The sequence below is a fragment of the Nilaparvata lugens genome, chromosome 8 (assembly GCF_014356525.2).
Source record: "Nilaparvata lugens isolate BPH chromosome 8, ASM1435652v1, whole genome shotgun sequence".
NCBI lineage: Eukaryota > Metazoa > Arthropoda > Insecta > Hemiptera > Delphacidae > Nilaparvata > Nilaparvata lugens.
In genome coordinates, this window is record NC_052511.1 from 36,757,196 (window position 1) to 36,818,143 (window position 60,948).

The 60,948-nt window shown below is 32.7% G+C and overlaps 2 protein-coding genes across 4 annotated transcripts in view; both read left to right on the forward strand.

The window, feature by feature from the left end:
* LOC111049433 (monocarboxylate transporter 14) overlaps positions 1-1,749 on the forward strand; it is a 118,386-nt gene extending 116,637 nt beyond the window's left edge. For all 3 annotated transcript variants that reach the window (XM_039434662.1, XM_039434663.1, XM_039434664.1), the window contains exon 8: positions 288-1,749. The gene's annotated coding sequence lies outside the window, so the exon portion shown is untranslated. The remainder of the gene's footprint in view (positions 1-287) is intronic.
* Positions 1,750-11,395: 9,646 nt separating this feature from the next.
* LOC111049427 (aminopeptidase N-like) lies at positions 11,396-59,940 on the forward strand. Its single transcript, XM_039434665.1, has 16 exons — positions 11,396-11,565; positions 14,348-14,578; positions 18,460-18,573; positions 19,836-20,080; positions 23,498-23,653; positions 34,033-34,338; positions 35,080-35,257; positions 36,441-36,591; positions 38,698-38,969; positions 39,847-40,137; positions 42,017-42,285; positions 45,536-45,747; positions 46,625-46,801; positions 54,641-54,796; positions 58,141-58,222; positions 59,804-59,940. The coding sequence occupies exons 2-10, from the start codon at positions 14,372-14,374 to the stop codon at positions 39,967-39,969; spliced, it is 1,752 nt and encodes a 583-aa protein (XP_039290599.1). The 5' UTR covers positions 11,396-11,565; positions 14,348-14,371; the 3' UTR covers positions 39,970-40,137; positions 42,017-42,285; positions 45,536-45,747; positions 46,625-46,801; positions 54,641-54,796; positions 58,141-58,222; positions 59,804-59,940.
* Positions 59,941-60,948: the final 1,008 nt, after the last annotated feature.

Here is a 60,948-nt window from a genome sequence, read left to right on the forward strand (position 1 = left end):
AGATACAGCTAGTATTTTTTCTTACAGTCTTCATATTGTTATAATTTTACTTGTAAAATTTGATTTTGTTTTTGTCAAATCAAGGTAATGAGGTACAGCTAGTATTTTTCTTACAATATTCACATAATTATAATTTTACTTGTAAAATTTGATTTTGTTTCTGTCTCTAATATGATTCTAATATATATTATCTTAGAATATAACTTTTCTTTCTTATTTGATTTTCAGTTTTGTCTCGAACAAAATGATAATACTGTACTTGATTAGTTTATTTTTTTCTTTTCCAGAATCTACGATCATATTGAGAAATTCGCGAACAAATCGGGGCAGTATGGTTGCGGTTATTTTTCTGCGGTAAGCCCGGTTCAACACCTACAATACCTTTGTCAAGGCTGGGATTTGTTAACAGTATTAGTTGTTAATTTAACAAAAATCTTCTTAGATATTTCAGTCGGTTCTTTCAGTAAGGTGGCGCAATCATTGTATGGGTTAAATAGTTGTTGATGGAAAACCTAGTCGATTTTTAGTAGTACTTGTAAAACAATTTTAATCATTTTAAAATTTAGCTCTATCAATTCTACAATTTTATTGTATTTTCCATAGCTTGGTACTTATCAATGCAATGAATCTGTACTTTTTTGAAATTTTATCATTTTTTGTTTCCATAGTATTGTACTTATTTTATGGGTTATTTGCCTATTTGAAATTTTAATTTATTTCTAGCAAGCTACTTATTGGGTATTGTCTCAGTTGTAGAGATATAACCTATTCATGTTTTCAGAAAATTGTATTTCTGGATAGTTTACTTATGTATACTATAATAAAGGAAAGAACTGGCTTATACACGTACGGAATAGGAAAATTATGTTTGACGCATTATCACGTCTGAACTACTGGACTGTTTAACTTGAAATTTTGCTATAGATTCTTGATTAACCGATGATGGTTACAGGCCAATTCTTCAAGATTTCATTACGTCAAGTTTACAGTTTGTCAAGTTTTAAAATAGGCCTTTGCGGAGCACGGGTTACCTGCTAGTTAACAATAAAGCAATTTTTATTACATAATTACAGAGGACAAATAATGGATTACACATATTTTCAATTCGTATGCAGTAAGTAGTAAATACAACTCTCAAATTATAATTAAATGCAATGATATAAATTTAAAACAATTCCAATAATTGATATAAAATTTACTTAATTTGAAATTGTGCAATTATGATGAAATCAATGTATAATCAAATAGTAATTAATTCTATTTTGTTGATGCTTCTTGGGCATAAGGAGATGCAAAGCACCTGCTAGCTAATCCTAATGATTGTAATATGGAAGTTTCTAAATTTTAGTGGTGGTACTTATACGGTACTCATGCATGCAAAATTAGTTTGATATAAATTAACACGGTAGGTATAAGTAACACTTTTATCACCTCTGAGGTCAATTTTACTTTTTATCGAATGAATGTAATTTTTAATTCAATATGTTTTTGGAAAGAGTTGTAATGGTTCTTGTTTCTCGAATTTTTGGAGACTATTTTTCTACAAAGATTACAATTTTATTTCCAATATTTTGAAAATTTACAGCTCGTGCTATTAATCAATCTATTTACTCAAATCGTTTTCAAATCTTCTCTTTCGTAATAATTATATTTCGAAGTAATTTATTCTGAAATAACTATGAATATTGTTGTAAAGAAGAAGACCGAGATGAAGATGACATGTTTAAGAATGAAGAAGACGATGAAGAATAAGAAGAAGTAGAGAACATGATGCAGTTGAAGGAATTCAATAAACGTGGGGGCTTGGGAACTATTTAGTTATTCTATGTAACTTTACCAATTTAGAATAAATTATTTATCTGTTGTTGGTTATCCATCTTGTTTCCACTATAATTATCACTATTAAATTTTATAAAACTTTTAAGTGAAAAAGCACTTACATTATTTGATGTGGCGACGTCCGTTTCGTGCTGGTATCGCACATTTTCAAGCCAAACAGGAACTGCCCCAGGGGCAGTTTGGCTTGAAAATGTGCAATACCAGCACGAAACGGACGTCGCCACATCAAATAATGTGAGTGCTTTTTCACTTGAACGTTTTATAAAATTTAATAGTGAAATTATTTATCTTGAAACTGACTGTAACAAACGTTCTTGGCTCTAACCGGAGATCAAACCTTGATCAACTATCAAATAATAGAACTGAGTTTATTATAAAAAATCTATCTATAGGCTAGTTTATATGCTATAATGTGAGATGATGATTAAAAGCTTTAATACTAATTTATGTCTCTGTATTAGAAATTACTACTGCAAAATAGGTTATAATTAAAATTTATCAATTATTGTCTGGTTCTATAATATAAAAGTATAGAAATACACTACTATTAAGTATGGAAAATCTTCTATTCAAAGCATGATGAAATAAAAATATACTTAATCCTTTTAGACAATTTTGAAATCTTAAACAATTTGTGATGGTTGGTACTATATCCACTTGAAATAATACACTTAATAAAATAATCTTATTTACAATTTACTCGTATTCATAACTGCCTTTAAAATTACTACGAAAGTGAGACTTATGAATAGTAGCTAAGTAGTAGAATTACCATAAACTGAATTGAACTTATGATGTAAGTTATCGAAATATTTACTCAATACTAAAAATTATCAAGGTTATAACCATGGTTCGCATTTACCTGCATCATAATCATAGTTTGCAATTAATTTGCACTATAGTTAAATTACTATATACTATGTTACACTATAATACATAACTTGCAAAAGCAAGTAATTGTATTCTGTACATACTGTAAATATGGATCAAACGTCCAGTTTCTAAATTTTTGTCTTTTCTGATCCAGATATTTTTTTTAAATTTGTAAAGCAACTTCAAATCAATAATTTTGTTGTCTTCTCTCAATAATATTTATTAATTATTTGGGAATCATATTTATATTTTTTCCATTAATAAATTTTTTGAAAAAATCAATAATTTTCTTTTGCACACTACTTATCAATCATTGCAATTTTTGTCTGTTTTTTATAGTTTTATAAGCTTGAATTATATTTTAACTTTCTCCCCTATTATCTAAATAGATATTTTACATTAGTATTTTTCATATGTTTCAATTCTATAAAAAAGATATAATAATTTATATAATATATACCAGAATATTTTTATCATGTTTAATATTTTCATTTCTTTCATACACTCGAATTGGGTTTAGATAAATATTGGCCTACTTTTCATTGTTTGGGGGGGGGGGGGAGTTTCAAGACCTAAAAGAACTTGTTAAGTCTTGCCTTAATTCCATAATGAAAAACAGATTTACTAGTAATTTATTTATTATCTTTGACCCTTGAAGTTCAATAGTTTATTATTGAACTAGAATCATTCTAGAGAGTAAATGTAGTTTATTTCGCTGAGGATGATGTCCACATGAGCCCTAGGCTTGTGCGTAGGTGATAGGATGGATGAAAATGTGATATGAATCAATGAATATAAAGTACCTACTTTTAGGTAAGTTCCGAACCACTGGGAATCGATTTTGATGATCATCATAACTGTCAGTGGAGCAGGCATCGAATTATCACCCTTCCAATGGAGGTACCAAGATTGCGTTACTTATCTAATCTCAATACCACTAACCACTGGGTCTACCACTTTACAATTTAGAATTGGAACCGTTTTGAGCTTATAAGCCTGTGGTACTTTTCTGTAAGTTGTGTAATTCTGAATGATTAAATAAATAAATATCACTTCCCTATCTTAAATAATAACGTTTACAGAAATCAATTATAGCTACTATTAAAGAAATAATGTTTTTTTCGGGAACGATATATTCTCCGGTAGAAATAAACAAAATATATTTGCGTCCGGTTTTATAAAAATCACTTTTTTTCTTTGAATTTTTGATTGCTCAATATTATTTTGAACCATCTCAGTGCATTTGAACAATCAAATTACTAGTATTGTGCTTGTTCCAATATTGGAATATATAGATAGGAATCTTGAATACTAAGGATTTGTGAAAATCAGACTGTAGCTTATATCCTAGTTTTTGGAATCTTATGAAGTTAGTTTATAGAAACGTTAGTGTTCTATTAACTTTGTCAAGTTGTAATTATTGAGAAACTATAGAAACGACAAACTGTGCTTCAAAATCTACTGAACTTTGTACTTAGAGTTTTGTCTTACTTAGCAGGGTTTCTCTAGTTCTGATCTGTGTATATCTATTATAATATAAAATATATTTTGCCTAGTTTTAGTCGATACAGTATTAAAAGTGTCATTATTATCGATAATAGTATGTGTGCATCTATATTTTTACTGTAGTCTTAGTATTATAGGCATTTTTGTAACGGATGACATTGTCTTGAGATCTTTTTGTGCATTTAAATATGCTGCAGAAATAAACTTTGCGGATTGAATAATTTGTTGTTATTTGTCTAACACTGCTCTTCAAGTCGGGTTTACTGTAACGGTGAATCTGAAGGCATGAACCTAAGGAAAATCTCTACATGTGTATGGAAAAATCGTCACGTATATCTCCATCCATATGTTCTCCATTTTCCTCTAGGTAGACCATTGGATTTTCCTTTTCTGTGGAGTACCGGATTTTCATTACTGTAGTAAAATATAACTTTCTCAAATCTGTATGAGCTTGTAATTGAATTATGTTAATTCAAGTAGACAATTATGGTTGGTGGTGTAAGTAATTAATGGTGGTGATGGAGGTAGTTATTATGATTTTTATTATAATTCATTATCATGAAGTGTAGAACCATCGTTATGTGTATGAAAGTACTTGACCTTCCGGTGGGCGGGTCCTTGAAACTTACATGAGTGGGCGCGTAGCAGCACTGAGTGCTGCCTCTGAAATATCCTAGTTTCGGAGCCTCCTAAAGCTCAGACTAGGAGAAAAAGTTTGTTTATATCATAAAATGTAATTTTATAATCAATTTGGATAATTGTAGTCACATCTTGAACATGCTATACAATTTTTAATAATAATATACTGGAAATTGTTACTCATTGAATTGAATACAGATACTGATTACATTGGAAGTATAATTTTATTTCAGTTATTGTCAAAATATAAAAAAACATACAAGGCACATATAATAATTGATAATGGAACTTGAAAAAATTGGATAGTCTCTTGGAAAATAACAATAAATTATGAATATTTGAAAACATTAAAATGTTGTGTCAGTAGTTGATAATAGGCGGTTCTGGCTCCACCGGCGATGAGCAGCCTAATTTAACCTAACTCCTCCTCCTCCTCCACACCCCCCAGGTGGAGGAGGAGGAGGAGGTTAGGTTAGGTTAAATTAGGCTGCTCATCGCCGGTGGAGCCAGAACCGCCTTATTATCAACTACTTGTGTCCTTCACAATAATGATTCATAAACACTTTTCACATGTTGTAATGTGCTTTGAATGTTTTTCGCAAACGAACTTTTTGCAATCATTACATTTCACTGTCGTACGATTGCACTTTCTCCCTCCACATATAAAGCATGGACCAACAGTTTTTTCTGTCTCTGGAGCAGCTATTGGTTGTTGATCGTCGCGAAATTTTTCTAAAAAAAGGTGAATGTCCTTTGGAAGGGTCCTGATCTGTGCTCGTGTTTTCAAATGAGCCTCCAACAGTTCAAACCTCAAAGTAGAGAGGTATTCACGACGGCGTTTGGTAGAGTTGTTATTATGGTAAAATACCACTTGTGAGTTGATGCCAGCCAAATCCAAAAAACTGAAAAAAGTTTTACGTGTCAACGACATGATATTGTCAGTCTCCATCGGTGTACTGACACTGAACATTGAAGGAACATTGCCAGCCTGGAAAGTAGTGGAGCAGTCGCAGGAGATTGCTTGCGGCGCCTGCGCAGGTTGACTGCTCCATTTCACTCTCTCTCCAGGTTGCTGAGTTGCTGCTGCATTGCTCGCCACTGCTCCTATTCGTGCTCTTTCCAGACGACCGTAAACCGAAACGAACGCTCTCGTGAGCGCATAACGCGGAATGCAGTTTCTTGAAGTGTCACCCGGCAAACCAATTTTATAAGACGTTGTCACGTCAAAATTCTCAGAGGCCATCGCCTCGTTTGCCGTGCAGTTGAGTATGAAGCGCACATTTTATCAACTGTTTCAACACCACCCTTGGTGGCATTATAATCTGTTATTATCAGTAGTTTGTTTGTCGGCTCATCTCTACCTTCGCAATCATGCATAGTTGATAAAACAAGCACACATTTTCTGCGTTTGGTTTGCATGGAGACCAGGGTTTTATCATACTGAAACCCATACAAACATGAACCTATTTCCCGTGTTTTTGAAATAAATTCAGGAGGACTGTTCCAGTGATAGTCAATCCTTTCTCTAATAGGTCTTCAGCTAATGGAACACTTGTTTAGTAATTGTCCATTGTTATATTCCGGTTTGATTGTTGAATGTCTTGAGAAAGTCTTTGTACAATATCATAAGGTTTCACTTTTTGTGTAGTTGAGAAGTTGATATTGTGGTAATTATTCATATTGAATGAAAAAGACTAAGAAATTGTCAAAAAACCACTGATTTATTGATAATTAGAAAGACCGGTTTCGGTTATTACACCATTGTCAATCTCTGATAAACTAAAACTCTAAACTGTTTTAGTTTATCAGAGATTGACAATGGTGTAATAACCGAAACCGGTCTTTCTAATTATCAATAAATCAGTGGTTTTTTGACAATTTCTTAGTCTTTTTCATTCAATCATAAGGTTTATTAGAAACATCATAAATTCCTGGCTTCTGCTTGCCATAGTACACTTCAAAATTTGACGTGTAAAAGGTTTTGCTGTCACATAGGCTATAAAATTTCAAACCATACTTAGCCGGTTTATTTGGCATGTATTGGACGAATCCACATCGGCCTCTAAAAGCAAATAGCATCTCATCAATGGTTGTGAACTCACCTGAGAGTAATTATTTCTACAGTTTGCCAAAAATAAGCTGTAAACTTTTCGAATTGCCGCTAGCTTGTCAGTCTTTTCTCTCACCACTCTAGTGGACAAATAATCGAACCTGATTTATCGTAACAAGAAAAGGAAGCGCTTGTAACTGAATGTGGCCCTTGTAATCATCATACCTGCTCCGTCATCTTTCCAAAGTTCTCTGCATTTTGCACGATTACCATGGTTTACCCCAAGTAAGTATAACATACCTAAAACAGCCATAATCTCATCGCGAGTTGTATATTTACAGTCTCTATCTCTGGAGTATTCTTCTTGCTCTCTTTTGGTAGCAATAAACGTGTTTGTACAGTCCACTATTGTATCAATGATATCCAAGTCTATAAATTTGAGAAATGCATCAATCGGTTTCAAAGTATCACGACAAATGCGCTTTGGGCCAGGAAAAATGTTGATGATATTCTTCGCTGGTACTCTTGTAGCTGCTTGCATGGGAGGCCTGGAACTCCAAATTGTTTCGTTGTCTTTTCCAATAAAAAAGAAAGTCCTCACCGATATCATCAATGTCCATTTCTTCTGCATCATTATTTACTGAAACTTCCGAAGTACTGTCATATCCATTCACTTCCACACCCTCATTCTCTCCTTCAATGTCAGAGCCGTCGATGTCATCTTCAACATTCCTTGTCTGTCGAACCTCCTCTTCCTCTTTCAACTGCTCAAGAATTAGCCTGATTTCGGTCTCATCAAGCGCCATTGCCCTGGATCAAAAGAAAAAAAAAACTACAGTAATACAAATAAAAAGTACTGTAATACTAAAAATGATCATAAGGAATGAATATATCAGGAGTACTCAAACTTCTTCCCATCATGAAATCTCTATAAAAACAACCAACCTATCATATTACCCTCTCCCAACAACGATACCTTCTCATTATGAATAGACTACAACACCTTATCAAGACTTAAAAAACTCTCAACTGGAACAAGAAATACTTCCTAAAAAGTCTATCAGAAAACTATAAAGATTCAGTAATTTCATGATCGTATCTAAACATAAGTGAAGCATTGAAAGTTCCGTACAATAAAAAAAAATCTGGTGTGGCGCACTCACACAACTTTCCTTGCCGTTATGAAAATTCATCACCTGACGCCAGTGTTCCCGCGCATCTCAAGTCTACTATTCAAAGATTTGAGCCAGCTGGTGACAGGGCAATAACGCTGGAGACACACATGAGGTCTGCTATCTCTTCATAGTGAATGATTTAATAGAATCAACAATAATTTGCAATTGAATAATCACATTTTCTCGAATTATATATTAGCTTATTTTCAATTTTAGGTGAAATTGTTACTGAACATTAATTGTAGAGATTTTCATGCTCAATCTACTCCACTTGATTTTTTTTGTTTCGATTGTATCTGAAGCCTGATAATTGGGAATCTATCTGCATTGATGGGGCGGAGCTCCTGAAATTTTTACAGATATGAGACTTGTAGCAGTTGATAGAGCTTATCAATGAATATTTTAGGTATAAATTTGATCAAAATCGTTGGAGCCGTTTTCGAGAAAATCGCGAAAAACCCTGTTTTTGACAAAATGTTCGCCATTTTATACGCCATCTTGAATTGCATTGGATCGAAATTGTTCGTGTCGGATCCTTATATTGTAAGGACCTTAAGTTCCAAATTTCAAGTCATTCCGTTAATTGGGAGATAAGATATCGTGTACACAGACACACATACACTCACACACACACACACATACAGACCAATACCCAAAAACCACTTTTTTGGACTCAGGGGATCTTGAAACGTATAGACATTTAGAAATTAGGCTACCTTAAATTTTTCGGAAAGCAATACTTTCCTTACCTATGGTAATAGGGCAAGGAAAGTAAAATTTCAAAATAATGGACAAGAAAGCTATTTACAATTCTATCAGATCTATTGACTTCTATCCAGCTCGGAAGTATCTGCTAGATGGAATAAGATACAGAACCATTGAGGAAGAGTCAATTCTGCTGCAAATTAAATAATTCAAGGTGAAATAAATGAATATTCAAACAGTTATAATACTTACATAAGGGCGCGTGCAGCACAGAGTGCTGCCTAGGACGTGTATATGTGTTTGTCTCCAACTCACGAGTCATGACTGAAACAATAAATGTAAACAACATCTAGCATGTGGATTGTATCACCAATGTTGCCAACTGCAGGTACCGAGTATTCCCACTCTGTAAAATGAACGCCATCCTACTTATTATAAGAACAATTACTCGGCAGTTGGCAGCACGGAGTGCTGCTACGCGCCCACCGGAAGGTTAACTGAGTCTTAGTTAGTGGTTCTGGCTTAGAAAAGCTTCAACATTGATTCTTGAATCAAGATGTGTTGGGAAATCAAATATTATTTATATCAACTCAATTGGCCAATTAATTTAATCGTTTCTAAAAGGAAACAAAAAGGGTACAAGTAGCTCTATTTAATTAAACGTTCAAGTAAAAAAGTAAATTCGTATGGCTTTTGTTGGTGGGGATTCCCTTGCGGGAAGGTCCCATCGCCTGAATATATAATTTAAGCCGTCAATGAGCCTTACGGCTGTCATACTGTCCTGGCCCTATTGAAATGAATTTAAAATGTATAAATTAATTTGTTGATATCTTTTATGAGTACGGTACTTAATTGTTTTTTATTGAATAGCTTGTACCCTTCTTTTTTTCAAGAAGGCACGTTGGTTTTTGAAGTCAAATTTTTTATTTTAATACTTTGGAATGTTATGATTAGTCTTTTAGTCGAAACTAGTCGTGTCTTGATAAGTAGACAAAACAAAGAAGAAAGCTCGATAATTCAACCAAAAAAGTAAATTCATCCATTTAAAAATCTAGAATTCCATTTCATCTTTGAAATTATGGTAATAATCTATTTAATGTAGTTCATCAATTGAAATTAAACAATAATTCACTACTCATCTTGATCACTTTCAACGATTTGATTGAAGTTTGTTCAAATATATTAGTTTTTCGGAAAGTAATTGATGTATAAATTATAATGAACTATTGTCAAATTTCACATAATGTACTATAATTGACAAATTTTATACACAAACTTCCGGCTCCCGAAGGCAACTGTAATAATTCAAATTCAAATTTATTCATCAAAAAAGACATATATCTACAAAATAATAGTGTAACAATAATAAATATAAAGAATAATACTCCCTGTCCATGTGCAGGGAGGAGTCCAACTAAATCAGACAGTTAAAATACACTGGTTTGAATTAAGTGAATTATGATACTTAGTTTAGAATTGAAAGTAAAATATGAAAAAACTATGTTTAAGTATCATAATTTCCTTAATTCAAATATGTTCAATGTAGGCCTGAGTAAAATATAATATAAACATGAAAATTCTGTGATTCATTTAAAGATTATGTCAACCTTCAAAATTCAAAATCTTCAAATCATTATTCCTGGACCATAAATCAAGTGACGAAGCAGTGTGTGATAGAATCATAACCTCAACCTTTGGACAACATTAAATTTTTATCAAAAATTTTGGAGAGAAATAGTACAGGCTCAGCCTAGTTTTTCCTTCAGTGTCATAATTATATTATGATTGTAGTAGTATTTTGTACAATACATGAATAAATGTTGAAATAATATAAATTTTGGTGCGTAAAATTTCTCCAATTACTCTACACACCATCATGATCTGTCAAATTACATTCTATTATGCTTTTTAAGCCCTTCAAATTCGAAATTTATCTCAGAAGTAAACTTTTCTACCAGTCTTAAGCACGAACAATAAACTGACACCTACATTTAAAAGAAGGCAGCTTCTCACTTCAAAATGAGACAGGAAACTGTGTATTGCGGCGTTCATTTTCCACTGTCAGCAATAATCGAATGGCAAACACTGATGCTATTCACTTGAGGAATGCTGACCGTTTAAAGTGAATGAGCAGAGCATGATAAAGCTTGTTCACTCGTATATAAAATTATATTGAGATTCATTTTAAACTGTCAGTATACCCTATTAATAACATTAATAGGCTTCCCATTTCAACAAAGCTGCAAGTATAAAGTGAAGAATCTCACTATAGTTTTCAAACTGTCAGCATTGGTTGAATCTGAAGCATTGACGTTATTTGATTGGGAATTCTGACAGTTTGAAGAGAATTTCACCACAGCTTGTTCACTTTTACAGTGTTTTTACTGTCAGCATTGTTTAAATGGGAAGCATTGATGTTTTTCATAAGGTATGCTGACAGTTTGTAGTGAATCTTACCATAGTAGGCTCATTCACTCATTGCACTGCCCTACGTACGCGCAGGATCGCGGCAAGAGGGGGGGATCATGACTTCCATTCACAATATGCGTTGGTCGAGAGCGGGAGGGAGGGATTAGGGAATGTATGCATTTGAATGGAGTGAGAAATAAACTCATGCAGTCTCTCAGCAGCATACAAACAACTGTGTGCATTCTCCAGTCTCAAGTGTATTGGTCGAATTACGGGACTCCTTCACTTGCTGTAAATAATTCGTGGAGTGATGCGGCCTTTCTTCTAGTTTTAAACCGAAAAGTCTTGTAAATTTTTCCAACGTTTTGTGTGAGTTACAACCTAAAATTACTATAATATTTTTCTCATTGTGCATAAAATTCATGTGTCAAATTTCCTCTTGGTGATTTCTTAGTTTTGAACGTGAAAATTATATAATTTCATCCATTGCGGTTTATATGTTTGATATTTTCATGCTCGCCTGTTTTTCATGTCGTAAAGTATTGTAAATTTTGTCAAAGTTTTGAGAGTTTTGAGTTACAACCTGAAATTTCTATAATTTTTCTCATCATCGTGCATAATTCATTTGTCGAATTTCCAATTAGTGATTTTTTATAGTTTGAGCGTGAAAATTATGTAATTTCATCCATTGCGGTTTATATGTTTGATATTTTTATGCTTGCAACTTTTCATGTCGTATTCTAACTTAGTAAAATTCTTAATTTGTTGAGTGACAGGTTTTACTCCTAGTTTCAACCAAAATTTCATTTATTCTCCATTCTTGTAAATGACTAGTAAATTCTTGTCTAATTCATTCTTGTAGAATGGTTTGTTGAGTGACAGGGTTTACTTCTATAGTTTTAACCAAAATTTCATTCATTCTCCATTCTTGTAGAATGGATAATAAATTCTTGTCTAATCCGTTCTTGTAGAATGGTTTGTTGAGTGACAGGTTTTACTTCTAGTTTCAACCGAAATTAAATTTATTCTCCATTCTTGTAGAAGAATAATATTAGTCTATTTAAATTTAATGAGAAAGTGATAGAATCGCGATCAAACGTGATTGTGTTTTGTTTGATAAAAAATTCACATTATTTGTTTTTTTTTTAAATCGCGGTGTGTATCATAAAATAAATTTAGAATAGGGCCTATACTTAACTTTTCTTCACACTGCATCCTGTGGTTAGTTAGATTCTTCCAATGATGTAATTGATCAATCCTTGTTCTTTAAAACCGCCGCTCATCGTCTAAATTTGAACATAATTTATCAATCCAATAAATTTTTGAAATATTACACAACTTTTGTTTTTATTCACATCAATTTTTTAATCGTGGTATCTTAATGAGCACTTGTCAATTAAACTGAGAAGATGGCCTACCTTGTACCTGATAGTGTTTTTTGAAAATAAAAAATAAATTTATTCTGATTGTAGTCAGGTAGTTTTCATAATTTTATCAAAGGTCTTGTGTTTTTTCATTAATGGTATCATTTATGATGGTTTTAGTGGAGAGTTGAGTTTATCAGTAAAGTAAAGCTGCGTTTACACCAAAGTTATTAACAAAATGTTAATAACTTAATCCTTATAGATTCTATTAGATTGAACGGAACTTGACAAACACATATATTATACGTCATGTGTATGATAAGTTATGTTCAATCTAATAGATTCTATAAGGATTAAGTTATTAACATTTTGTAAATAACTTTGGTGTAAACGCAGCTTAAAGTAGTTATGGGGATTTTTTTTCTGTATAGTTGGTTTGGTATTTGTAATTATATTTGAGGCCTCAGTAGGGGTTTTCTATTTAGTTTTAATCATTCATAATTTTTCTAAACAGTTCTATATGATACGGTAAACACTTATGATACAATCAAATATCTAATGATACAATCTATCATATCAAATCCATCTATCATATCTATCATATCAAATATGATACAAATCAAATATCTAAAGTTGTGATACTACTAGGTGTGGTGGAAATGATATTACTAAATATCTAAATAAGACTTAGATAAAGCGTACCTGTATTGAGGTTTCACAGTACATAGCATGTACAGCATTAATGTTTACTTTCCAAGATATTCCCAAATACTTGAGATAGTAAGTCATGTAGAGTTAAAACAGATAAAATGCATTTTCAGAGAGAAAAAAGAAATACCTTCTTAAGTATGAAGCTCACCATAGTGTAGGTATAATATTCACCATACTTGCATGAAGATTTCATAATATTGAATATGATCAGTAGGCCTACCTTTTAGTATTATTAATATCCCCTTAAGGACATAGGAGCACTCAAATTATCAATAATATCTATCGAATTAGATTGAAAAATGTATTTATTATTTTTAGAACTCGTGGCTGGAGCTCAGGCTTCTTTTTCCAGTCACGCCAAAAACTATTGTATTTTAATGATTATTCTTTCTTGTAAAAATATTTCTTGTATTTGGCAATAAATTCATTATTCATTCAATAGCACATATATGAATTTCAATGCAATAGTTCTGTAGCTCACCATAATATGGTCCTAATATTCACCATACTTCTCTGAATATTTAATAATATCAAATATCAATCACTATCTTTTTCCTTTCAGTATTAATACCCCCTTAAGGACATGGAAGCACTAAAATGATGCATTACCGTATCAATAATCATAGAATTATTTATTCTTTATTGATTGATACAATAAGTACATCATCAAAATGATAGGGAGAGAGAAAAAATAAGGTAACCTTGTGTAATTTCTCTCCCAAATTTAGATAAGGTTACACATAGTCCGAAATTGGTTGTCTTGTTGTTGTTCACTTCACAGAATTTTCAGCCCTTAATTATTTTTACAACGTAGATTTTTAAATTTAGATGCTTCAAAACCAAACATAGAAGAAATATTTCACATTATTATCACTAAAATAGGAAACATATTAAAGAAATACATTTTCAGGACTGAAAAACTAACTACAGCTTCGTTTACACCAAAGTCATAGCTCATATATGAATTTTTAAGCAATGACTCCTAAATTATAATTGTGATAAAAACGAATGCACTTTCAGGCTCCATTGAACTAATTCTGCTAATTTCCCACGTTTTTTAACATCAATTATTACAGTAAATATTGTTCTGAACAATAATAATGGCGGGACCTTCGAGTGACCTGAGAGTGCTAAGTTTTGTGACGATTGTCTCCGTGTTGGCATCTTTTTGCAACTGTAACAATGCCGAGTTCCCAGCAAAAGACCAGGAAACCAGCATCAAACGATTGTCAAATGACGTCACACCTGCCAGCTACATTATCAGGATGAATAGTACATTGTATCCAGTTTTCATAAGCAACGGAGAAGTAAGTTTGAACCAAATTCCATATTTTACGAACATAATAATAATAATTATATTCTTTACAGTAATAGCAATTACACATCTTCAGATACTGTTTTGGGTGAGATGTATTGGGTGTGATATTTATCTGTTTTGGGTGTGATATTTATCCATAATGACACAGTATAATGTTTGGCTGAAAATATCACAAATTTATTGGAAAATTAGATACATGTTTCAACACCTTTAGTGTCATCTTCAGTGTTTCAATAACACATATGTAGAATAAATATTTGATTAAATATTAAAGTTGAATAAAAAGTCAAGTTCAATATAAATTTAAACTTGAATTTCAATTGAAATTTAATGTGAAAAGTTTCTGGAAAATTACAAATTTCATTGTTGCATACCTATATCAATCGTTCTTCCTATATACTATTCGGAATAAAGCACATTTTTCTATCAATTATTGAACTCAGTATAGAAAATTCATTTTTAATAGAAATATGATGAACTAGGTATTAAAAAATTGAAAATCGCATTCATTTTATAGCAAACAAAGCTACAGATTTCATATCATACCTTTTTGTACCCTATAATTCATAAATGAATTTAAAAAACCTCATTTTTCTAACTCAAAAACTTTTTCTAAATGTTTCAAATAAATTTGTCATCAGTACCTAATTACTTATCTGTCATTCAAACTACAGTACCATAACCATAGTTGACCGAACGAAGTGAGGTCTAAGATTCAAGTCGACGGTTTGGCATTTCTCTTAATGTTTAAATGTTTATATGTTTCGCATTTACGGCGAAACGCGGTAATAGATTCACATGAAATTTGACAGATATGTTCCTTTTTTAATTGCGCGTCGACGTATATACAAGGTTTTTTTTGGAAATTTTGCATTTCAAGGATAATATAAAAGGAAATAGGAGCCTCCTTCATACGCCAATATTTGAGTAAAAATCAGACTATAGAATTGTTCATCATAAATCAGCTGACAAGTGATTACACAGATGTGTGGAGAAGCCAGTCTATCGCTGTATTTCCATAAGGTTTATAGTTTCAATCAGGTACTTGTGGATGAGAATACTGCGTGAGGTCTACTGTTCACAGAACTACTAGTTATATAGTTACTGTAATCTAAACCATCATCATGTATAAAATACATCAGGGTTTTAGATTTTGGTATGAGTTTTTTGTTTCTTCCAAGTCATTCAAATAACTTGTTCTCGTATTCTTGAATGGATAGATAAAACATCATAATATTATAAACACCTACATTCCTAATTAACCCAATTCTAAACACCCTTGACATACTGATAGTCAATCAGAGTCAAATTCCATTATTTCTATTGTTGACCTGAATCTTTCACTAGACCCAATAAAAAAATATATTACAATATTCTGCATAGAGCTGCGGTTTCAAACTCAACAGCTCTTTCTGGTTCGAAAAAACTAACTCATAAATGCAAGCTCGAATGTTTTACTCTTGATTTAATTAGCAACTATTATAGTAGACTAATGTTTGAGTTATTAGCCGGTATTATTAAAATTAATTGGTATGTTGAAATTGTAGTACTATACAAATTTGATCACCTATTGTTCTAGCATATAGTGAGGTCCACGTTATAATGGCAGTGTTTGTTTGGCAATGGTATTGCTATCCTTGTCTATCATTCAACAAAGCAGATAGCGCTATCTCTATCTCACTTTGCTCTGTTGCCAGATCGTTTTAACAATGTGAAATTATTAATTAATTAACAAAATTTTTCATCTTAATTATGAAAATTCATTATGAAATTAATGAAAAATATAATTTCTTGCTTAATGAAATGTGATGGATTATTTTAAACGAGAATGAACAGTTAATATTACATGAATAAACCTGTACCGAATCAACTATACCGTCTATAGAAGGAATTGACAAGACAGAGGATCGGCAACGTTGTTCTACTATCTTTCTTCACTGCCATTATAACGTGGACCTCACTAAAAGTGTTTGTTCTCTATCAACTGCATATTCGAATCAAAATATCAGAGTTGACCGTGAACCCAGTACGGTAAGATTCACTTCAAACTGACAGTATTTCTTTCAATTAACCTCAATGCTTCCCATTCAACCAACGCTGACAGTATGAAGTGCGATTCTCACTTTGGAACTGTTACTTGAAAGAACAACCAGTTATCGGAATAATTTCAACCAGTTAAATTACTTTCCTCGACCTTGTCCTTCGATCTTTATACAGGCTAAAAATGAACATTGGAGAATATTGACCTCAATCAACAAAAGATCTCACTTTCTCAAGTTCTCAAGTCTTTGATTTGAAGTCTAGTTAGATGCAATTTGAATTGTCAGCATTCCATGTGTATTGAACATCGATGTTTCCCATTCAACCTATGCTGTCAGTTTAGAGTGAATGTCACTGAATATGTTGAAAGCTCCTATTTGAATGATTTTGTCATCAATAGAGAAGTGTGATAGGCCTAGGCCTAGTCCAGCAACCAGCAATTGACCAACTTGCATTATTGATTAGGTTTGACTCGATTTTGAAATCTGGTTTGTTCTGGATCAAGATTGAAGATTCATGTCGATTTAACGATTCTGTCGATTCATGTCGAAGGCCTAGCACAATATTAATATAAACGTCATTATAAAGCTGCGTTCACACCGGAGTTAATAACACGAGTTATTAACAAAAAGTTATTAACTTGACTGAATCGTCAACAATTTCTCTTGACAAAAGTTAATAACTCATGTTTTCTAACAGAAAATTCCTTGTTATCAACAAGATCTTGTTATCAATATAATTGACTTTCATATGATTTCATTTAACGAGACAATTCATTATGATATAACAGCCGGAATAAAAAGCAAAAAATTGTCTTCAAATTTGAATTGAAACATGTGTGTAATCATTAAAATAATGATCTTCATCTGATCTAATGTAAATAAATTATAAAGCGTTTACACCAGAGTTTGAAACAAAAGTTTTCAACATAAGTTAATAACATTTTCGTTTGACTTCTAGTTTTGTTATCAACAAAAGTTAATAGCTTTGTCACGTGTTTTGTCTGCAGCTGTAGTTATTAGGGAACAGCTGTAGTTGTAGGGTAGGGATGCTGGGGCGAGGGGGTTGCGGGGAAGATAGTAACCTGTTATTAACAAAAGTTACCGACTCTCGATGGATAACATAAATCTTGTTAATAACAAGGAATTTTCTGTTAAAAACACGAGTTATCCACTTTTTTCAAGAGAATTTTTTGTCGATTCAGTCAAGTTGACAACTTTTTATTAATAACTCATGTTATCAACTCCGGTGTAAACGCAACTCAACATGATGTTATTAACTTTTGTAATTAACATCAGTTGATAACAAAAAATGTTAAAATCTTGTGTTATTAACTCCGGTGTAAACGCATCTTAAGACATTATTTATAGTGCTTTGGAGAAAATTATGTATGCATGCTTATAATATGGTCATAGGAGCTCATTTCTCCCATAGAATTTCTTTTCACATGAGCAATGAAAAATAGATTTTTGTTGATTATCTATCTTGTTTTCACTAATATTATATTATTACTATTGTATTTTGATAACTTTAATGTGAAAAAAACATAAGGGTTGAGAATGTGCAACACCAGCACAAAACTGTCATATCGCCAGACCAAAAAGTGTTAGTGTTTTTTGTTTTTACTTTAAAGTTATCAAAACACAATAGATTTTTGCAAAAGGACTAACAAATTTCACTTTTTCTTCCACTGATGATCTTCAGAATTGATTTTCATATTTCACGATATTATTTTTGATAGAGACAGAGCTGTCAGAGCTATCAGTTCCAACTTTCAATAGAATGAAATTTATCATATTTACTGATGAGTTTTCATAATGATTGTTCCAGGTAATTATTGATTTGACAGTGAAATCGGCGGCTGAAAATATCACACTCCACGCTCGCAAACTGGATATTATTAGTGTGATGATATTGGAAAAGCATCGATTCAAAAAATATAAGGTAAGATTTTCGATAAAACTCCGTATTCTGCAAAGTTTATAAATATATCATCACATTTTTTGGAGTGGGAGGTTTTATCATATCGTTCTCAATTCTCCGATGATCGTCGGTCATTACTCTTTGGGATATGAGCGTCTTCAAGTTTAAATTTTTGGGACAGATCGTTTCAAATTCAGTATAAGGGATAAATTTATGAAATTTTAAAAATAAATTCTTCAACATGGTATTGTTGATTGAATGAAACAAAAATACCTGAAAAAATCTATTCCTGAGAAAGTTATTTTGTTTACAAAAAATGACCGAAAATAACTTTTAGTTGAGTTATTTTTGTTCATTTTTTGTGCTACCACATTGCAATGTACTATAATTATTGTGCTACACTCCACTGTGGTTCAATTTACCATACAACCCAATTATTTCATCTGTTAGATTTCTTATTATCATTATCTATTTATCTTCCATTCTCATTTATGTATTTTGATAGATATTGTTCAACTATTTCTTCAATACCTAATTTATCAGTTTTCCTTCGATTAGTGTTATTTTTATAAACTCCTATTTATTTATAATATTGCAATTTTATTAGCTATCCTAATTTCCATTCACTACGCTATTCATTTCTCAAATCATTTTCATCTTTACCCTATTCATTTCTGTAAGTATTTTATAGTTAATGTTAATAGATTTTTCTTTAAGTTTCATACATTTCATAGTGATTCTTCATACATTTGTCCGTTCATTTGCCAATTCTCCCATTTACTTTTCATTTTTCTTTCATACTTTCATTTTTATGAATAATTTTTTCATCCTCTATTATTCATCACTTTTATCATCCAGGGCCGGTTTCCGAGCTCGGGATTTAGCAAAGTTCTAGTCTTTAAACAGCTGGAGTCAGAAAATTGGCTTTCCGAAACGGGGCGTAGTCGCAGTTTTTATGACAGTCTTATTTTCTCATTTCTATGATTAGAAACGTTTTTCCTTGACAAAATTGAGCATTCATAAATCATTCAAAATAGCTCAAACTTTACACTATTTTCTCTTTATTTTATTTTGTGTTCAATTTTCTAGTTTTTCGAAATTTAATTCAAACGTGACTATGACAGTGACTACGACTACGCCACATTTCGGAAAGCCAATTTTCTGACTCCAGCTGTTTAAAGTCTAGAACTTAGCTAAATCCCAAGCTCGGAATGATTTCTCACATTCACTACCTAACAATTTTCCAATAAATTTACAATTCAATGATTATTTTCTATCGTTAGATCGATCGCAGTGACCCCACAAACGTTCTAGACATAGTGAGGAAGGCGGGTGACATAAAGTCGTTCACATTGGACGATAAAGGTGGACTCCTGGAGATTCCGGCCCTTAGCCCTGGGGAGAAGGGAGCCTCCTATTTCAAATCGGGCGACTACCTGCTTTATGTCCGGTTCAATGCTATGATTGGTGACCTGGCGCAAGGCTACGGACTGTATAGGGATAGCTATGAGGACGGCAATCAAACAAGGTAATAATTATTATAAGGCATTTTCAGTTGAATTTTCACAATTTTTCTCATTAATTCTAATCTATCCATTGATATTCTATAATCTATTGGTATAAATTAGAAATAGCTATTAATCTCAAACTTTTATTCTATTTCATAAGAGCTATATTGGGAAAACCCAGACTCTATCCAAGTGAGTCCAAGTACTCTATCCAAGTAGTGAGCTAGATGTTTTAACTGTCAGGCAGCTTTACATAAAAATGTAATCATCTAATAAACATATGAATCTTTTCAACCTGCGTGTTTCACCGTATAACCTCCGTCCCTCATCTATTACTTTTCAAATTACAGATACTATTTTATCAATTTGTAGAAAACAATTTTCATATCAGTTATCAAAGCTCATCGATGTTATTCCTAACCATTTTATCACTAGTAAATTAAATAGAAAACTGCTAATTGAAATTAATACATGGATAATCTCGAACAATGTAATTTCCTCATAGCTTAGTATAAAGACTTCTCATGTTTTTTATGTAATTTTCAACTATTCTTTACTTTCCCCTATGCCTTCACTCTACTCTTTCTCTTCCCTTCCTCACTCACTTTTTCTTTTACCTATTTCTTAATAATATCCCATTATTATTTTCTTGTACTGTTAAGCATTGAACACTCGGCCTCTGCGCTCAGGTTCCTCGAACCTTGCAGGGACTTCCCGTTTTTAATATAGTTATGTATAACCCTATTAATGGTATTTTTCTTTTTCATTTCATATTGTACTTCACTTTTTCCATTTATAACCATTTTTGTCATTGTAATTATGTTTTTGGGACAAATAAAGATTTGATTTGATTTATTACTCTATAAACTTTTATTTAAATCATTTGAAGGATGATCCATATAGAGATCAATAACCAATTAAGTAATTATTTTTAGGTGTTGAATCTTGTTTATTTTTCTCAGAACAACTGACATGTAAATATAATTAAATTGATGAAATTGACGAATTGAAATTTGATGAAGGACTCATAGGTACAAACTATAGATTTGAATAGACCTATTAATTAGCATTTGTTACAGTAGGCATACTATTCCATTTGATTTTAAGATAGTATCTTTTTCAACTGTCTATTAATAGATAGACTATAATATAACTATAATATAGTAGACTATGATATAATTTATTAATATATCTTATGACTTCAATCAATGCTTGTGTCTAGACAAATCAATTGGTCCATGTTATATTTTGGAACACGTAGGTAACTTTACATTTAGGGCATTAAAATACGAGAACATTATACATGATCATTTTAGCCTTCGTGCTTCATACATCGCAGGACCACTCACTAATCACTAATTGATTATTATCATGTTCATTAACATAGCATGTCTAATAAGAACTTGAAAAAAATATACTTTCGATTATAATACCCGAATAATATCATTATCAATGTAATAAGCATGTCAACATTGCACTTTTAATAAGTTATTGATTACAATTTCAGTACCTATGATAGTAGGCGAATATTACTATCTTATACAGAGCTCTTGAAAAAATATTATTGCTGTTGCATTTAATGTTCTTTGTTGAATTGAAAGGGTTCGTGACTTTGAACCTAAGATTCTGATTTAAGAATAAATGTCAAGTCTTTATGACCACCTTTGTTCATTACTAGATACATTCAACACGATATCTTTACATTCTCTATCGTGCTATTATTGTAGGTAGTAAATAATATATCTCTGTATTTATTCTGAACATACAGTTTATGTAGGTTCAGTGATCATTTGTATGACTATATATTTGAATTCTGTGACTGATTAAACTACATTGTATTACTATGTATTTGAATTTGCGTTTTCTGTGACCTATATAGCTCGTGAGAGGTTATTAGGGTGACGTGCTTAACCTTAGCCTAGTGAAAGTAGCCGCCTGCCTTCCTTAACCTTTAGAGATGTTCCATTGTAACGGTCCTCATCAAATCATTGTAATGTGGTAATAGAGTTGATGAGCATCTTCTTAACGTGTTCATGTACTGGGGAATGGTTGTTGAAACAGCGATTTGTAATCCTCGTGACTATTGTTGGTAGACAAGAATTTTGTTTGCTCAAACTTGAATGGAAATGAGAAAATCGTTTGCATCAGTACATGAACAAACCATTGACAATATTTTTCTTACAATACCTGATATATTATATCAACTTCTTATAATATTCTAGTATTTTTTATGCATTATTACATCAACTTTTTATAATATTCTAGTATTTTTATGCACCTGTACTTTTTGTGGAAGTTGGATCTCATTAAGAACAGCTTCAACCTCCAATATTGTATAATAAACTGCTTACATAGGCCTATCTGAAAACCGCATCAACTTTCTACTTTTAGCTAGATTATTTTGCTTGAATTTTCAAATTGAATCTTGCAATGAATAATATATTCTAGATCCTGTATTTTAAAATTTCTGCTCATGTCAATTTTTGGCAGGGAAGAATTTTGTTTGTTCAAACTTGAATGGAAATGAGAAAATCTTTTGTACCGATACATGAATCATTGAGAATTTTATTCAAGAACTACTCTTTATTTTGAGTTTTTTTGTTATTATCGTTACTTGTAAGGTGAAATTAATCTATTAATCTATTATAATATAAATTTTGACTTATATTTTAATTTATGTTGGGATAGTCATACTGACTGTGTAGAGATGCTCTTTTATTTTCCAAGGTTTTCCAAGTGTTGAGTATAATAATAGAGAAACAATAGCGTAAGTAGATATTCCATGGTATAGAGCGTTTATGTCGCAACTTTTACTGTTATCTCAAGCCGATTACTGTCGATTATTACTGTTTTGACCGGGTAAGAGTGTATGAACGGCACAGTATGAGAGACTACCAGTGTCATAAAGCTTCACGGGAAAGAACTACGTGGACTATCGGCTTGAGATAACAATAAAAGTTGCGAAATAAACGCTCTATACCATGGGATATCTACTTATGCCGTTGTTCCTCTATGGTATAATGTAGACATGATAAATTAATATGATTATGATATTATTTGGGTATGATTTATTGGATATATTTTCATGTCCTTAGAAGACATGCTATGATAAAGATCATAATAACCAATTAGTAATTGGTGATACCAATTTCTCTAAAATATGATTCATTGTTATCTTGGGTGGGAGGGGTGTCATCTTGGATTTCTGGGTCTCTTTTTCAGGCTCACATGATGAGGGGGCGATAACCTGTAAACCTACCCTTCTCGCTACGCCACTGAAAACAGCTTCAATTGTATACAATCTTCTACATATTATCTAAAAACTGCATAAATCCTCTAAATTTAGCTACATAATTTTGCTTGAATTTTTGAGTAAATCTTGCAATATCTAAATAATAAATTATTTCATCTATTTTGATTTCTGTTTGTTTTTGTAGATGGTTGATGAGTACAGTCTTCGAGACATCTCGAGCGCGTACAGCTTTTCCTTGCTTCGATGAGCCGAGTCTCAAAGCACGCTTCAAAATTATTCTGGGAAGAACCACAGACCAAGTGGCTCTGGCTAATATGCCTTCTATCAAATCGTATCCTATGTGAGTAGTGCAATCAGAATGAAAAATAAAAATACTTGGATAATTTCCTGATATTCAGATTACCTCAGATTTGCTAGAGCTATGACGTTCCACTTCTGCTTTCGGAAGTGCTTAGTAAACAATTATTATATATATATATATATATATATATATATATATATATTATATTTATAATATATATATTTTACCACGGGCAAAAATGTTTTTACGGCTCTCAATCTTTCTAGTCCTTGACCTACGGCCTCGGACTTTAAAACCGATTTGGAGCCGGAAAAGTCTAATTTTCGACTCTAGGTGCGAAATATACTATATTATAAATATGAAAATCCGGATAAGGCAACTGTAGATTTGAACAAAGCAAGCGGCGCTTATTGTGTCTAGATTGAACGAATATTCAAAGTATAATAAAGTTTAATAATAATTATTTATTCTAAGTTTACGGAAAGTAATTTCAAGAAACTATCAAAACAAGCTACAAGTAGGTGGCGTTGCAATACATGTAAGAGTTCTAAGAATAGTAATTTAATAAATATGCCAGACAACCAGAACCAGGTATCATTAAGTAGAGAATTGATCGCTGAACTAAAAAAAGAAATAAGAGATGCAATAAGTGAAAAAATGAAAGAGATAAGAGCTGAGATTAAAAAAACAAATGAAAACGTTTCTGACCTAAGAAACTCGGTGGATTTTTTCTCTAATAAAATCGATGAATATAATGTAATGATTGAAAAGTATAAGGTGGATCACTCTAATTTGGAAAAGGAAAACCAAGTATTGAAAACAAAATTGTTCGTGTTGGAAAAAGACCTAACAGAGCTCCAGCAATATGGAAGAATGAAAAACCTGGAAATTCATGGAATACCGGTAACAAATAATGAGAATATTGAAAAAAATAATCGAAGAAACGGCAAGAGTCCTAAAATAAATAATGAAGGGAATCTGGGAATTGAGGCTGCTCATAGAATTCCTGTCAGAGATAGGGAAAGGTGCCTCCTATTATTGTTGCTTTCGCGTCAAGAAAAACCAGATACAATGGATAACAAACTATAAAGCATACCAAAAAGAAATGAGACAAAACAACAGTAATGGATTGCGGAGCACTCACATTGATAAAAAATTTGAAGACGGACCGGTATTTGTAAACGAAAATCTGACACCTCACACAAGACACCTATTCAACGAAACTAAGATGGAGGCAAAGAAGAACAACTATAAATTCAACTGGATAAGGAATGGGAAGATATTTGTCAAGAAGGATGAAGCTTCACGAGCGATTCGGATATACGACACCCACACACTGAAGGAGTTAACATCAACCGACAACAATGACGGATCGGAGGACAAGCAGCAGGAACAACATACATAGGAAACGGAGGAAAATAGTGGTATCTTTCAAGATATATGACAATAATAATTATAGTTTCGATGATTTTATAGATTTAGAATGTTACAATACGGCTGAGATTGATAATATATTAAATTTTCACCCCAATCAGTTTGAGAATGAGTTATCCAATGATTTTTTTTATATTATTCATATGAATATTCGGAGTATAGGAAGAAATTTTGATGAATTCTTCTATATGTTACATAATTGTAAAGTGAGTTATGATATCATAGTATTATCAGAAACTTGGATAAGTGATAATGGGTTTTTTGACTATAGTTTGGATGGATTTACTGCAACAAGCCAACAAGAGTAATGAATAATACGAAAACCTGTATCGATCATATATTATCAGTTATGATCAGCTATACGATCAGCTATTACGATCAGCTATATCAGTTATGATTGAGACTTTGAGCAGGACGGACGCTTACTGCTGCCGCTCTCGTTATCTTTTGTAGTGCTGTTTTCGATAAAAGTGTTCTTGTTACGGTGTGCATCAAAGTTAGTTCTAAAAATCTGTTTTATTCAACGTTGAATATTTTTCATAATATCATGTCTGATAGCTGTAACACCTGTCTGAAATCGCTTAAGGCCATCAAAGTGAAAGTGTCATGTTGCGACTGCAATAAAAACTTCCATGGAAAGTGCGTTAGCCTATCCGCTGAGGATGTAAATTATTTAATGGAGCAGGGCGACTTGTGGCGATGCAAGCCGTGTTCCCAGCAACGTCGAAAGAGTATGGCGCTAGAATCCAAGGGAACTGTAACATTTGATGACGTTATCAAACTTATTGAAGAGCTTAGGGAGGACTTTAAGCGTGTGGAAACTAGTCTCGGCGCTTCAATAGAATTCTGTCACAATGAAGTTGCAGAAGCTAGGAAGACGGTCGAGGAGCAGAAAGGTGAAATTTCCAAGTTGGTGAAAACGGTGGATGAACTGAGAAGTGAAAATAATGGGCTTCAAAGGAAGATAGCTGATCTTGAGCTGAGGGTTGAGGATTGTGAGCAGTACTCGCGTCGTAACACAGTAGAAATACATGGAGTACCGATGCAGAAAGGAGAAAATGTTGTTGCAATCGTCAAAGATGTGGGTCGTTCGCTAGGGTATCCAATAGAGGACACGATGATAGATGCATGCCATCGCCTGCGTTCCAGGGTGGGGTCTGACAAGCATCCTGGTATCATTGTAAAAATGGTACGGAGGCTGGATTCAGAAGAGCTACTCCAGAAACGCCGCGTGAAGCGCAACTTCAACACGCATGACATGGGTCTGACCTCAGGACCCGCGGTGCCGATCTACATTAATGAGAGCCTGTCACCTGCTCGGCGTAGCCTCTACAATGCGGCCCGACAAGTGAAAAAAGATAAGAACTTTGAGTATCTATGGGTCAGAAGTGGTAAAATTTTTCTAAGAAAGAAACAGGGATCAAATGTGATAACTGTTAGGAAAATTGAAGACCTGAAAGATTTGTAAGTCCTTTTGTTACTTTTATGTTATTCTATTATTTTTTGCATTGTTTTAAATTGATAAGCTATATTTTTATTTTTATTTTTTATACTCTTGTTTTCGTTACTCTTACTTTTGTTGTCACGGTGAGACCGAAGTACCCATTACTTGTAGGTATTTTTTATTAGTTTCTTTATTCAAAGACATATATAGATATTATAAGAAAAGCTTATTTCTTTCACATTATTCAATCTCTTTATTGTTTTACATTTCTTTTAATCTCTCTATTACTAAATTGGAAATAATATCAATCTCTGTCTTTATTGCTAGAAGGCAAGCTCACAGAATGAGTATAAAAACAAAGTTCTTAGTATCAGTTCATTCTACAGTAATAATAAATTTGTCACATTCTTTCAATGTCTGATTCTAATCATGTTCTAGTTTTTATAAATCAGAATATCCGTAGCCTAAGGCAGAATTTTGATTTGTTTTTAGTTGAATTAAATAACTTTGAAATGTCTCCGGACTTTATAATACTAACTGAAGTATGGATATCTACCGATGAGATAAACTTGTTTCGAATTGATGGTTACAATGCTTATGGTTGTTGTAATGATAACTATCGAGCCGGAGGGGTAATAGTTTACGCCAAATCACAATACAGATGTAGCATTTTAGGTAGCTCAGATAAGCGGTCAGCCGACTGTTTGCAGCTTAGTTGTTGTGATGATAACATTGAATTCATTGTTTTGGCAGTTTACCGTTTACATAGTATTCCGATACAGGAATTTCTCGATGATATCGATTGCATGATAGCTTCTCTAAAAGGAAAGAATATTATTTTCACCGGAGATATAAATTGCAATTTACTGCTTGATGATAGAGTAGCTGATTCTTATCTTAGCCAGATGGCTAGCCACGGATTAGACTGCCTTATAAATGAGCCTACAAGAATAGTTGGTGATAGTCAGAGTTGTTTAGATCATTGTTTCATCCGATTCAACCAAATAAAACAATTAGTTGATTACAATGCTATAGTACTGCACCTTGGAATTACTGACCATTCAATGGTACGTCTAGAGCTAGATATAAGAAAACGTTATCACGTTAAAGATGCCACGGAAAGAAGCAGCCTTGTGATTGATTTCGATCAACTGAAAGTAGAGTTACAAAGTTTGCAATGGGAGAGCGTCTTAGATAAGAACTCCGTCTCAGCTGCTTTCGATTCGTTCACCAAGCTATTATCAGACTCAATAGATAAGTGTAAATGCAGTAGACCCCGAAAAAGTGTTTTTATCAATAATAAATTAACTCCATGGATTTCTGACTATTTATTTAAAGGAATCAATAGAAGGAAAAAACTGTACAAACTTACGATTTCAAGACCACATGATTTAAATTTGAAAGAATATTACAGAACATTCAGAAATAAATTAAAATCCGATCTGAGAAAAGCAAAAGAGCAGTACTACTTGAAAAAATTTGATAATTGCTCAGGTAATTTAAAAACTCAATGGAGAATAGTAAACAGCTTGATAGGAGATCGGGAATCAAAGCATGATGTTATAAGTTTAGAAATCAATTCAGAGACAATCACTGATAAAAAACGTATTGCTACAGAGTTTAATTCATTTTTCATTAAAATACCGCAACAGTTAAGACATTCAATTATTAATGTAGAGAATAATGCAGTATTTAATTCCCATTTCAAGTATAAAAATATTTTGCATTCCTTGTTTTTCATTCCCACTAATGAAACTGAAATTCTCAAGATAATAGCCGGTTTGAAAAACAATAAAGCTCCCGGTTTGACAATATAAGCAGTTACATTGTTAAGAGAATTTCCATTCAGATTGCTGGTGTTTTGAGTAGGCTTTTTAATTGGAGCATGATGAGTGGTGAATTCCCTGACTGCTTGAAGGTTGCTATTGTAATCCCACTTTTCAAACAGGGCAGCAGAGAGAAACCAAATTGTTACCGTCCAATATCTCTATTGTCAGTTTTCACCAAGATTTTTGAAAAGATTATAAAAATTAGATTGATAGGTTTTTTCAAAAAAATAGATTATTTTAGTAAAAATCAATTTGGTTTCAGAGAGGGCCTGAGTACCGAAGATGCTTTAGTTTCATTTTTTGAGGATATCTATGAGAGTATAAATGAGGGTAAAAAATGTTCAGCATTATATCTAGATATCACTAAAGCCTTTGATACAGTGGATCATTCAATTTTATTAAATAAGTTATATGCAGCTGGGGTACGAGGCTTACCATACAAGTGGTTTCATAGCTATCTTCGAAACAGAAAGCAGTGTGTGAGGGTAGGGGGATGCTACAGTAGTTTCAAGAATATAGATTATGGTGTGCCCCAAGGTTCAGTCTTGGGACCTATTCTATTTCTTGTTTATATAAATGATTTATGTGATGCAAAATTGAATGGAAGGTTGACTGCTTTTGCAGATGATACTGCACTCACATATTCAGATGTAGCATGCAATACAATATACACAAGAATGAGCGCTGATTTAAGAGTCTTGAATTATTGGTTCAGCAAAAATTTCATGGTTTTAAGTGAAAAAACTAAGTACATGATCTTTAACTTGAGGGGAAATTTATTTTTTGATACAGATCTGTGTTATCATAGCTATTCCTGCTCTGTTGTTAATAACTGTAACTGTCTAACAATTAACATTGTGAATACTTTTAAATACTTAGGTTTAGTTATCGACTCTTTATTGTCTTGGAAAAATCATGTGGCGAAATTGAAAAAGGAGTTTTGTAGAGGAATAAGGAGCTTTTACATGCTACGTGATTTGTGTCCTACACGTGTATTATTGAATGCTTACCATGCACTTATTAACTCTCGTATGAGCTATGGTATTGTTTTGTGGGGTGGAACCTATGTCACAACACTGAATCCCATAATTATTTTTCAAAAATCATTTATACGTATAATTACCAGATCACTCAGAACTGATCATTCTTGGCCACTGTTTTTTCAGCTTAAGATACTTCCAATCAGAAATCTCTATGTTTTCAAAGTACTAAAGCTATTCTTTCTAAGAAGCCTCAATGCAAATCTTACTCGGGATATCAGATATGACTTCAGACGGGTTTTAGTTCAAGTTCCCCAATCTAATTTAACAATTTTTCAACATTCATTTTCTTTCAATGCACCTAGAATGTTTAATTTAATTTCAAGAAAATTTAATACCTCAGTCCCATTCAATATATTTCTTAAAAGTTTGAAGTTCTATCTGTTCACATTGAATGACTGTGAATCTTTTTTGAGGATTGTACATTAGTATAAATATTAGGCAGTATAATCTTATTCTTGAGTCAGTGGTTTTTTCCCTGTCTTTCTGTTTTCATAATTTAATTCGCTGTCCACTAAAAACATTTTGAATAATTTTATTTATTTTACTATATTATTTTTTCCATTTAACTTAATTTTTTCCATGAAAATCAATGGAAATTCATTCAATAACATTACAATTGTTATAATAGATTATGAAGACCTGTATAATACGCATTATGAAGACCGTAACACTGGTAAATTTATAATTAATTATTTTCACATAAATAAAGTTTATTTCATGTGTAGAGCGTAGCGGTCCTACTACTCTAGTCTTTAAATTTATTTTATTTTAAAAAAAGAAACCTGGATAGATGAGATTTCAGAATTGGATAACTCTACTAACTTAGATAATATAGTTGACCGTTTCGTAAATAAGTTGTTATCTTATATAAAATTATCAACTAGTCAAATAGAATTAAAAAGGAGGAATAGACCCCTAAAAGAATGGATAAGCTCAGGCCTGGTAAATTGTATAAGAACAAGAGACAAAATGCATAATACCTTGAAAAAACAACCTTTTAATGTCACATTGAAAGAGAGGTATAGAGCCTATAGAAACTTATTAAATAAACTTATTAAATCAGCTAAATTCGAATTCTATAAAAACAAACTGAAATCATGTGAAGGAAACAATAAAAAGGTATGGAACTGCATCCAGGAAATTTCAGACACTAAACGTCATAAGCATATTGATATTTGTTTATCCCCCCTGATATTGATCCTGAATTATTAAATAATTATTTCTCACAGGTGGGAAAGACATATGCAGAAAAACTATTTGAAGAAAATGAAAATTTTCCTCAAGAAACTGGTAATAATTCTAACTTTCGATTTCTGAATTCATTTTTCATACGTCCCACAATTATGATGAAGTTATAAATCAGATAAATAGTTTAAAAAATAGTGCTGCTCCTGGTTTCGATAATTTAAGTAGCGTTTGTCTTAAAAGAATTGCCCACTTCATAGCTCTACCTCTAACTTTAATCTTCAATAAATGTATGGAAACAGGGCATTTCCCAAGTCATTTTAAAATTGCCAACATAATTCCATTACACAAGTCAGGAGATAAAACAAACCCAACCAATTATCGTACAATTAGCCTTATAAGTAATATATCCAAAGTTTTTGAAAAAATTATAAAACAACAGGTTGTTCCATACTTGAATAAATTCAATTTAATAAACAAATATCAATATGGTTTTCAAGAAAATAAATGCACTGAGGATGCCATGGCTGAACTTGTAAATATAATAACAAGAAACTATAAGTCAAATAAAAAAACTTTAGCTGTATTCCTGGACCTGGCTAAGGCGTATGACACCATCCCTCATTCAAACCTGCTTGAGAAACTTGAAGGAAATGGCTTTCGTGGTCCAGTATTAAGACTATTTGCTAGTTATTTGGAAAACAGAACACAAGTGATTAATTTGAATGGAAGGGAGAGTAAAATAGCTTTGTCAGGATTTGGCCTACCTCAAGGAACAGTATTATCCCCGATTCTATTTCTAGCTTACATAGACGATTTATTGAGTCTTCCTATTCAGGGGTGTAGGATATTGTCTTACGCGGATGACACTGTATTAGCTTTTACTGGATCCTCGTGGGACAGTGTTATATCTCTTGCCAACAGTGGACTTTGCAGGGTGAGGTCTTGGCTTGTGAAGAATGTTTTGACATTGAATTATAAAAAAGTGTTATATGACATTTTCTCCGAACTCGAGTACACAGCCAACTGACAAAATAGATAATGTAAATGCAGTTAGAGTACATAAAAGGACTTGCTTGAATGACCCCAACAATGATGATATGAGTTGTTCATGTCCTGTGTTAGAGAGGGTAACTGAAACAAAGTATTTAGGTGTCACTTTGGACCCAAATCTAAGATGGAATAAGCATATAGATAAGATGTGTAGCAGGATGAAATTCATGATTCATAAATTCTATAAATTGAGCTTACTAAAAGAGAAATCTTTAAGTAAAATGGTCTATCTTGCATACGCCCAATCAGTTTTTCAGTATGGAATTAGGGTCTGGGGTGGTGCTTTTAATGCTCATTTCAATAAACTAAATATTATTCAAAAGAGTATACTCAAGGCAGCACTAGGAGTGCATAGAAGGTACCCTAGCCAGCAACTTTTTATGGAGTTAGGAGTTCTGTCAGTTAGGCAACTGTATATCAGAAATCTTGTTAAATATATCAGCAGCCATATACATCTTTTTACACCTCATTCAACTAATTATAGTTTTAGATCAGTAAATAGATGCTTTGTTCCTCGAACAGATCTAACTATATGCAGAAGACAATTCAACTATACAACAAAAAAGCTTATTAATTTTATGCCAGAACATTTCATTGCAGGAAAACCTACAAAAGCACTTAAATTGAAAATTGAAAGCTGGATAAAGACAGAAGATATCATACCTAAAATATTTTAATTTGATGTACATATACTGTCTTCCTCAGTTCCTCTGAATTTATTATTAGTAGGGCTATACTCCCAGATTAATTTTTTTCTCTCTGAGTTTAAGTTTTATTTTTTGTGTCATGTGTACTGTATTGTATTGTTTTTCTCTTTTTGCTAACAAAAGGAATTGCATATATGCTACAAATGAATTACATTATGTTACTAAATGGATTACATATGTACAGTGAATTGTAGATTAATAATTACATGAATCATCTCTTTTTCTTTTGAGTTTTTAAATTATTATGAATTCATTCTAGTTTTTCTGCTCTCTTAGTATTTCACTCTTAGTACTTCTTCTTTTCGGATTGAAATTTTATTTTTTTTTCTCTAGTTTTTCATACATTCCATATGTTTCTTTTTTCTTTATTATATTTTTTCGACTGAATCTCAAGCCACTAATTATAGCCGACTGATTACTCGTTGCCATCGCTCAAACTACTTAGTTTTGCTGGTAACGCCAATGATAATATTATAATCGATGTTTAAATGGAAAATATTTTAATTTTAAGTTTTTGTAATGTAGGCTATTGTATATGAAAATTTTTATATTTTTCACATTTGTAAAGTTTGTTTAATGATTTTGGCAATAAATATTTCTTTCTTTCTTTCTTTCTTTCATTCTTTATTCATTCATTCATACAATAATTACATCATCAAAATGATAGGGAGAGAAAAAATAAGGTAACGTTGTACTATTCCTCTCCCAAATTTAGATAGGTTTATACATAGTCCGAAATAGCTCTTGTAGTTCTTCACTTCACAAAATTTTCCTTCAAATAGAATAGTTTCCTTTATTGATTAGCATTTGAACAAATGCAATTTGTCATTAATTTCCATCAGTTGAAAATTGATTTAACTGTTTGTGAAGACACAAAATATCAATATATTTAATGACAATTTATCTAGGCAGGGGCAGAACCATTAACCTGATGTGAGAACATTTTAATTAATCAATCAATAATTTTTGTTTGCTACAAAAACTTTACAAGAAGCAATAAGCATCGTCAATCAAATACTTCAATACAAGAACATGAAGTAAAGTAAGTTAATAGCATAAATACATTTGAATGACAATATTGCAGAATATTTAGAAAAATCAGATGAGCAGAACATCGGAGTCATAACATAGTAATAGAAATACAGTTATTACAATGTAAGTCGAATTGATATTTCAGTTGAAAAGTTTTAATTATTATTTAACGAAAATCCCAAATAAATGCTGCAAATCACCCCCCGAAGACCTCTGCTACTGCAGACATTGACAACAGGTAACAGCTAGATGGAAATTCGATGAGAACAACTATCCAAAAATTAGTTGCCAGCCCGGGAATCGAACCCGGTACCTCCCAATTGCCAGTCAGGAATGCTTACCCTTACACCAAACTGACAATCTCTGGATAGCAGCGCTCATTTTATACGAAGCCTCTGCAGTAGCAGAGGTCTTCGGGGTGATTTGCAGCATTTATTTGGGATTTTCGTTAAATAATAATTATATATTAATTAACATTTGAATAAATGCATTCTCTATTTAATTCCATCTGTGGAAAGTTTTATTTTTCAATTCAAAAACTAATAGAATAGTAAGCCATCCATTAGTAGTTATCCATTAGCATTTGAGCAAATACTGTTTCTCATTGATATCAATCATCTGTTGAAACCCAATTCAATTGATTGTGGAGATATCAAATATCAATATATTGAATGACACACACTTTTTGCAGGGACGGCACCTCGGACCTAATGTGGGAGCACTTTGAAGAGACGCCTCCGATGTCCACCTACTTGGTGGCCTTCTTTGTAGGCGAGCTGACCCCCCACACGGGGCGACGTGGCGGCCTCACAGTGTGGACCAGTCCGGCCACCCACGCTGCCCAAGTGGTGTGGAGTGTGGACGAGGGCTATCGGGCTCTCTACCACATGCAGAATGTGTTCGATTTGGACAACCCTCTGCCCAAGACTGACTTGCTCGCTGTGCCCCATTTTGATGTGGCTGGGGCGGTCGAGAATTGGGGCTTGATTACTATCAGGTTAGTGATAGTAATTCTTCTTCTTAAACACTTCTTCTTCTTCCTCTTCTTCCTCCTCCTCCTCTTCCTCTCCTCTTCCTCTTCCTCTTCCTCTTCCTCTTCCCTTCTCTTCCTCTTCCTCCTCTTCCTCTTCCCTTCCTCTTTCTCTTTCCTTTCTCTCCTCTTCCTCTTCCTCTTCCTCTTCCTCTTCCTCTTCCTCTTCCTCTTCCTCTTCATCTTCGTCTTACTCATTCTTTTTCTTTTTCTCTTTCTCTTCGTCTTACTAATTTTTTCTCTTTTTCTTTTTTCCTTTTTTCTTTTTTTTCTTTTTCTGTTTATTTCTCTTCCTCTTTCTCTTCCTCTTCCTGCTTCTCATCCTTCTATCCTTTGTCCAAGTCTATTATTTTCAATACAGAGAACAAAAAATTGATTATATTAACACCTGATTATTTTTCATCTTCTAATCCTCCTTACGGCACTTTACCATGGAGTATATGCCGAAGTGATTATTGTAGATTACTTATGAAATAGAATTATAGTACCCTTTGAAATTAATAAAATAATAGGATAAGAATACAAATTATATGATTTGCTACACAATGAAGAATTTATAATTCTATTTTATAAATGTAGCCCTGAATTCATACATTTTATGTAGATTATTGTAATGCAATTACATTCAATAAATGCATTTATTTATTAATAATCTTCTGATATTCATTGCAATGCTTTAATAAGGTTTTTTCTGTTTTAATTCTGAAGGGAAGACATTCTGACAGTTTCGAACAACACGGGCCAAGCTCTGAGGAGGCGAATGACAATCCTGGCCCATGAGTTGGCTCACACCTGGTTCGGCAACTCGGTCACTCCCAGCTGGTGGGACGAGGTCTGGTGGAGTGAGGGGTTCGCCTCCTATTATGCTACCAGGATTGTACAAAAGGTACAAAAATAATTGTATTTTCCTTTTATGGTTTTCAAAAAATGAATAAATGAATAAAATAGTTTCTGTTCCCTTTACTGGTTGAATAAATGAATAAAATAGTTTCTGTTCCATAATAAAATTAGTAGAATTGATGGTGATGTTGTGAAATCTCTCCATAATAAAAATTCCTCAGTACAGCTGATGATGCGTTGGTTAACTACGTGAAACCATGGTTCTGTTTTAAAGTTTTTAATACATTTTTAGTTTCTGTTCCCTTTACTGGTTGAAAAAATTAGTTCCCTTTTTATGATTTTCAATGAAATAGTTCCAGTTCCCAGAGAGTTCAAACCCATCAAAATTGGTTTAGTTCCCTTCTCTGGTTTTCAATAAAATTGTTCTAGTTCCCAAAACTCTGTAGATCATTCCCACGATATTTTAATAGCTTAGTTTGACCACTGTAGAATTGAATTGACTTCAATTGTTACCATTGTCTTTATTCGTTCATTTAGAAAAAAGTCAATGATTGGTTCTGTTGAAATTACCACATAGCAACGTCTGTTGGATTTTTTCTTTGTCTTCAGGCAACTAAGTTTTTGTGAAATAAAAATACTAAGTAATTGTCAAAAACCACAGATTTATTGATACTTGGAAAGACCGGTTTCGGTTGTTACACCATTGTCAATCTCTGATAAACAATTTTTGTTTTAAACTTTTTTTAAAACTTTTGTTTTACATACATAATAAACGATTGGGAGAGAGAATGCATGAGTCCAACACACTCTCTGTTACTATAAAAGATGCGGGTACAATGTATCTATTAAAATACGCTTCGATCACATCTAATATGATTTGAAATCATGCAATCAAGGAGCAGCGTTTGAGATATTTTTGTTCAAGAACTGCTATATCCTAAATCCTTGTTGAAAATATATATCTCTTGTAAATTTGCTTAAATCGTGATTCATGACCTATATTGTTGGACTTTGTTGCTGTGTTTGGAACTCATATATCTAAATTTGGGTAGAATATTGAAGGGTTCGCCTGCTTTTGCGCTTCCAATATCATTTTAATGATGAGTAATTTCTTACAAATGAAAAATTATATAATAATAAATTGGAATAATCAGTTTTGGGCTGTTATCCATTTATACAAGAATATGTACTCAATGTAACGAATGATTGGATAAATTGATGAATTTCAGCTGAGACCTGACTGGGATGTGATAGGCTGGGACAGTGTTGACTTCTTGTCGGAAACTTGGAAATTGGATTCGAAGCCTGAAGTGCGCTACTTGGCTAAGCCTGTCCAAGCTAATGATGAACTCAACTTTGGGAATTTGGTCTACTGTAAAGGTAAATACTACATACTACATACAACTGTATGTTACACATTATATTATCATGGTAGTGGTTGATCATCAGATGTACGCAGTGAGCATTTAATAGGATATTATTTGATACTAGCAGGTAAGTCGTGCTCCGCAAGGATCCATTTTAAAACTTGACAAACTGAAAACTTGACCGAGTGGAATCTTAAAGAGTTTGAAGTAGGACTAGAACCATCCTCGGTTAATTAAGAATATATGCAAAATTCCAAGTTAATCGGTCCATTAATTCAGACGTGGTAATGCGTCAAACTTAATTTTCGTATCCTGTACGTGTATAAGTTAGTTCTTTCCTTTATTATACAATAGTATATTATTGTAGTGAAGATTATTTTTAAATTTTGTTTATTATTATTATAGTAGTACTAGCCGACAGGCTCGCTTCGCTTGCCATATCCGTCTAGCCAGGGGGCTCCGCCCCCTGGACCCTCGACTGGATCGTCCAAGAATAAGATCAGCAGGCTCGCTTCGCTCGCCTGCATTTTTCATTTGCGCATTTTTATCATATGTTAGGACAATCCAGTCGGGGGTCCAGACTAAACGGCTGGCTAAACGGATATGGCGAGCGAAGCGAGCCTGACTGCTAGTAATATAATATTCCCAGGATTGAAGTAGCAATGCCCAATCAATTTTTCCGCGATAAATGCATTTAAATCTTCAACTTGGTGCCAACCTAACAAAGTCAACTCAACTTAATGCCAACCTGACAAAATTATTAATTTAGTTGCCAGTTAACAACTGTTTCGAAGAGGTACTCTATCTAGATTATAATTCTATAGTAACATATGATATGGAAATTTCAATTATAATTAAGAGATTGGGAGAAGAAGAATATACATGCTAAAAGACGAACTAAAAAACCTCAAAAACAACCCTTAGAGTTAAAATATTGCCAAGAGATTTCTTAGTGCGCCTCTAAAGGGCCAACTGAACATACCTACCAAATTTGAACGTTTTTGGTCCGGTAGATTTTTAGTTATGCGAGTGAGTGAGTGAGTGAGTGAGTCAGTCAGTCAGTCAGTCAGTCAGTCAGTCAGTGAGTGAGTGCCATTTCGCTTTTATATATATAGATAGATTACCATAGAGAAAAGATGTTTGTAGAAATTTCTCTATTCCTATTCTATATTATATATTCAATTTTTAGAAAATTTCTGTTCTGAATATTAATTATTAAATTACAAATAAGACATTTATCAATTTCAAGTCTTGGATTAAAAAATGAAACATTATTAGATAAACTTATCTGTTGAGATATTTTTATATTTTCTGCTGAGAATGATGCCCACATGTGCTTTTTATGATACTCAGGCTTTTTTTTTAAAAGAAGCCGTCTTTTAAAAAGGTCAACTGTGATTGGTTCTTGTGGCATTTAATCATTATTGAAATTTTACAGGCTTTTGTGCAACCGGACCCAAGTTTTGATCATTTTAAATCGTTATCGAGTTCCATGATAATTTGTTTCATGTTTAATTCAATGGTTGTTTTATTTTAACAAGCCCATAAATTGTCTAACAAAAGTGAAATAGAGATTATTTTTGTTACGTGTTTATGTTGTTAATCCATAACTCAATATTTTCAAGTTCTGAGAGTTTATTGAATGTAATCATTCTATTATATCCGGTTTTCAAATCAAATCAAAGATATCAAATCAAATTCAAAATTTCTAGTTTAGTTATTTCTGGACTGAAAAGTGGACTCAAATTAATTCAAGTGGATAGCATAACCTATAATTTTTATTCATTCATAACTTGTATTATCATTCATCCCATCATCATCACCTAGGCTTAAAATACTTCTAGAAAGTCGCCTTTGTAAAATAATAATAAATAAATTTTCATCTTGTGTTCGATCCTACTGTTTTTTCATCAAGCTCATAATCATCCAACGAAATTTCAATTGAGATAATTTTTGTAGATAATTTAAAATTGAGGAGAGGCTGCTGAAGCTCCTCCTCAGGAGTGAAATGCATTCCTCAACACTCCAAGAAAAAGTAAGTGTTTTTTTTCAAATATTTACAAGTAACACAGTGTCTGAACTACATCAAAGTTGGATTAATTTTTAATTTTTGTTACAGGATTTCTAGTAGCCAGATTCGCAAGCTGGATAACCCAGAGGGCAGCCACTTTCGATAAAGCGGTCGGCAAATATCTAAAAGAGAATCAGTTCGGGCTCTTCAACGACAAGAAGATGTGGAGGACCATTGAAGAGGCGGTTGTCGCTAAGAATAACTCAATTATGGATTTGCCAGCTCCGTTGGCCACCATTATGAGATCATGGACTCATCAGGCTGGCATGCCCTTGATTAGGGTGGTGAGGACGAATTCTGGACAGATAATTATTACACAGGTAATGGGCAATAAACTAATAATTACACAGATAATATTCAAAACTATTTATTCTTCACGTTTTATACTCTGCAACCACCTCCAGAATCGTAGACTGAAATTCTCTCATTTTCACCTTCATAACTGTGTATAATATTATTTTTACTACAAAATCCAGTATCAAATCTATAGTATTCAATTGGTAAGTACTTTTTTTCAAACTAATTTATATTCTAGTAAATAGTTTTCAGTTCCTTTGTGAAGCTTCAGAAACTAAAATAATAAAATTTGAAGCTTTCTTCTCCACTTTTTTCAAATTTAGGAGAATCATGGCTTCATAAGTCACATTTTAACAGAACGGTACACAAAATTAACAATCAAATCCAATGATATTTTACGTTCTATTTTTGCCATGATGTATTTCAGCTAAATTTTTGTTGCTCGTATAGATTTCTCACATTCTCATTGAAGATTTACTATTTGTAGCTTACTGTTCTGAGTCATTGTTAAAAAATCAAAAATGAATGTAGTGAGAGGCACCTGGGAGTACTTTTAACAGGAGGTTTTTGGTTTTTGTATCCAAGAATAAAAATATTAGTAGAAACTAAAATATCACTAAAATTAATATTATTATGGAGAATTGTGCAATAAAGGTTGTTTGAAAATTCCATTAAAATGTCCAATAGTTAATTTCTCTATATTACATTTTAATAATATTGCTACCTGTATTTGGTGAATGAGGTGATTTTTATATGGGTTTTGTTTTTGAAGTTCAATGTATATTTGAAATTTTTTTCATAAAACTAGGTCTTTAGAAAGGGAGATTGGTTTATTTTACTGTATCAGCTATAAACCTTCTGCATCTATCATCATTAAATATTATATTGGTTTTTTTGCAGGAGAGGTATACGGAGAAAATGAAAGCTGGAAACGAAACAAAACCAAAAAAGTCAACAGATGAAAAATGGTGGATTCCAATTGAACTTGAGTTGGGGATCGGAGCTCGGCGAACTTGGTTCTAGAAACTTCTAGTCAAAATAACGAGTCTCAATATTCTAGAAAGAGGCAAGCTCCACTGGTGTCTCTTGAGAAGCAAATTCACTGGATGAATCCGTTAGATGAGAGGTTGGAGATCAGGGATCTAGATGAGGATCATTCTTCGTGGGCTCTGATCAACTTGAATGTACCAGGTGTGTAAACCTGAAACTTGAAAACCCAAAGTATAAAATTCTGGAATTTGGCTTCCTTTTTAGACACAAAGTTTAGACGTATATTGTGCTGGCTCTGGATGTCATTACCAGAAATAGTTTGATGAACTGAAAATACCTCCAGATTGTAAAGATCATTGCTCTATCCATTCATAGTTCAAATGCAAAAGTAGAAATTGTTTTTTTTCGATGAATTATCCGATGAAGAATAGCCTAGGTCGATTTCAACACAGCATCACGGTATATTATTGAATATACCGTACTATTTCCAATTTTCCATTGCTAGCACAAATAATAAAATTTTTATCTACACAGAAAAACTCAATTATTAATTTTGAAGGCCCAATTCATTTCATCTCGCGTGAATCACATTCTGTATCCATCGCTAATAAATTTAATCCATTTCTCCATTTGTTATGCTAGTATTTGTAACACTAGTTGATCTCTACAAGCCATTAAAGTGGCTGTATACGTTTCTATTCTGATCTCATTTTTCTTCACAGATACAAATTCCTGTTGTTAATATAATAGTAATATTATTATTCTTTGAATTATTGAGTATTAGTATAATTTACAGATCCTTATCAGAAATAGTTGAGAACTTGAGTAAGCAAGTGTTCTTTCAAATCCTGCCATTATCATGCTCTGCTCTCATGCTAATATTATTTTTTTGAATTATCAAGTATTAGTATAATCTACAGAATGATGCTCATCAGAATAGTTTAGAAGGTGAGTAAGCAAAGGCTTTTTCAAATACTCCATTTATGTCATTCTTTTCTGCTCTTAAGGACTAAATTCTTATCTTAACGCCATTCTCATGATTCCTCATCTCTTGAGTATGGTAATAACTCTAATAAACCGGCTTTTACTATATTATACCCTTTTTTGTGATTTTATGACCACATAGGATCACTGTAGTCTCTGGTTAGTTCTCTATCTTTGTTTATTCGCTTCAATTCTCCTCCTTTCTTCCCAGTACCTTTTCATTCTGTCAAATCTCTCTTTTCTCAATTCGTCTGAACAAACCTGTTGCCTTCTTTTAATTGTTTTTATTTGATAAGATCCTCTTTCTGTCAGTGATGGTTTCCTTATAAATTGTTGTGCGATTTTTGACATCGTCAATAGTTAAATTTAGTTCCGATATACACTTTATAATACGAGATAGATCACATCTCACTAAAACTAGTAGTTCTGTAAACAGTAGACCTCGCGGTCAGTAAGTTACATTGTCCTGTTGTTATGTTTTCTCAAAAATTAATAAATAATTTATCAATTTAAAATGTCTCGAAAAAATCCTACATAAACATAGAGCTTTCTGTCCTATCGTACCGTGACGTGTCGTCCCGGAATGTGAGTGTGAGCGCTGTTATCAGGTCTGGCTGCAACTGTCTACAACGTTCATGGAAAGATTCATTTTCAAGATGTTCGATGTTTTTGAACGGGTAGTATTATAGTCCACTAGACAGCTGATTTATGATGAATAATTTATTCTAAAGTCTGATTTTTACGGTAATATTGGCGTTCAAAGGAGACTCCTTTTCCTTTTGTATTATCCTTAAGATGCAAAATTTCAAAAAACCGTATGTAAGTTATACGTCGACGCGAAATTCAAAAAGGAACATACCTGTCAAATTTCATGAAAATCTATTGCTGCGTTTCGTTGTAAATGCGGAACATATAAACATAGATATAAACATATAAACATAAAAAGAAATTCAAAACCGTCGATTTGAATCTTAGACCTTACTTTGCTCGGTCAATAAATCACTATACCATTTTAATAATTTTCAATCATTTTACCATTTTATCACTTATACCATTTTAATTTAATTTGTAAAATGTTTGTATATTATTTTCCCAGTCCCTTGCCGCATAATGTACGACGAATGGAACGTGGAGATGTTGACGAGGAACGACCTAAAACGCTTGACAACCGTTGGCCTGGCGCAGATAATCGCTGACGTGGCGTCTCTGGCGTTGGCCGGCGAGTACCGGCTGTCTGTGGCGTTGCGGCTGATTGGTGACGTGTTGCAGACCACTGACAGCTTTGCCGTGTGGCGTATTGGGCTGGTCAACGCCCACAAGATTGAGTATCAGCTCAAGGGCACTTTCGCTCATCAGCTGTATCAGGTAGGCATCACGAATACTGTTTTCACTCGCTCTTCTCTTATTAGAAGATAAGAGAATAATGATGATGAAGATAAGAGATAATGTAGATGCATAACAATATAAATATTATCTATAGTTATTATATTACAAATTGCTTTTTCCTCCACCTACTGTCTAAAGTACTTACTTTACTCCCTGAAACCTAATACTAAAGTGCCACTTTTTCGCTCTCGGTAGTAAAAAACAGAAAAACTCCCTAGGGAGTAAAAGTGACTCCATTTAAATAACATGGGAAGCATCTCTATTTTAAAAACTTACATTATAATAGGTTAGAAGGTCTAACCTCAGATGAGAAAGCATAAAGAGGTGTCTGTCATTGAGTCAACTGAATTCAATACCACAACCAGAAATTTATCAACTCATAAAATATGTTTGTATGATATTATATTCTTAATATTAGTAGACAATAAAAATTTATACAATTTTAAAATATCTTATTCTATTCAAAATACCAGCCAACAAATATTTTTGATTTGCAATTCAAATCTGAACCGCGTGATCTGGAGTCAGCCATTTTTGGTAAACCCCAGCTGATATAATTGTTACAACTTTAGCCGATAGATAGCGCAATCGGCAGTGCCAATCAGACGGCCGGTTTTTAGGTTTTAGATTTTAGGTTATGTTGTTAGGAAACATTGTCACCAATACGTAAGTTATTAAAATTATTTTTCGCCCCACTTGGATGTAATGATCTGGTTTTCGTGCGTCATATGGAGGCCGAAAATGATTGTTCTCTGACCAGGCCGGTAAAAGTTTTACAGCCCTAGGGCTGTAAAATAACCTTGAAGTCAGCTGATTCTGATTTGATGTGAACATGTTTACAAAATGGTTTATGAAACGGAATCAGTTTATGCTTCTAGAATTGAATAAGTATTCTGCAATAAGATACTATTATTTTATTTGGATGAATATAATACAGATAAGATATATATTATAAACTATTCAAATTCGATTTTCAGAGTAGGATAGAACTTCTAACCTAAACTTCCGAAGTCAACGACAACAAGCATTGTTGACGTTGACATTCAGATTGGCCAAATTTCAAGAGGCTAAAACAGCTGATCAAAAAACTTTTCATTATTTGTGTTTATTATTCAAGAATCAAAACATTTATAATAATATCATCTTATTGTAATTTGGAAGAATAAAAATTATAAACTCAACCTCTTACATAATTGAACAAATCTTTTAGGTTATTTATACAAATCAGAATAAAAAATGAAAATACTGGACAATTTCCTGATATTCAGATTACCTCAGATTTGCTAGAGCTATGACCTTCCTGTTTTGCTTTCGGAGTGCCTAATAAACAATTATTCTCATATTTATATTGTTTATTTTTCTGTGTGGCGAAAAATAACGTTCTCACCATGGGCAAAAATGTTTTTCCGGCTCTCAATCTTTTCTAGTCCTCGGCCTACGGCCTCGGACTTGAAAACCGATTTCGAGCCGGAAAAGTCTCATTTTCGGCCCTAGGTGCGAAATATACTATTATTTGCAGTTTCTATAATAAAATGTAGATGGAGGAAGAATGTTGTGTACATCACGAGTGAAAAATACTTTTTCTCCCTCAGGAAAATTGTTGCCCTCGGCTTCGCCTTGGGCTTCAAACTTTTCCCTCAGGGAGAAAAAGTCATACTTTTCACTCTAGATATACAAATAACTATTTCATATCATATACGGTTCAATAATTATTTTCTTAGTCTCTATTATGTAAATTCATCTATAATTTTGCTGTATTGTAAGCTATTGTATATAAGTATATAAGCCAGTATATATTGTAATCTACATAAATAAAGTACTCAATCAATCAATCATCATCATCATCATTATCACCATCATCATTATCATTCCCTTTCCCTTTCCCTCTCCGTTTCCCTTTCACTTTCCCTGTCCCTGTCACTTTCCCTTCCCCCCTGCTTGCTTGATAAATTGAAAATTTTAATAAAAAATCTACGGATGGAAATTACTGAGATATTGCAATTATTCAAATGCTAATGAATCAATTATTATTATTAAACGAAAATCCAAATTAAATGCTGTAATTCACCCCGAAGACTTCTGCTACTGCAAATATTGACTACAGGGTAAACAGCTAGATGGAAATTCGATGAGCGCTATTATTCCAAAACTATTTGTCAGCCCGGGAATCGAGCCCAGTACCTCCTAATTGCCGGTCAGGAATGCTTACCCTTTCACCAAACTGACAATCTCTGGATAGCAGCGCTCATTTTAAGCCATATCGGCCAGCCAGTCTACAGATGGAAATTACTGATATCTCTGCTATCAAGAAATTGTCAGTTTGGTGTAAGGGTAAGCATTCCTGACCGGCAGTTAGGAGGTACTGGGTTCGATTCCCGGGCTGGTAAATAATTTTTGAATAGTAGCGCTCATCGAATTTTCATCTAGCTGTTTACACTGTTGTCAATATTTGCATTAGCAGAAGTCTTCGGGTCGAATTACAGCATTTAATTTGGATTTTCGTTTAATAATAATAATAAAAAATCTCTAATGAGCTGATTGAGTAAATTATAATTTTTTGAGTAGTTACTTCTAGCACGTTATTGTTCTATGGTGCAATGCGTGAGCGGACATGCTATCACTAACCAAGCAAATTTGCGGTAATCAGGTTCATAGTAATTTGTGTGGTTACTTATTGAAGTCCCCTTGTACATTACATTAATGTATTCACTCTTCTTCTCAAGGCTACGATAAAAATGATCAAGTACCCTCAATTTCATTGCAACACTTCTATTGTGAGGTCCACGTTATAATGGTTGTGGAGAAAAATAGGACAACAGCTTTGCCGATTCTCACCCTTGCCACTGCCTTCTACAGATGATAGCTAATACCTGTGTTTTGGATGTAACAATAAATGTTCATTCTTGTTTGAAATAATCAATTAAATTTTTTGCGTTAAGAACATATATTTTCCAATTATCAAATAATAAGTTCTCATAATTGAGATTGAATAATTTTAATAGATTATGTTAAAACACGATCTGGCAACGTTGCAGAGCTAGAAATGAATAGCGCTATCTGCATTGTCGAATGATAGACAAGGATAACAACACCATTGTTAATCAAATACTGTCATTATAACGTTCACCTCACTATATAGTTTCAACTTTTCAATACCCATTTTCAAGTGCATTTATTCAAGACATTATATTTTTGACTGATCTTGGAAATTTGTCTATTATATTTGTAGCAATTCATGCAGCAAATAATCGGCTGGCAGTTCAAGCGGCTGAAGATCGCGAGCGATGCGGGCGAAGCGGGGCTGTCGATGAACGACCGACTGCTGCGGTTTGAGGTGGCCGAGACCGCCTGTGCAGTTCGCCTCAGGGCGTGCCTCATCGAGGCCAACAATATATTCCGCCGCTGGATCGACAATACCACCAAACCCGAGGAGCATAACTTGTGAGTTACAAAAACTGAGGTAGCCAAAAAATCTCAGGTTCATGCAAGGTGTCCCACTGAAGATGTAACAGTCCAAGACCATAGATTCTACATAGAATTTGCAACAAAAAATGTCCAGTAAAATTTTCTTTCAAGTAATATTGATTTTTCGATATTTTTGAAAAACTTCAATAACTAGAGAACCTTAGGCCAAATCTATTTCCAAGGAGATGCTTGGAAAGAGAAAGAAATTTTCAAAAATATTCATATAATTTGATTCTTTGTTCGACGTTTTTGAACTTCTTATGAGCGCTCAAACTTGAGAAAAGGTGCATTCGTCGAATTTTAAACCAAACTTTGAACAGTTTGAACGCTCATAAAAATTTCAAAAACTTCGAACAAAGAAACAAATTATATGAATCTTTTTTGAAATTTCTTTCTCTTTCCAAGCATATTGTTGGAATTAGATTTGGCCTTAGGTTCTCTAGTTATTGAGGTTTTTTAACTAGTTGGTCGATATAAACTAAGGTCGATATACTGTAAGAGAATTTTACTTGACATTTTTTGTTTCATGTAGAATCTATGGTTTTCGGCTGTTACACCTATCGTGGGACACTGTATATTCTATACTAATTGAATACTGGGATAAGTCAAGAATGAATAGAGCTGCACAAATGAACTTCCTCCATAGCTTTCAATACTCGTAATTCTTGACTTTTTTTATTAAAGTCATATTATCTAGTAAATTGCTCGACATTTTCTACTTGGAATTGCTACATGATAATGGATCTAAAAATGAGCCAAAAGTGTTTCTAGCTGTAGTAGTTATTGGAATAATCCAAAAATATGCTGGAATCATCAGGATTTCAACATTTCTATCCATTGATATTACTTTCAGCATAAGACACGATGTGAGAACGACAGTGTACTGCACAGCAATTGAATTGGGAGGGGAGAGAGAATGGCTCTTCCTGTGGGAGCAACTGCAAGGGAAAAGGACGCATATCGATCAGGAAGAGAGAAGGAGAATATTGGACGCTCTGGCTTGCTCAAAGAACCAGCAGATTTTGAAAAGGTAACATTATTCAAATTCATAATCATTATCATTCAGTTAACAATAGCAGTTGTAGTTTTTAATATAACTTTTTCTCAGAGAATAAATTTTTCAACATTAATAAATTATAAATATTTCACCTCGTCCTATCATTTTTTAACCTTTTCCTTATTTTTCTCCCCCATTCCATCCTTTCATTTATTTCTATTTACTTCTCCTGTTACCTTTTTCACCTTCTCAAGGATTGAAGGTTTTCCTAGTACATGGATAACCATATAGTTGGAAAAACCCTTCAATCCTTCATCTTTTTTTTGCACCACTTCCCTTTATTTTGTTTTATTGTGTACTGTCGTTAATGTTTGCATGTATTCTTTTTGTTAATTTGTAACAAACTTGTATGTGTGTGTGAAATAAATAAATTGAAATTGGAATTGAAAATTTATATTAATAATGTGACAACAGCATCAATTTCATAGCCTACTACATTTACAACTAGAATACTGACAATACTTTGTAATATTACATTTTTTCTCACATTTGAATCGAATCTTCAATTCGAGATCTATGGAACTTTATAGTAAATATCAGAGTCATCAATAGACGGACAAACTTTTTGACGGAGAATTTATTATCGTAAATGTTTGTTGCATTGTTCCATGGTGTCACCGAGGCAGGGTTAACAAAATTACTAGATAAATGGTTTATTTAAATCGAGATATATATAAAAATTTAAAATAATAGTTTCAAAATAAAGTTTTATTGAGAACAGATGTAGAATGTGAATTCTAAACTTGTAAGTTATAATTTTTTGGTGACGTGTCTGTAAAATCTATACTGAACAAGGCGTTGGCTTTGTGACTTGCAACTTAGGTTTTTTCCTGTTCAGCCCTCTCTAGAAAAATGGCTGGCTAAGCGTGTTGTTGTGGAATTTTGCTCTGAATCATTTTCGTTTATTAATGTTTTAAATTTAGTTTTATATAAATTTTTGTGTTCTATTTTGTTAAGATTTAGCTGTTTGTATCGTCAAGCCAATAGCCACTGTGTTTCAACTGTAAACTAGATAAGTATTTTAGTTCGTAGTTACTCTAAAAATAATTAGGCTTAAGATATATTTCTTTGTGTATTTGTATAAATTCATCTGAAGATTATAAGTTCATTTGCTCTGAAAACTGGATTTCTCATTCATAGGCAATAGATCCATTCACAATTTATCAAGAATCTATTTCATTGGAGCTGACAACTATCCTTAGGTTAATAGGTGGAATGCTATTCCAACCGATTAAGGAAAAATTGGTAGCACGGCAAATGTTACCCCTGTGGTGGGACCGAATTACAAAATAAATATGTCCCAAATGGTACACCATGAAATCCCTGGTTATAAAAATTATTAGTAGGATAGATATCTTGATAGGTTATGAATGGTATACTGCTGAGTGGGAAATCGGTTCAAGAGAGATCAAGTCCTAATGAATATATTATCTGTGCAGACTAGCAAAATGGCATTAATATGAAAAATATTAAAAAGATGATGACTTAATAGCTGCCTTAACACAACTGTTTGATAAGCAAGAGGCTAAGTTAGACCAAATGTTTAAAAATCAAAATGCTAAGTTAAATGCTAGGTTTGATGAGATGAAGCAAGAATTTGCTAGCATTAGACTAGAGCAGGCTAGTATAAACCTTCTATTGAAAAATGCACATGAAACATTGAGTGATAATCATGAAGATGAAAACAAATTGAAGCAGGATAATAGTAGTGTTAAGATACAGGATCAACTCATTCAAGTTTCTGACAATGTAGGCCTAGTTACTGTTGTTGAAAAAGTCAACCTTAATGAGATAGTAGAATTGAGTAAAGAAGTAGGTAGGGAGTTGTCTTCACTGAAAGTCAACTATCATGAAAGTAATATTGCTACATTGAAGGTTAGGAAAACTATGAACAAAGTGAATGATTACATGAGACAGGTTTCTGTGGAGGTTAGGAATAATGTAAACAAAATGAATGTTGCTTTGAGTCAAGTTGATGAGTTCAACTTTCAACTGAGAATTGAAAAGGTGTATGCAATGCATTCTCAAGTGAACATGACTATCTTTTGTAAGCAAAACGGCTTTGTTGAAACAAATGAACCCATGAATAAAATCATGTTCTTGAAGAAAACAAAACGCAAAGTCTCCATTGATGTGTTAGTATTCAAAGGTTGTTTCAAGTTGCTTACTTACAAGATGATGACAATGAATCACATGATGAAAGGGTATTCCCCAACACACAATGATTAGGAATCCTGTGTTATGCCGGGATTCAGAATAGCATAATCGCTACGCAGTGTATGGTAAGAGTCCATAATTGTGTCTTTTTTCTTTCCTGTAGCCTATTTTCTTGGCCCTTAATCTTTTCAAATTTCAATTCTTTCCTGTCTTTGTGTAATGTTCAGTAAATTTCTTCTATGAAGCATATCTTAACCAATCTTGTCCATAGTCATTTAAATTTGTATTCTTCTGAAATAATATTAGAAGTTGAAATAGTAGCTTATTTTCCTAATCTTTAAATTGTTGATAAAACTTAACTTTTCTAAAATCTATCCATTGTAGTGTAAATAATTGTTTGCTTGTGGTATATTTTTTCATCATGTATTACATATTTTAATCATGTCTATTTTTTTTAGGTATTATATTAGGTAATTAGGTTTTTCAGAGCAATTATGTCCCATGTTCTCATCTTTCATTGCATATTGTGCCATAAGCCATATGTAATTAGGTTATAGTTTTCTTCTGGGCTTTTAACCCATTTTGCATTTTTTTTTTTGCTGTCCAATACTTTGGATTTTTGGTAGACAAGTAGGTGTGATTCTTTTAGAGGTGTGGGCGTGAACCACATATGGCTGGACTCGATTATCTGACCTACTTGTTTGCGATAATATAAAAACCTTATGACTGCAACATCAAATGTTTGTAAAACCTTTTGCATACTTTTGTTTTTGTGGTCCGATACTAGAGTCTGCTATCACATTGCCTTACAGACATCTAGGAACTTTCCACCCAGTCACAATAGTCAACATTTTTTTTCCTTCACCAGTTGTTTTTGTGGGAGTGATAGCTCACAATTATAACAAATTAGAGTCATACTTGGAATTTACAAAATTCCATAGTAGTATATTTTATTAAATATACTTCCTCATGAAAGTTCAGTACTGACATGTAGGATAGGCTCTAATTAATCTTTCTCTTCTTTGTATTGTTTTAGGGAAATTATTTACCCAGTTTTCTTTTCCTCTTGTTTGTATTTTTTAGGGAACTTATTTACCCATTATTCATCTTGATCATCTTTGTATTATAATCTTGAAATGTTTGTACTTATTATACAGTCTTTAAAATTTTAAATTATTTTAAAAAATAAATGGTTCAATTTAAAACGTTTTGTTATATTATTAATTGAAATAAGTTTTTTGTGATTGATATCTTTTTCAAAATTTTTAAAATTGTTTGTTCTATAATTTTGATATGATTGATTATCGTTTGAAATGGATGCTGGAGTGTATGTAGAATTTTTAGTGGGGTTTGTTGATTAGAATTTTGCTGGTATGTGATTGTTTTTTGAGATGGAAACCCATTATTGCCTAAAGAAGGAATAACAGAGGTTATGACTTAGAGAGGCAGTAATGAGATAATATTTTTGTGTTGATTACTTATGTTGATTGCCATAGATGCAAAAATAATGATTAATAATGTTGATTGCCATAGATGCAGATTACTTATGAATATTGTTTGCCTTTGAAGCAAAATATTATTGATGTTTTGAATGATTTCTTGTTTAATGATTGATAGTAAAGTTTTGTCATGAAATGTAGCTTGTGTTTAGAACATTGAAAAGTCGAAATAAACTATAGTATCCAGCAAACGATGATTAATAATATTAAATAATTTGCTTTTTATACAATTTTTGAACAAAAAATTAAAACTAAATAATTTTGAAACCCTGAATGATAAATCATAAATGTGAAATGAACTTGCTATAAATGAAATGTTATATTAAATGATAATGAAATGCAGATATATTATGAAATGATTGTGAATAGAAGATCAATTGTCTGAAATTATTGAATATATATTGAAATTAAATTTTGTTGTGATGATCTGATATTTTTTTTACAATTTTGATAATGATACAGGGTGTTATGAAATTCTATTTCTATTTTGAAGAATGGATTAAATTTTGATATTTGAACAGTGAATAGATGAAAATGAATTTTTTTTAAATTTATAATTGATATGTCCATATTTCACAATTTATGTATTGCTGACTGTATAATAGGATGTTAACAAATTTCAATTTCATAAATATTTAAAAATAATTTTCATGTGTATTAGATTGTATTGATAGCCTAATCAAGATTTTCTTCTTAGTTTATAAGCATTTTAAGATAACAGGTACAGCACAGACATTAACATTGAAATAGTTATCATGTGAATCTCGAAATCAGCAACAAGTGAACGCCATGAAGAGTGTTAAGAACATTTGGGTGATTTTCGAACTAGTGTGACATAACTACGCCAATATCTACGCCAATATCTACACCAATAACTACGCCAAAATCTACGCTGATGCCTACACTAATAACTACGCCAATGTCAACGCCAATAACTACGCCAAAATGCCAATATCTACGCCAATATCTACACCAATAACTATGCCAAAATCTACGCTGATGCCTACACTAATAACTACGCCAATGTCAACGCCAATAACTACGCCAAAATCAATGCTGATGCCTACACTAATAACTATGCCAATATCAACACTAATAACTACGCCAAAATGCCAAAATCTACGCCGATGCCTGTGTTGATGTCAATGCCTGCGCCAATGCCAAAATCTGTGCCAATGCTGATGCCAATGCCAATAGCTACGCCAATGCCTGCGCCAATGCTGATGCCAACAACAAAAATCAACGCTGATGCCTGCGCCAATGCCAATATCTGCGCCAATGCTGATATCAATGCCTATGCCTGCGCCAATGCTGATGCCAATGCCAAAATCAATGCCGACACCAAAGCATACGCCAATAACGATGTCAACGCTTATTGCTGACTTTGTATCTCAAACTTCAACACTACTACATTACCTGGAGGTAATTGTCATCCATGTTCACATTCGCAACTTTGAATTCAGAAGAACAGTCACAGTATCATGAAAGAATTGATTCAAAAAATCCTCTCCTAAATTATTCCTGTATGCAGAACTCTAAACCTTGAAAGCTGAAAATATCAAAAAACCAAACCTTACCTAAATTAATCCTCACCTAAATTAATCCTGTATGCAGCGTCTATCTCTTTTCCAAAAAACGAATTACATTGTCATTTCAAGCCTGAAATGTACATTGTATAATTATATGATACAAAATTATGTGACTCTGTATTGAATTTGGAATGCAGCCGTCTACTACAAACATGAAGCAATGCTAACTGAGATGTCACCTGTATCGAGTTTGGAATGCAGCCGTCTACTACAAACATGAAGCAATGCTAACTGAGATGTCACCTGTATCGAGTTTGATATGCATCAGTCGACTACAAGTATCAGCCCAACACTACGTGCATCCAGATCAGCCCAACACTAACGTCATCACATGGAGTCACACTTAACTGAAAATCATACTGAGTGCCTTAACGGACTGTTTTCCAAAATGTGCATCAATAAAATCAACCGTGTCAATAGTGAAAGAAATGAACATTTTTTGATTTATTGAAATTTTATTTGAAAATTAAATGTAACAATTCATAAATTCATTAAAAAAAAAAAAAAAAAAAAAAATATAATAATAAATTTTTCATTCAACATACTAATTATTTTTTTATGCAATAAAAAATTAAAGTTTTCTATCTATTAAATTTATGTGCAATTTCAAAAAACTATTCTTTACATATTAAACTTTCTGTTGAGATATTTTCCTTTAAATTATAAAGCTAAATCAAAAGTAATTTTAATATTCTATATTTTGAAATATTGTTTGGAAACATATAACAAACGCTATTGATGAATTTTTATAATAATTTTCAATATTATAGGATGACATGTAATGTTTTTCTAGAAAAAATTGTTACTGTTCTCAATTTAAATTTCAACAATTTTCATTAGGGTCAATGTAATTTTTTCTTTAAATTTTCAAACAGTAAAATTTTTTTATGTCAAGAGGGGGGTATTTGTAATATTACATTTTTTCTCACATTTGAATCGAATCTTCAATTCGAGATCTATGGAACTTTATAGTAAATATCAGATTCATCAATAGACGGACAAACTTTTTGACGGAGAATTTATTATCGTAAATGTTTGTTGCATTGTTCCATGGTGTCACCGAGGCAGGGTTAACAAAATTACTAGATAAATGGTTTATTTAAATCGAGATATATATAAAAATTTAAAATAATAGTTTCAAAATAAAGTTTTATTGAGAACAGATGTAGAATGTGAATTCTAAACTTGTAAGTTATAATTTTTTGGTGATGTGTCTGTAAAATCTATACTGAACAAGGCGTTGGCTTTGTGACTTGCAACTTAGGTTTTTTCCTGTTCAGCCCTCTCTAGAAAAATGGCTGGCTAAGCGTGTTGTTGTGGAATTTTGCTCTGAATCATTTTCGTTTATTAATGTTTTAAATTTAGTTTTATATAAATTTTTGTGTTCTATTTTGTTAAGATTTAGCTGTTTGTATCATCAAGCCAATAGCCACTGTGTTTCAACTGTAAACTAGATAAGTATTTTAGTTCGTAGTTACTCTAAAAATAATTAGGCTTAAGATATATTTCTTTGTGTATTTGTATAAATTCATCTGAAGATTATAAGTTCATTTGCTCTGAAAACTGGATTTCTCATTCATAGGCAATAGATCCATTCACAATTTATCAAGAATCTATTTCATTGGAGCCGACAACTATCCTTAGGTTAATAGGTGGAATGCTATTCCAACCGATTAAGGAAAAATTGGTAGCACGGCAACTTTCTTCTCAAAACATATACCATACCATAAAATACAAAAAAATAGAATTTAAGTTAATTGTTAAAACTCTTTGTCCCGGTTGCCAAAAGTTGTTGAATTTAAATCATCATTAAATTCCACTAGAACCAATCAGAGAAGCCTTCTTTTCGAAGAAGCTTTCTCTGATTGGCTCTCGTGGTATTTAATCATGATTAAAAATTTAACAGACTTTATTGAAAGCAGGTTTTCGTTTTTATAAGAATATTCTTTAGTGGGTGAGTAGTCAAATTATTATTTATATTTTGAGATTTAAATCAGGTGAGGTTTGAGGTTGAGTTTCAACCTCCCACGACCGCCGTAGTTACACTCGCCAGTCAGGAATGTGACAGCCTCAAATGGTACTTCCTCTGACTTCAGCAAGTATTGTTAGAAATAAAGAAGAATTTTCTAAAAGTAGAAAATTATAATGAACCAAAGAGAAGCAGAGTTATTTTTTAGAAGGCACTATAACTGAGGATAATTACAACAATCTGATTTATTAAATAAAGATTGATTAAATGTTATTTGGATATGAAATATTTATTTATTTTATCATTCAGAAATATAATTTCACGAATGTAATAAGGGTGACCTAGGCGATTTTATAGGTGTGTAATGAAGTATTCTTTTAGTTTCAACCTCAAACCCAACCTTTTTCAGAGGACTCTCAAAGTATTTCTACCTCAAATTTATCATTTTATCTCCATAATTCGCACATTTCTAGGAAGAAAACCACTGCATCTAATTTAATCGATGAATATATTTTTTCAAAGTTCTGCTTATTTTTGTTTGTTGGTACTCTAGTGATTTGCAACCTTACTGAAACCAATTCAATTATTTATGATGCAGGTATTTGGATTCCTCACTGCAAACGAATTCTAGCGATCATCTCAGGAATTTCAAAGAGAGGAGAGCTGTTTTTAATTCGGTTCTGAAAAACGTTGATGCAGTGGATCTGTTGATGGACTTTATGCAGGAGAACAGAGACAATATGAAGAGAGTTTAGTAAGTTGAAATCAAACAATTCATGTTTCATTATGTGGTACATACATTTTTTGGACTCAAAATAGTGTGTGAATTAAGTTATCATTTACATAACCTCAAGACTGTGTATTCCAAATTAAGGTTTAAAGCAGTTTTGGGCGAATGCCTGTTGTTTTTGCCTTTATTGTATCTATTGTCTATGAATAAATGAAATAAATAAATTCATTACGTCGTTAATGAAATAACTCTAATAATTTAATGTATCCATAGCTTTTGTATTAATACACTTTAGTGATGGAATTTGAAATTAAAATTATCATTCAATGATTTTTCTTCCCAATTCCATTTCATCTTATTTGACATAGTTTTTGCTGTTTTGTTACACTTATGGAGATGAAATTCGAAATTTCAATTGTTATTCAATAATTTTTCTCTTCATTTCATCTTATTTCTGTCTCCAACTTCAATTTTTATTACAGTTCAGCTCTTGTAATTTTTCATGTAAATCACCTTTTTCTTGCCTTGTGTTCAAAACTTCCAATTCCATTTTGTTACAATTCACAAGATTTGACGTGCAATTTAGAATTCATTCATAAGCAATCCATCATTGATGAAGAAAATTGCCTTCTATTCTATCTTATTTTAAATTTTACTATCTGATGCATAAGTGGGGGAAGGCTGACTCCCGTTTCTGTGAGTGTGGAGCAGTCCAGACTGTGAGACACACAGTGGAGGAATGTCCCAGATCAGCATACACGGGTGCACATGAAGATTTCCTGGTGGCTAAACCAGCATCAATAGCCTACTTAAATACCCTGGAAGCATGCCTCTAATTTCCAGGTCAAAAGTGACCAAGATATTTTTATTCGTTTTATATATGAATTTTTCATTGTTTTCTTTTTTTTCAAATTTTGTGATTATAAATGTGTAGTGTATGCTGCCATACGCTAAATAAATTAAATTTTACTATAGTGTGGTCCACGTTATAATGGCAGTGTTTGATTAGCAATGATATTATTATCCTTGTCTATCATTCAACAAAGTGGATAGCGCTATCTCTTTCTTGCTTTGTTCTATTGCCAGATCGTCTGTTAACAATGTAGAATTAATAATTAATTAACAAAATATTCCGTCTTAATTATGAAAATTCATTATAAAATTATTGAAAAATATAATCTCTTGCTTAATGAAATATTATTGATTATGACAGTGTTTGATTAGCGAATGGTATTGCCGTATTATGCTATCCTTGTCTATCATCCAACAAAAGCGGATAGCGCTATCTCTTTCTCGCTTTGCTCTGTTGCCAGATCGTCTTTTAACTATGTAGAATTAATAATTAACAAAATATTTTATCTTGTGAAAATTCATTATGAAATTATTGATAAATATAATTTCTTGCTTGATATTACATCAATAAACCTGTATCAGCTACCGTCTAAAGAAGACGGTAATCTAAATACATTGACATGACAGAGGATCGGCAACGTTTTTCTCCTATCTTTCTCCACTGCAATTATAAAGTGGAACTCACTATAGTTGTCTAAGCTTCCAAGTAGGAGAATTTCTTGCTTCAATATTACTTGATATTTTTATTTACGGTATCTTCTACAGCTATTCAATATTTTGTTATGGATTCACTTGTAGGCTTCCTGTCCACATGTTTAGGCTATAATGTCATTATTAAGTGTCAAAATAAGAAAGATACTTGATGATAATATTGATTGCTGTAGAGGAAACATTTACATTTCGTTATTAGATAGGTGAAGTACATAAAACACAAACGTATGAGTTACGGTACAACCTTTCTTTTATTATACTTGTTGAACATTTATTGCAATAAATAATAATTCATGGCTAATTTAGCTACGAAACTCATAAAACCTATTTGCAACTGTTTTGTTAATGTTAATGTATTCTTTCTAGCGGGCACGTGTGTGTCATTCATGATTTCTATAAATAATGTTTTGATTTTTATTGATTTGCAGCCATCATAATGCTCAATTTTATTCAGAAAATTGAAGCAATTTAGAAGTATCTGATTTTTCCGAGACACATTTATTATTTCTAATTACTTTCCTTGCCCTATTACCATAGGTAAGGAAAGTATTGCTTTCCGAAAAAAATTAAGGTACCCCAATTTCTAAATTTCTGTACGTTTCAAGGTCCCCTGAGTCCAAAAAAGTGGTTTTTGGGTATTGGTCTGTATGTATGTATGTGTGTGTGTGTGTGTGTGTGGTGTGGTGTGTGTGTGTGTGTGTGTGGTGTGTGTGTGTGTGTGTGTGTGTTGTGTGTGTGTGTGTGTGTGTGTGTGTGTGTGTGGTGTGTGTGTGTGGTGTGTTGTGTGTGGTGTGTGTGTGGTGTGTGTGTGTGTGGTGGTGTGTGTGTGTGTGGTGTGTGTGTGTGGTGTGTGTGTGTGTGGGTGTGTGTGTGTGTGTGGTGTGGTGTGTGTGGTGTGTGTTGTGTGTGTGTGTGGTGTGTTGTGTGTGTGTGGTGTGTGTGTGTGTGTGTGTGTGTTGTGTGTGTGTGTGGTGTGGTGTGTGTGTGTGTGTGTGTGTGTGGTGTGTGGTGTGTGTGTGTGTGTGTGTGGTGTGTGGTGTGTGTGTGTGTGTGGTGTGTGTGGTGTGTGTGTGTGAGTGTATGAGTGTATGTGCGTCTGTGTACACGATATCTCATCTCCCAATTAACGGAATGACTTGAAATTTGGAACGTAAGGTCCTTACAATATAAGGATCCGACACGAACAATTTCGATCAAATGCAATTCAAGATGGCGGCTAAAATGGCGAAAATATTGTCAAAAACAGGGTTTTTCGCGATTTTCTCGAAGATGGCTCCAACGATTTTGATTAAAGTTATACCTGAAATGGTTATCGATAAGCTCTATCAACTGCCACAAGTCCCATATCTGTAAAAATTCCAGGAGCTCCGCCCCATCTATGCAAAATTTGATTTTAGATTCACAATTGTCAGGCTTCAGATACAATTTAAACAAAAACTTTCGAGTGAAATAGATTGATCATGAGAATCTCTACAATTAATGTTCAGTAACATTTTCACCTAAAATTGAAAATAAGCTCGGAATTCGAGAAAATGTGATTATACAATTGCAAAATGTTGGCAACTGTTGATTCTATTAAATGATTCACTAAGAAGAGATAGCAGACCTCGTGTTTCTCCAGCGTTATTGCCCTGTCACCAGCTGGCTCAAATCTTTGAATAGTAGACTTGAGATGCGCGGGAACACTAGCGTCAGGTGATCAATTTTCATAACGGCAAGGAAAGTTGTGTGAGTGCGCGACACCAGATTTTTTTGAATGTGCACGTGTTATGAAGTTGGTAATAATTTTTGTGATTTGTTATCAGTTCTAGGTCTGAGAAGCGGTTTAATTGGAAACGAGCTGTCACTCTATTGGCTTCCTTTGTCTCAACCAATCATATCACAAAGGTGAAAATATTCAAATGATGAATAATGAATGATACAAATTCTTATTAAAAACTAATACCCTTGCGAATACTAAGGGCCGAGCTCGGGATTTGGCTAAGTCCTAGACTTTGAACAGCTGGAGTCAGAAAATTGGCTTTCCAAAACGGGGCGTAGTCGCAGCTTCTATAACAGTAGTCGTAGTTTTTATTTTCTCATTTCTATAATTGGAAACGTTTTTTCCTTGTCGAAATTAGACATTCTCAATAATTCAAAATAACTGAAACTTTACACTATTTTCTCTTTATTTTATTTTGTGTTCAATTTTCCAGTTTTTCGAAATTAAATTCAAACGTGACTATGACAATGACTGCGACTACGCCCCGTTTTGGAAAGCCAATTATTTTCTTACTCCAGCTGTTTAAAGTCTTGGATTTGACTAAATCCCGAGCTCGGAAACCGACCCTAATACTTTATTATAAGAATACAACTGGAATAAATTATTACGGTACATACGAAAGCGATTTTCTTGATGTCATACCGACATGCAGTCGGTAACTATTCAAACTATTTGAAGGGAATCTTCATCATTAGAGTTCTGTATTGCCGTTCTGTCAAGTAGTTTTTAAGTCTATAGGGAACAAACAAAATTAAGTATTCTTCTAAAATGTGCATAAATACACTCTCTATTAAAGCATAAAGTACAAGCCCCTATGCACTGGGCTATTCAGGCTTGGAAAAAGGGTGTTAATTTTTTGTGATCTTGAAACATGATCATCTTTCCGTTCTTCGGTAGCCGCTCGGCCGGCAATTCGAAAACATAGGTCTGTAAAATAGATTAATAAATAATAATTATTAGCCCCCTATTAAAATTTCTGGTCAGAAACCATCCCCAATATTCACACAACATCTTCCCAAAGTTTCTTGCCGTTCTGTCAGGTAGTTTTTAAGTCTATAGGGAACAAACAAACAAACACACATACATACATTCATTTTTGAATATATTGAAGATTACATGAACCTCTCTCAAATTGTAGTTTAAAATAGATACGCCTACTTAATTAATCACCAAAGAAGGAGTTTATATGTACCTTTCATTTGGAATTTCATTTGTACGGTTTAGGCCCGGTTGCACAAAAGCCGGTTAAATTTTAACCGTGATTAATTCCACGAGAGCCGTATTTTCAAAAACGCCTTTTCTGATTGGTTAGTTCTCGTAAAGTTAATCACGGTTGAAATTTAGCCGGCTTTTGTGCAACTGGGCCTCAGACTACAAAAATGTATCAAGGCATGTGAATTGGAAAATATTCTAGATGTCAATTATTCATATTATTTCTATTAATTTGAAATACTTCTCAAACACAAGTAACTAAAAATTACAATTTCCGGCTTGTATCCAGGCTTAAATGTACAGACTTGATGCTTTTTGAAAGTTTTGATGCGTTTGTTAATTATTCATATTACTTTTATTAATTTCAAATACTTCTCAAACACAAGTAACTAGAAATTATAATTTCCTGCATGTATCAAGGGTTAAATGTACAGACTTGTGATGGTTTTTGAATGATGATGAAATTGAAAATAACTGTTGGTTTTGTATTACAGCTGGAGAAACTTACCAGAAACACGCAAATTCTGAACAAGGCAAGAAAGATCATCAAATGGAGGAGTGAAAATAGCCAGGAGATGGCAGAGTGGCTGAAAAGGGTGATTGTGTGATCTCGAGACCCAAACTTGGCGAATAAATGGAGAGAATCGAAAATGAATCACTTGACAGCAACCGGTTAGTTCACACTGATGACGATTTTCGTTCGTAGACATTTTGTGAATGAATGTTTTGCGGTGGTTGAGATGGGAAAAAGTGTGATTTAGTATAGTTCGGTCCACGTTATAATGACAGTATTTGATCAACTTTAGTTTTGCTATCCTTGTCTATCATTCGACATAGCCGGTGGTACTATCCTTTTCTAGGTCCACAACGATGCCAATTATGTTTTTGACAGTGTAGAAATATAATTTATTAATGCAGAGAATCGGCATCGCTATTCTTCTATCTTTATACACTGCCATTATAACGTGGACCTCTCTATAGTTAGTTTTTGTGTAATTATGAAATGCTTTGGATCAACGAATTTGTTTATTATAGACTTTGACTCTTAGCAAGAAGAATAGTGTACTGTATTGTTGTAGAAAGTTATTTATTCACTTTTTTATTACTTCCTTGTAACATTATCAATGACTTTTTAGTGCGGTAGTGTAGTTTCTATTTATAATATTTTATTATCTAACTTATTTTTTTGTAATTATTATTGTATGACTCATTTTGTAGAAATTTATTTGTAAGATACTGTTTACTATGTTATTTATTATGTGTAAAAATTTATACGTATTCTATATTATTTATTCTAAGTAGGCTATTTTATTAAACCCATTTTGTTATCTATTTTATTTCCGATAGTGATGGTGGAGTATTTCATTTCAATTATTCCATTTGAGATTATTTAAGCTACTTGCATCTATTTGAAAGAACATTTACTGTATCATTCAGACTTGTTATAGCCTAACCATAATACTCTATTTTATCCATCATGAAAACTTGAATTATTAGTTCCATGTACTAATGGAAGTCTAACTTCATCACTTTTTTGTTCATAAATAGAACGACTAGTTGTCAAAATTTATTATTTAATAACTAAAAAGTGATTTAATAGTAAGCAGTTTGTGATTACAACAATGAAGAATTCTGATTT

What these genes read in the sequence shown, in the direction of transcription:
- LOC111049427 (XM_039434665.1), top strand. Translation starts at nt 14,372, where the DNA reads ATGGCGGGACCTTCGAGTGACCTGAGAGTGCTAAGTTTTGTGACGATT. An exon ending in TCTATCAAATCGTATCCTAT is followed by an intron (nt 23,654 to 34,032) that starts GTGAGTAGTGCA and finishes CACTTTTTGCAG; the next exon opens with GGACGGCACCTCGGACCTAA. An exon ending in GAATTTGGTCTACTGTAAAG is followed by an intron (nt 36,592 to 38,697) that starts GTAAATACTACA and finishes TTTTTGTTACAG; the next exon opens with GATTTCTAGTAGCCAGATTC.